Source organism: Mytilus trossulus, chromosome 3 (genome assembly GCF_036588685.1).
Source record: "Mytilus trossulus isolate FHL-02 chromosome 3, PNRI_Mtr1.1.1.hap1, whole genome shotgun sequence".
Taxonomy (NCBI): Eukaryota; Metazoa; Mollusca; class Bivalvia; order Mytilida; family Mytilidae; genus Mytilus; species Mytilus trossulus.
Genome location: NC_086375.1, coordinates 77,146,830 through 77,218,918, shown reverse-complemented (window position 1 = coordinate 77,218,918; position 72,089 = coordinate 77,146,830). Strand labels below are relative to the sequence as shown.

The 72,089-nt window shown below is 31.7% G+C and overlaps 2 protein-coding genes and 1 long non-coding RNA gene across 3 annotated transcripts; 2 read left to right on the top strand and 1 right to left on the bottom strand.

Moving 5' to 3' along the window:
- Window positions 1-720: 720 nt before the first annotated feature.
- LOC134711047 (immunoglobulin G-binding protein A-like) lies at window positions 721-2,185 on the bottom strand. The gene is made up of 2 exons (XM_063571475.1): window positions 2,145-2,185; window positions 721-982 (listed from the first exon to the last, which is right to left on the bottom strand). The coding sequence occupies exons 1-2, from the start codon at window positions 2,183-2,185 to the stop codon at window positions 721-723; spliced, it is 303 nt and encodes a 100-aa protein (XP_063427545.1).
- Window positions 2,186-35,332: 33,147 nt separating this feature from the next.
- LOC134712482 (uncharacterized) lies at window positions 35,333-61,097 on the top strand. The gene is made up of 4 exons (XR_010106288.1): window positions 35,333-35,555; window positions 54,220-54,334; window positions 59,675-59,860; window positions 60,674-61,097. It is a non-coding gene; the product is annotated as an uncharacterized LOC134712482 (long non-coding RNA).
- On the top strand, window positions 40,735-43,096 carry LOC134712481 (transcription factor Sox-2-like). The gene has a single exon (XM_063574061.1). It carries the CDS (start codon window positions 41,280-41,282, stop codon window positions 42,240-42,242), a length of 963 nt encoding a protein of 320 aa, XP_063430131.1. The 5' UTR covers window positions 40,735-41,279; the 3' UTR covers window positions 42,243-43,096.
- Window positions 61,098-72,089: the final 10,992 nt, after the last annotated feature.

Sequence of the window (72,089 nt, the reverse complement as noted above, 5' to 3'; positions counted from 1 at the left end):
TTATTATTGATTTTAATTCTATAATTTTGCTATCAATATAATTATTTATGTTCATATATCTTTCATATATACGTTTTTAGTTCTTTTAAACATAACATTTTTTTATTCCATTTTGTTTTGTGGTTAACTTATTATAGTTTTATCATGTATATATATATGTAAAGCGCCTTAGAGTGATTTTATTGTTATATAGGGCGCTATAGAAATTTTTACTATTATTATTATTATTATTATCTCTTATTCTGGACCATTGTCTAATCATTTTCTTCTCTTATTCTTGGATTATTGTCTTCTTTTATTCTTAGATTATTGTCATCTCTAATTCTGGATCATTGTCTTCTCTAATTCTGGATCATTGTCTTCTCTAATTCTGGATCATTGTCTTCTCTTATTCTGGATCATTGTCTTCTCTTATTCTGGATCATTGTCTTCTCTTATTCTTTGATTATTGTCTTCTCTTATTCTTAGATTATTGTCTTCTCTTATTCTTGGATCATTGTCTTCTCTTATACTTAAATTATTGTCTTCTCTTATTCTTGGATCATTGTCTTCTCTTATTCTTGGATCATTGTCTTCTCTTATACTCAGATTATTGTCTTCTCTTATTCTGGATCGTTGTCTTCTTTTATTCTTGGATCATTGTCTTTTCGTATTCTGGATCATTGTCTTCTCTTATTCTTGGATCACTATTCTCTCTTATTCTTAAATCACTGTCTTCTCTTATTCTGGATCATTGTCTTCTCTTATTCTTTGATTATTGTCTTCTCTTATTCTTAGATTATTGTCTTCTCTTATTCTTGGATCATTGTCTTCTCTTATACTTAAATTATTGTCTTCTCTTATTCTTGGATCATTGTCTTCTCTTATTTTTGGATCATTGTCTTCTCTTATTCTTGGATCATTGTCTTCTCTTATACTCAGATTATTGTCTTCTCTTATTCTTGGATCACTTTTCTCTCTTATTCTTAAATCACTGTCTTCTCTTATTCATGGATCGTTGTCTTCGTGTAATTTTTGATCATTGTTTTCTCTTATACTTGGATCACTGTCTTCTCTTATTCTTGGAAAATTTTCTTCTCTTATTCTGGATCATTGTCTTCTCTTTCTCTTGGATCATTGTCCTTTCTTATTCTTGGATCATTGTCTTCTCTTACTCTTGGATCAGGGTATTCTTTTATTCTCGGATCCTCTAGTCATTTGTTACATGTTAAGAAATACTGATGTTAAAACCTCAACTTCGAGGATAATATTGTAAAAAATGTGATTGTAGGTTGATATATTAGTAACATTGAGACAACACCTTGTACTTTATCAATTAACTTAAAGATGGAAATATTAAAATATTACCACTTTAATATATATTTGCAAATAAATGCCATTAAAGTTGTGTAGAATGCAACAACCATGAAATTACAAACTGATAGCTGCATCATTATTGTTCTTACATATTGAGAGAAAAAAAATATAGTATATAGTTAAGCTATAAAATACATTTAGCTATCCATGTGTGTTTTATATATGTTTAAATGTCAATAAATTCAAGGTTTGCATGCTTCTATGGTATAATTAATGTTTTGGAACCTGAGCCGCGATGTTATCTCTCTGTATTATATCTGTATATCGTTCTTCATCAGTGCTTTAGTAAATTTCTCACGCTTATCCTCGATTGACGTGGACACCTACCAATTCCTCGGAATATCCGTTTTAGCGGGGGACCAATGTATAAGTCCTAGGTTTTACAGTACAGTCTCCTGCACCCAGCCAATATTACTTAATGACCCGATTTTTCACCGCTGTGTATTATAAACTATACTCGTTCACGTGTCTCCGACATATATGAGGAAGATATTGAATTAATTAAATCTATCAATATATATTACATTAATGCATTTGTTTTAATAACTTTTTCTATATTATAGATTGTCACATGTCTACAGAAATTTCTTAAAATTAATTTTATTCCCGAATTTCTAACCCGTTGCCTATATTTAGTATATATATCATATCATACATTATAAAATTACAGCTTCAAGAAAGATTTTTAATATCTAATCCCTGTGTGAATAAAAAGAAAGCTTTCCGTGTTGCAGATATTTGGAAATCATAATTCTCTACTTCCTTCTAACTTTTAAGAAATGATATACTTGTGGGCTCGGGGAACTCTTCCTGTCGTATCGTTTACCATAATTAACATACAGTTACTACGTATCATCACCAACAGTTCACATGTTCACTACCCGGACTCCCATAATTTTAAGATATGCCAATCAGAAAATGACTAGACTGAAATCAAGTTACAGCTATTCAGCTTGACACCAAAATTTTATGGAATGAGGGTGTAAATGGGTTTTATTTAACTAAATTCGTGTTAAAATGTATAATTGACTAATTCCATTCTAAACGACACAAATGTCCATTCTTTTAAATAAAATACGATGATATACATATGTTTTGTGTTAGATGTGGTAAGAAAACAGAGGCAATGAGGTCGTATCTAACCGATATCAAATAGACCAAGTTAAATCATATAACTTCCGTATAAACATTTTTGGATCACATATGACTATTTTAGGGTCTATTAGATATGACATTGTCGCTTAATAGTTTATTTTACATTTCTTGTAAGTTTCTTCTGATTGTCTATGTAGTTAAAAATACAACGAATTAGATTATCTTGTATCTTCTTGTAATCGCCATCTCCTCTTATTTATCGACTTTTTTTATATTTGTTCTTAATCGAACAAAAATTATATAATAACATAAAGTTATTAGGCTTGTATTTAAATGTATCAACATATGAACACAAACAGTAAACAAATTTGATATACAGTATATGAATTCATAGTGCATTTTGAGGTTACCTTTGTCTTTATTCTGCCGAGTCATATACAATAACAGTGCAGATACTTTCGCATGGTTTTAGGTGTTTAACGGATGCAATGTTGTTTCATCATTAAACAAGATATATGATATGAAAAAGTAAACAGAGATTTTAACGTAAAAAAAAAAGAAATGTGACACACCAAAAAGCTGTTGTTTTGTGTAACAAGTCTCATTTTACTATTTTAATATGTTCACTGTTAATCAACTTTGTTATAATAATTAATGAAATCATGATGTCTCTCTCCCGTTCCAAACCGATGCAATCAAACTTGAGTTCCATAATTTAATAATGATAAATGGAGTGTATATTTTTATTGCATTTAACTACACAGCATTTCAAATTTGTTAAAACACTCTATTGAGATTTTGGCAAAATTATCAAAATTTCCCTCAAGTTTTAAACATTTGATTGCGATAGAATATCTGCAGTATATTATTCCTGTATATGGAAAAGAACGAAATGCATATGTGCAGTTAAAATTGCATGCTCTTTGGCAAGCCCTTAATAATTAAGTTGTTTTGGATTTAAGTTCCTTGGTCATATGTGCTACGCATCAAGTTTGATACCTCTGTTTGGATGTGTTTATTTTGATTGGACAATGGTGATGTATTCCATGTAATGGTTTTAACAATTAGGCCATTGGAGATAGAACAAATTGTATGAAACTTGTATCATGCTTTCAACGTACTGGGAAGATTTTTCTTCTTTTTTTTTAACTTCGCTTAAGGGTGGATAATAATCTCCGCCTGAAACTATCGATGAACAAAAAAATGACGTATGTAAATAAAGAAAAAAGTATCTTTGTTTCTTAAAAAAATATAACGAGGGCTTCATTGCTTGTAAACATTTGCCAGAAACCAGGGATTAAGTCAATGACTAAGAATTTTTTTAATATTATTGGAAAGCATTCATATAGAGCCTCTGTTGACACCTCATTTGTTTTTAACGGGTCGTCATTTTGGTTGATTACTTTGGGGTAGCCGAGATAGAATTTCTACATGAGTGATCAACGAAGTTTTAAAACTGACACACCTTAACACAAAACTGTTTATCATATTAATAGATTTTGTGTGCACTTTAACATAAAACAGGGATAAAGTTTCCACTATATCAACTCAGTAGTTTCAAATGCATAAATATTTAAGCTCTTGTATACATCTGGAATATTAAGTAAAGTGTTGTAGGAATACATGACATATAATGTATAGTCATTTTCCACGTTTCATTCGGTCCGATGATTGTGTCAAGAAAAACTGTATTAATTTGTATTAGACTTTATTTAGAGTACTTGAAATTCAATAATAATCCTCTCAATTCATAAAAAAAGAAGGAATTTAGGTACATCTTCACAGTTTTTTCCTCATGTAGTTTGTACATGAAATGAAAATTCTCTTAGATTACAAAAGAAGTATTGAGAAATTTATCTGTCATTACAAGGGGGTCATCAAATATTCGATCATATCAAAGGAGTCATCGAACATGGTATGCTTGTCCCAATGACTGTTTCATCTCTAGGTATTTGCAACTACATGTTTTATTTGGATATATAACATGCATGCCGTTTCCACCAGGTGTCTAGAGAGGCATTGAAAGTAATAATTGGAAAACGCCTTCCGTCAAAACTGCAAAAGCTGTACTACGAAAGCTTAAAAACAAAAAAAAAGGAGATCAAATAAGTGCATTTACAGAAAATGGCGCTTTACACAAAAGATCGAGTTATTTGAAAACAAATAATAATGTATTTATTAGTTTATTTTTTTAAATACTTTGGCCAAATACTACATTACGAATTGTGTTGAATCATGGTAAAATAACATTATGTTTAATATGTTTGGATGAAATTGACATGTTACATAACCATTTCCTACCCATATTGGGGAATAAACCAGAAAATTAATATTACGTTAAAAAGGGCTTATATCGTGAAGTGAATATTCACTTCACTGCATATGAATAACATTGTCATAATTCTTCTGTTTCGATGAAATATTTTGAAAAGTTATCGAACATTTTAAGTTCACCCTCATACATCAAAATATACTATCAAAATTTGTTAATCTTTATGCTGACAGTGCTACTGTAATTTATCAAAATTAAAGTGATTTCAATCTAGACCCACACAGTAACATAAAATGTACCAAGATGGTGGAGTGATACATTTTGATGTCACATGAATATTTCCTCAGATATTATCGAAGCCTTGACAACGCCTGTAACTAATCGGGTCATCAGGGGTCAGTTAATAAAAACAATAAGTAGTAATAAGTTCCTTGTTGTTTTTGGTATGATTAAGTCATATTTGAATTTGATACCCTTTTCGTTGTGTCGAGATTGTATCAAAACTAGAATGATTTTAGTTGTTAATACAAGTTTTTGATGCAGTATTGTCGGGATGTACCGGGAAATAACCGAAAGGAGCAACTGCATGAAGACTTGTACATTTACATGTTCAAAGATTAGAAATATTAATATTACTATCTCATTGAGTCAATTGTCTTTTTTTGCTACATATTTCTGAATTTAGTGGTCAACAACATTTACAAAGCACTTAAATGTAGGTCGAACAATTATTTTACTTTGATTTCTTTTCAGTTAGGACTACAGAAATAAGTGGACATAATAAAGAGCCCCATTTTGATATAAAAAAATGACCAAGAAAGAGAATTGATTTTGTGACTGCTTTAGTCATAACAATTTTAAAAAAATGAAATAATTTTGGTAATTTTGGTAATTTAATGAGAAAATTCTTTTATAATTTGACAACCAGTCTTGTTTGCACAGCTTGAACATTGAGTGGAGCCAAAAACCTCTGTCAATAAAGTCAAACAAATGAAGCATAGTTTGTTATTTTTAATTGTATCATTCGGCTTTTCTAACTTTATGCTTAAAAGATAACTATTTGTGAAGAGAAACCAATTGCCTAACAAACCACTGACCTCTATACTTTTAAATTTGACTGCCTTCGTTTGCAGATATTATCTTTTTATCAATCAGCTGTCCAAAAGCCAAGGGGAACGAAGACAATTTTAATATTCCATCCCAATACATGTTTTCGTTTGATTTATTGTTTTGTTACATTTTTGGCTAATCAAATCAAAATTTATAGGAAATATACAGTCCATTAGATTCCATCAATAGTGGTTTTATTGCTTCTTTGTTACTTGTTCATATGTACAGCTTGTTTCATTACACTGTTAGAAAATATTAATATTGAGATTAAATTAAAACACACCATCACATTTACTCTGTTCTGTCATCATTCATAACACATTAATTAGAACAATCTACAAATGTAATAGAGTGATGTGTGGTGAACACGGTTAATGAGAATAAGAAAAACAATATCTCAAAATCATATGAAAAAAAAACCTCAAACCACTAATATTAGAGTCATTATGAACTAAAAAAAAACACCGTAAAAATGCTACTGTATACAAAAAAAATTATGGTCAAAATACCAGAAACAGATTTGGAGTATAGTTTCCATTTAACCCTTTTTGATTAAAAGTTTGTGTTTTGAGCGTCTCCGTCTTAGAATAGCATTGCTGATTTATGACGAAGAAAATAGACCGTCACTAAAACATTAAAATTTGAATATTTTACATCAAACGAATTTGTTGGATATGCATGTAATTTATCATAATAATATTCAAGGTTTTAAGCATTCTAACGATGTTGATAATTTTTAACAACCTAACTTATTGAAATTAAGAAAAGTATATAAATCTTAAAAATAATTTCAATGTCTTTCCAATGCATAGTTAACCTGATTTACTACTAGATCATGAATCAAAACCATAACTATGTTTGAATTTAATGAAAATTAGTTCTGCCAATTGGTTTGTTTCTTATCTGGTCTCGTTTTAAAATTATAAATCATTAAATCTTTGAAGGAATCACATCTTTAAAGCCAATGAGACGGTTAAATTAATAGCCATGATGTATAAATGGTGATATTAATGGACATAAAAGACCATTTAAAACATGGTACCATTGAGTTAAGAATACCTTATAAAGACATTTTCCCAATCGTAAGAAAGATGTGACAAAACAAGTATTGAAAGAAAAGTTAACTGATAAATTTTATACTTATAATTAAAGCAGAACATTTTTTCGGAGGGTCACTTATCATTTCTCGAACCCATAAACCATTTCAATTAACACAGCAAAATGGTCTTACTACCGTTTGTAAATTAGATTAAATGAGATCAAATGTGGAAGAGGGAAATAGGTCTAAAATGATGAATATATGTTGATTCATTTTTACTTATCTAGAACGTCAATTGGATACATTCCATGCTTATTCTGCGAACTTATTTCGTTCAAAACATTTTCCAGATCATTGCTTATTGTGTCAACGGTTGCAGTGTTATCTAAGCTATGCGAATTGTACTGAACGTTGTATTATATATTAGTTCACCGTTGAACTTGGTGTCGATGTATTAGCCTATGTAAATAATATATGTATTGATATTTTGCTATATATTCTTCCGCCGTTAAGCTTGCTTCCTTAAGTGAGCTCTATGTCTGGTTTGACCAGTATTTAGAATACATCATTTTATGAATTATTGTCTCGTGGTAGATATTGTTCTGTTAAATGAGCTATCTATACACGACTTATTGTATGCACTGTTTCGGTCGTGCGGCTAAGTTTGATTTTTTTTAAAGTTTTATATCTGCTCTAGAACTTATCTATTATACCAAACATTGTGTGAGAACATACTGTCTAATAGCTCAACTTGCTTTAGTGCTGCCTGAGCTATTTGAAATCGAAAGCTTTTAAGCTTTCATTATTACAGAAAGTGCAATTTGTTTCACATGTTTGACTTTTCTTATATTTATCCATATTTTGTTTATTTCAGGTAAGTCAAGATAAAGATATTTTTCAAGTAACGGTAAATATTTTTTTTATATTAAGTTATCATTGCAAAAACTCTCTATTTGTGAGTTGCTTCATAAATCTAACACCAATTGGCCGTTTCACGACATAGCTTCCATTCATTTTATTACTTAATTCCCCTAGTGATTAATTCATTAATGCCTGTTCGTCTTTTCTTTCCATCAGTATTATTATTTTGCCTGGAAAATTAATCTGTTATAGAATACAAAATATATTACTAAATCAATCAGTCAGCGGGATCTTCCATCCCTCTGACCCTAACTTTTTATTATCAGAGTAATCTACCCTTTTCCAACTCTTTGATCATCGAGGAATGAAAGTTAATATTGGTCTCGGGGAAACTATCAAGTCTGAAATAACTTTCCTTGTACGACATGGTAGTGAAAAATAAATAAAATGATCAACATGTTACTCCTTTAAAACGAAATCTTAAATTGAAAATTTTCATTTCATTAACTTCTTAAAGACTATATTAAGAATAGATTTTGGTGTATCTACAAACAGACTGTGTTATTGCGACGGAGTGTGGTAACGATACAAAAGAACCATTTTTTTATTGATGACATCTGGTCTTTATTTTAATATATACAACATATTTAATCTGATAAACTGAATAGAAATCATCTATCTTACAAAACATCAATTTATTTAATAATGATAAATCGTTGTTGAAGCATGCCAAACTGCAAAATGTCACAGATAGTTTGCTATGCATCCATTTAATAGAATTTAGGATGAAACAATTAGAAACCAGCAACACGTTAACTTCGTATCAGAATGAAATAATGCATTTCAGTATTTTTCTTTTTCTGTTTAACAATCTTGTAGTATTAGCTAAATACTGGAAATAGTCACAACTCAGCGTGTTTAAGCGCATGTAAAACTATAAAAGAAGGATTGCATTCTTTTAATTACATCTATCATTTACACGTTTTAACTATAGAGGGATATTCTATGCAGAAATGTTTATATTCAGTGTATATCAAATAAAAAAAAATAATAGATACATACGATACACGAAACGCTCAAATTCACCCAGAGTATAGAAAAAATAGGGAAAATTGTAAATGATATCAACAGTAGCAATCAATGATCTGCCAGCAACACTAATTTTGATGAAAAAATGAACAAAAAATGTAACTGTAAAAAACAACAACACGAGGTGCAACACAACGGACATTCATCACCAGCCCAGTAGTCAGCACTTCTGTGTTGGCTTGGGTTATCATTGATATGTTCATAACTATAAATTATGAACAAAAGGAAAGATTACCTAAGCTGTATTTGGCAAAACTTTAGGAATTTTCGGTCCTCAATGCTCTTTAACTTCGTTCTTTATTTGGCCTTTTTGAAATTTAGTTTTCGAGCGCCACTGATGAGTGTTTTGTAGACGAAACGCGCGTTTAGCGATTGGCACCGTTAAAGTCCACAATTCCTCTTAAGTCCGCAAATCCGCTAAAGTCCACAACAATTTTCCACTAAAGTCCACAACGCCGCTAAAGTCCACAAACTTTCCGCTTAAGTCCACAAAATGACCTCCGCTAAAGTCCACAAGAAAACGCCGTTAAAGTCCACAATAACAAGTTCCGCTAAAGTCCACAAAAAAGCACCGTTAAAGTCCAAACATTTTTTTTTATTATCAAAAGATCAATTCGCTGGTTTTATACTCCCAATAGTATATATATCTAATAAAAAGCATGAACCCTTGTTTTTTCAAAGTATTTCTTACGAAAGCGTATTAGGGACATAGTAAACATAAAATTTGTAATGAAATATTTTTCAAAGTCGAAATTTTGACATTCCAAATTTTTAAATTTTTAAAATGTTTGGACTTTTTTTTTTTTTTTTTTTTAAGACTTGAAATACATTTATTGAAAATCACCTGATTACATTTTCCTTGTATAACTCAGGGAAGAATACACAAGGGGCCCTGTGTTTACAATGATCCAACGTCCAGGGATAAACGGTGGACTCTATCATAAAAAAAATATCTATTTAATATTTTTTCCCATACATAAGTTATACATTCATATTAATTACACAGATTGAGTTTGCGTATAAAATGTTTGGACTTTAACGGTGCTTTTTTGTGGACTTTAGCGGAGGTCATTTTGTGGACTTTAGCGGAAAGTTTGTGGACTTTAGCGGCGTTGTGGACTTTAGCGGAAAATTGTTGTGGACTTTAGCGGTGTTGTGGACTTTAGAGGAATTGTGGACTTTAACGGTGCCACAAGCGTAAATATAGAATTTCAATCCTGGTACCTATGATGAGTTAATATACAACCACTGGGTCAATGCCACTGCTGGTGGAGTTTTATTTCCCCGAGGGTATCACCAGCCCATTAGTCAGCACTTCTGTGTTGACTTGAGTTATCATTGATATGTTCATAATCATAAATTAACTGTTAACAAAACTTTGAATTTTTGAAATACTTAGGCTTTTCTACCTCAGGAAAAGATTACCTTAGCTGTATTTGGAAAAACATAAAGTTTAGTGTACAAAACTTTAAGGAATTTTTGAAATACTTAGGCTTTTCTACCTCCGGAGAAGACTACCTTAGCTGTATTTGGCAAAACTTTAAGGAATTTTTGGTAATTAATGCTCTTCAACTTCGTACTTTATTTAGAAAAATTTCAATCCTGACATCTATGATTAGTTTATTCACATATAGTTATGACAGGATTATACCAGTTCTTTGAGCATTACCTCGATACATTGGATGCATAAATGTGTAAAGAAGAATACGCAGTTAAGAAAGTCTATAATGCTTTCATAATAGACAAATCCCAAATCAGGAGCCTGTAATTTGGTGGTTGTCGTTTGTTTATGTGTAACATATTTGTTTTTCGCTAATTTTTTGTACGTAAGTAATAAGTTAGTTTTCTCGTTTGAATTGTTTTACATTGTCATTTCGGGGCCTTTTATAACTGACTATGCGATTTGGGCTTTGTTCATTGTTGAAGGCTATACCGTGACCTATAGTTGTTGATTTCTGTGTCATGTTGTTCTCTTGTGGACAGTTGTCTCATTGGCAATCGTACCACACCTTCTTTTTTATAAATACTAACGCAATGAAAAAAACTGTTTAATGTAACAAAGACCATATTACTTATACTAGCTTACTTAAAAATTATGTTATACTTCCCTCTAAAATGGGAGACAATACTCCAGAGAATAAGTTTGCCGTTTGTTGTTTATTCTTCCCGAATTGTCACATATTTTTCTGTCTAACACAACGATGTTTTTTCTGTCATACAAATATATGGAGAGTTTGGAAAAGTTGAAATATTTGCGTCTGCGCCTACTTTTACATATGATGCAACGTTTTCGTAATATTAAGAGTATACACACGGACCAAACATGTACGTCCTACCTTGTGAAGTGGTTTGCATATTTCAAACACTTTACCGAGTCATACGCATACTACTTTGGTTCGTTGAAAATGTATTCCTGAAAAATCATTGGCATGTAGTCAGTACTTCTGTCAACTTCATATATTAGTACATGTAATATAATTTACTCAACAAGTCAAACCGTTTTTTTAGTTGTCGAGGAAACCATTGGCTTAATGATAAGTCATTCTGTTTAATTGTCAATGACATCATTTGTTCGACAGTCAGTGCTTTAGTTGCTTTAGTTACCAAGTATGTCTTAAGCTTATTTTTCGCTAATTCCTGCGGATACCCGTTGTCGTGTGTTGTGTCTGGTTTTTTTCCTTTCTTGATGATATCATTGGCTTGGTGGTCAGTGTTTATGTTCTGTTGTCTGTTCATTTCTGGTAATAGTGTCTACTCAGTAGTCATATATCGGATCCGTGGAATGTAAATTTCTGAGGATATTTTCGACTCAGCAACAGTTTTGTATGGGTTCTGTGATCTTTCAAATCGAGAGATATTATCGACTTAGTAGTTAATGTTTCTATTCTGTGAACTGTTAATTCAAGATGATATTATCGACTCAGTAGATAGTGGCCATGTTCAGTGAATTGTAAATTCCTGATATTATTGACTTAGTAGTCAGTGTTGTTATTCTGTAAACGGTTGGGGAATTCCTGATATTATTGAGTCAACAGTCTATGTTTCTATTATGTGAACTGTTAATTCAAGATGATATTATTGACTCAGTAGACAGTGGCCATGTTATGTGAATTGTTAATTCCTGATATTATCGACTTAGTAGTCAGTGTTGTTATTCTGTAAACGGTTGCGGAATTCCTATATTATCGAGTCAATAGTCAATGTTTCTATTCTATTAACTGTTAATTCCTGATATTATCGACTCAGTAGTCAATGTTTCTATTCTGTGTACTGTTAATTCCTGAGGATATATTTTGGACTCAGAAGTCAATGTTTATGTTCTGTGAACTGTTTATTCCTGATATTATCGACTCAGTGGTCGATGTTTCTTTTCTGTGAACTGTTAATTCCTGATATTATGGACTCAGTAGTCGATGTTTCTTTTCTGTGAACTGTTAATTCCTGATATAATCGACTCAGTAGACAATGTTTCTATAAAAAAGAAGATGTGGTATGATTGCCAATGAGACAACTATCCATAAAAGACCAAAATGAAAAATTAACAACTATAGGTCACTGTACGGCCTTCAACAATGAGCAAAGCCCATAAGTTCTGTTCTGTGGCCGGTTTATTCCATAAGAACACCATCGACTCCGTAATTAGTGGGTTTTTTTTTCTGTGGACTGTAAACTGATGATATTTTTTACTGAGAAGTCAGTGTTTTATTCTTTGGACTGTAAATTCCTAAGAATATTATCGACTCAATATTCTGTGTTTCTGTTTTGTGGACTATTAGTTCCTGATGATATTATCGACTCAGTAGTCAATGTTTCTACTCTGTGAAGTTAGTTCCTGATGGTATAATGGAATGAGAAGTCATATATTCGTGTGTGGAATGTTTATTTCTGAGGATATTATCGACTTAGAAGTCAGTTTCTCGTCGGTTTTTGCATACTGTTAATTTCTTAGGATACAGTTGATCTTTATTTCAGATATTTGGAAAGATCAATGTCTTTAGTTGCCAGTCCTCTGTAGTTTAAAAAAAAGCAAAGATAAAGCTCGTTTAATGAATCCCTAATTTTGGATTTTTATTCTTGAAATGAAATGTAACAAATTTTGATGTACTATTCAATGTCTATAATTGTTCGGTAGAAGACAGACTGATTGCAGTTTTTTGTTTCAATTACATGAAGAGTGATATTCTTGTGCATAGATTTGAACCGTCATTTTATTACCATTAAGGGACAAAAGAACGAAAAAAATAATTCCATTATAGTGGTTTTCTCATCAATTCATATTCAGTTGATCTGTAACGATGATAGTGAAATAGGATACCAGTAAAAATGGAGCAGGCTGGAGCATGACGAGGTTAAAACTTCAAAAGATTTTCAATCAACCTTTCTGTCGTCCCCATATTACAAGTAATAAGAACACAGTTTTATATTAGTATATACCTAGTTCCGTATGCATATATATGGAAATAGAATACAAGTAACTGTTTGATATATAATACTTTGCAAATTATATGAACAGTGGGTTCAAGTACACGCTTGATAGTTGTAGCTAAATTATGCAAACCATTTTTATGTCGAAGTTGTTGTTTCGTTGTATTCCTTAGATTTGATACATATCTATAAACTGTGTTTTTCAAAATTATCTAAGTTCAATTTAAAATTTATTAAAAAAGTAAAATCACAAAAATAGTGAACTCCGAGGAAAATGCAAAAAAGAAAGTCTCTAGTCCAATGGCAAAATCCAAAAGTGTGTTGTAACTTCTCTTTTAGTATTATGCTTATTAGTTATACAGATAACAGGGGCCAGTTTTTTTTCAGAAAAACTGAATTAATCACAAATGCAAAACGTCATCATGAACGAGATATTATCTAAAGCATGTGACAGACGACACTACAACATAGGGTGTGATGTTTGTTTCGGGTCACTAAGGGGCATACGAAGAAAATAATATTCCTTTGAATTTTTTAATATCACAGGTGGGAATCCATGCGATAAGCGATTACAGAATATTATGTGATGTTCTTTAGAGATAGAAAAATATCATAAAATATAATTTTCCATTATAAATTTCACCTGTTTTCCGAGTTGGCGCTGGGTATGTTGTAATATAAGTCGACAAAATTTCTGCCATGATACCAACCACTGCCGAGCACTTTTATTGGATTTAGCATATAGCTCTTTCATTAATTGGTTCTCATATTTCTATCATTTCGATGCTAGTGGCTTTGTTCATGTATGCAGACTGCTTTATTTCTCGGAGACAGTTCATTTGTCTGCTAATTAGCGCTTTATAGCTAGCTCTTTGCTATTCACCACAAATACAGATATCAGATGTAGATAACGCGTTATTGTGCGTGATTTTACACAGATTCCTGTAATAACGCGATTCATCAGCAGCTATAAAACCCAGAATAAACACTTGTTCACTTTATTAAAAGATTTAAAAATTGTCATAATACCAATTAGTTGGTTCATCTTGTATTTATTGTCCTATTAATCTTCTCAATGAATGTTATCGTACTCACTTCAAGCTAATAGTGTCAGCTTTTGTTGAAGTCGATGTAGAATATATCTATACAACTGGATTGTTTGGCTTTATTTTAGGGAAAGTGTTTAGGGTTTTTATGATGTTTATTTCTTTGAACTTTGATGAGGCTTTTTTATTTTCATTTGGAACTCTTTTTTATGTATTTCGCTGCTGTTGGAGGTAATCAAACACATGAAGGTATAGTAAGTACACACAACATGCACATATAACTGTATGGCTAAAGTGGTTGCAAACTTGGTGTTGCTAAACGAGCAGTTTCATTGTGACTTCTCAGATTACATGTGTACAGCACAGTGTATCTACAAGTCTACTTAGGTTGAATGGATAGTATGAATAGCGCATATTTTCGTTTTAAAGTTGTCAGTCCATTCTGATTTTGTGTATAGCACATATTTTCATGATAGAAATACAGATTGCTAGAATGTGAATAATACGTAGTGCCATTAAAAGGTCTCAAAAGGTCGTGTTTTTTTTTAGAATAGTACCAAGTGTCAATATAGTTCGACAGTCTTTTCAGATTTTATAATTGTTTTATGTATTTTTTTTGTGAATCCTGGTGAAACTATCTTCATATATTTGTGTTATAACTTGGTATTTGAATTGTAAACTATATTTTGCACTCTGTCTAACTGTAAAAGTCGAACATTTAAAAGATGTCATTGACATTGCCAAAAATTGCAGATGAAAGGTTTCGTATATTATTTGTTTTGCTTAACACAACAGGAAGCAACCTTGAATTAAATAATCAAAAACCTTAAATGCGGAAATTGTCATAAAAGACGTTCCGCAAACACAATTAGATGTATTTTTCTAAATGAAAAAGAAATTTCAAACAAACGCATCATCTACATTAATGTCCGTTGCTCGATATCTTAATGAAATTCATGCGAATAAATAAGACATATCGCTACAGATTTCTTTGAATGGTGATAAAACGGCGAAGAAAAGAATGAAAACAAATACGGATCAATAATGCATACACATTGAGTATCAAGCTGGGTAAAGAAATGAATGTTTCTAGGTAGGTCCAAAGTATCCCATCGACATGGAAAAGTTCATAAAATACATATGACACCTTTTCATGCTGTGTTTATACTAATGAAAAATGTATAAATAATCTGTAAATTATGTATTAATAATTTCTTGATAATGTGAAAAGTCAATGCTTCAATGAATTTGGGTTTGTAATCATATACGTCGATTTATAAACAAGCTATTAACAGATGATTTTTTTCTGAAATCAGTTTCATGATACTTTAAAATATTAGTTTTAACTTTGACGATGGTTTTGTTTTTGTTTTAGTTGAAGTATAAAAGTATCAAGAACGTCCAAATTCCATTAGAAACGATAAAACAATTTTACCAATTCACATTCATAAAATATGTTGTCTGCTTAATTTGTGAGTAATTTCCAATAAAGCTTTGACTATACGGCAAGTAAAAAAAAGAGTGAAATTTAGTGACACAAAATATTGCCCTTCCAAAAAAGAAACCTTCGGTTTTTAGCTTGGTCTGTGCCACAAGGACACTGTTGGTTGTATAAATTCGCAAGAAAACGTAAACAAATAATGAAACAAATAAGTATAAAACAGAGCTAAATAGTATTAAACTTAAGATACCTGTCTCGTGTAGATTACTTTCGAAACAAAAGTGTATGTAATTTAATGTAAAATAGGATTGTAGTTTTGCTATGCTATGCAGTTCCTAAAAAACACTAAACTCAAATCGTTCTTTTTTTCCTTCTTCTCGTCCTGACAATATAAGTCATAGGAACATGCCAATACTCCGTATTTGCACGAAGCCAGATAATAGAAGAGCGTATCAACTCTGAAATCACTTTAATATAGCAAGTTTAGTTTCTACTGCTGTTAGCTATTAGAACTATAGACATTGGTTTCAAGTTATTTGAGTGCAGAACAGTGTGAAGGACCGGTATCACCAAGAATACATAAATGCATAAAATAAAACAGCAAACACGACGAAACAATATCCAACAATTACTCTGTCAGTTTGAATTTAAAATTCATTATCATTTATTTTAATATGAAATTGGACAAGATAATCGCTTGTTATTATTGATGGCATCTTTTGCTTGTCATCATATTAAATGACCAAAACCATGTCGAGATATTATCAATTAAAATTATGATTTCTTTCAGGACGCGCACCTGACGTTAATTCGAATTAAAAAAAAATATCTAATTTTATTGATAATGGATTGTCTAATATCATCGTGTTTTCTTCTTTGTATTTTGTCGCATAATAAAAGCATAAAATGCTCCATTGTCTGATCGCTGTTGTTTACATGTGAGTGATATTTAACAACTTTAAAACAGCTCTCTCGTGCTTCGACAGTTGTCGCCTTTGTTACGGAAGACTCAGCTCGCCAAGTTAAGCATAAGTAACAGTGATAATACTAAACAATTAGACTTTAATATTTTTGGTTGGAAGCATCTGTAACATTCAGAGAGTTCTTGATTGGTTTTTGCCATTTATATTCCAAAAGCTTATTCCAAAGAATCACACCAGATACTCCTAGGGTTACACACCAAACTTGTACTACTGTATACTATCATTATCTGAATAGACTGCAATTTTTAGGGAAATTTGTTTGCCCTGTTTCAACAATGGTTTGCATGCGAAACTTTATTCGACCGGTCATCATGAATACATTAATCTATAATCATTTGTGGTGTTTTGGGTAGCAAATAGAAATTTGACACTGATTTAGGATTTGCTTTTCTGCATTAAAAATATGTACAATTACAGCATCATATTATTAAACTTACAAAGCAAAGGCTATCATAAAAAATTGTCTACCATTAGTTCTACGGCTTCTGATTAAGATTGTGCCATGAACACAATTATGCACTGCCACCCCTATTTGCAAACATTATTTTAAAAGTTGCTGATAATGAAATGCGGACTTTTATTTGAGCATCAAATGCTTGATACACTCTCTATATAAAGGCATGAGAAATTATTATTATGGACAGTTAGATGTTTTATGTTTTATTTTGCGAAAATGACAGGACGGTAAAATATTGTTATTGTTGAACAGATTGGCCATAATCATTTATCTCTTAAATTAAAATTCTTGTTTTTTTCTAATTAGATAAAGATATTAAATTAACATTTTCCAATTAATAGAGACTACTGAAGAAGATAGAACGATTCCCTCCTACTTCGAATAAACACCCAAATTATATGGTTTTACGTAAATTTGATTTTCATCTTCATTTCCATAAACTCTGCGTTTCTTTTGTTATGCGGCAGAAAACATGTATTATATTATAGAACTCTTCAGGTGGTAATTGTTACTATGGGTATACTTTTCAGCATCACTCCGCACCTGTCGGATCACTGTTTCATACAATTACTAGCATATTGCCCCAAACTAATAAAAAACTCAACCCTTCTTACAATCTCCAGCGTAATTATTACTTGTAAATTTAACGCTGAACAATGTCTTTGATTTTCTTCTTTGTTGCAAAATTTAAAAAGAAAATTTGTAACTTTGCATAATAGATTAGTCGAGGTCGGGATCATCAATTTTAAGACTTGGTTTTAAGTGTATCTTGTTACAGGCAGCGTTTTGTTGTGGGGACATTAATGGGTTTTGGAATAATACGAGGACGCGTGGCACGGTGAAAACCATGAATACATAACGGAAAATTTGTGGTCATTGGCACATTATAAAAATGAATTGGATATACCCTACGTAAATTCTCAGTTGAGACTAGAAAAGGGGTTATTCTTTTTCGTTGATGTAGCACTTCGGACCTCTACAAAATGATGCTTTTTAACATTATGATCAAGAGTATTATGCATATTCGTATATTAATGCATTCTGACATAAGAAACCTCAAAATAGTGTTGATGAGCTATTAACAGTACACCTCTGTGTAGTCACTTTTGTTATTGGACTATTCAGTTATGAAGAGAGAAGTTAGCAAAGAAATTGAGTGAAACTAATCATGATTGGGGATGGGTATCTGATATTTATTTCCGAACTTAACATTCATGAAATTACATTTTCTATGAAAAAAAGATATCAGATCACAAAAAAAAATCACATTATCAAAACGAAGATAAGAAAAATTGAATAATCCATTAATACTTTAAAAAGGCAATCATATAGATATATTTCAACTCCAATAACAAATCAGTCTCAGCAATTAATCACTCGTGGACCAAACACTGTTTATATAACATAAGAATAAAACCAACCTCCCAAAACGAAATGGAACCAAGTTTTACAGAATTTAATATATAATGTATCCAAACGAACTTGAAATAAAGCACATCACGTATACAGTTTGCTTAATTCTAGAAATTGACATTGCGGGTCATTTGAGATAAAAACTTGACGACAACAGAGTTGATCTCAGTTTCCAAATTGTGCACTTTTTATGCATGTTTATCAACATTAAGGAGCGCCTGTTTATTTGGTATATATCAACAATATTTAGAGCTTGCGTTTCCTAACATGTTTTTCCTTGCTGTTTAAAACGAAACTATTTAACCGAGGATAAAAAGTGGTAATGTTGAAAAAATCATTTAAAAACAAATGCAAAAACAACCAAGAGTTGGTCGACCGTTAAATAATATCTCTTTCACAGAAAGCGCCGGATATATTCCATTTGTCGTAACCACAATTCCATTATTATTTCCTCAAATGTAATATCTATGAATGTGGCTTATCAACAAATATGAACGTACACTGGTCACTAGCAACACGGAGGTGCCAAGTATGAAGCAGTATTTGTCAACTGTTTCTGGACATTTTATATCACCCCAGTTATTTGTGAGATTCATGTTGATCAGTCTCTAGTTGTCGATGCTGTGTTTTTACGCTGCTGTATGTCTTTTCATCGTTTTTTCGTGTTGTGACGATTTGAATATCTTACCGTAATTACATGCCTCGCTATCGCTTTCTTTGTATTAATTAATGGAACTGCATCTTTTTGTAGTCTGTACCGTGTGACGCCTTGAAGTTAATCCAATGCAAAATAATGATTGATATTTGGTCTGAGGAAAACAGGGTCTTTTATTACTATAGTAGTGTAAATTGGGCTTTGAATTGGCTCTGTTGAGTCTATCCCCTATTCAAATGATATTTTCAGATTTTTTTCAATTGTTACAACGCTGTCAAATGATAGAGAGGCTTGAGCGCGCATATATATATATGTTGAGTCGCTTGTCGTCTACAAATAGGACAGATCTCATTAATTTATGTAAGTTTATACGAATTATAAACAAGCGAGTGTGTCCTCCTGAATAAGTTCTTTTTGTCTTTGTTGTTGTTGTATATATTGTATATTTATGTTTATGTACTTAGTATATTGTATTATGCATGCATGTCTTCTCTGTACCTATGTATTTGGTGATGAGAATAAAGATATATATAAGGATTTGCAGTTCTTTTGCATCCTTTCCCTTTGGTCTATGGTAGAGAGTTGTCGCGTGGGTTATCGTACCACCTCTCCGTATACTTATATCATATGGTTATCTGCGTGCTTCTAACTTTTATATAAATCATCCTCATTTAAAAAATTATTAAACATTTTTAAAACTTTTTGCACTTTAAAGTTTTCTGTGAAGTTTTGATTATGAGTTAGTTGTCACAATCACATAACTATTAAGTCTATTAGAAAATTATTAAAATTCACTTAACGACCATTTTTCTTTGGCATGAAGAATACATGGATATTATATTGCACGGTTCATTATATTCACGAAGACCGTAATTTATTACGCATTTGACGTAATTCTAATGTTTTTACTTGTCTTTCAAAGGCCCCATTAAAGAACAAATCTGGACCAGGCTTTGCCTTTCATCTCTCGTTTCAATTTCTGTCTTGTCACATTAAATTCATATTAACATAATAATTAAAGTTATCGTTCAAGTTCAAAGTTTTATTTCAAAATTTTTAAAAAATAGAATTTTCTGTAAGCAAAAATGACATTAATTCGTAATTTGATGAATTTTATATTTTGTTAGCTGTATCTCACAAAAACTTGAATTTAATTAATAACTTTACTTATACGTAAAAAGAAAAATGGAATGTTAAAGGTGTCTTCACCGAAGCGTTCAATTTGGGGAAAAAAATGAAAATGTGCATCACTTGTGACGTGCATCCTTAGAAAAAAATTCTGCAATGTAGAACTTCATAGTTGATTAAATGAGATTTTCAAAGATCTTTAGGTCAGTTTTATTTGCACCAAGGGGGTCTGGTCTGTCAATAAGAAAACTGACAATAAACTGTAATTTTGAACATAGATTTTGTTGACATTAACAATACAGGACATTTACACTCTAAAATACTTAGATTAATATATGTGTACAAGAAATGGTTTGGGGTAAGGTAATGCTTATCCATATCTGATGGATGTTCAATAGTTTTGAGTTTTGAACTCAGTTGGCTCTCAATAAGTAAATGGGCTTTTCATACCTTCGCAATATACAGTCTGTATGTTGCAATGAGTGCAAACTGGTTATTGATGAAGACCAAAGGTAAAAGATGATGTGAGTTACAGATCACCGTATGATCTTCTACAATATAAGAAAGGGGAGATGTGCTATGATTGCCAATGATGCAAATATCCATCAAAGTCCTGATGATGTTAACGTGAGCGTGAGCGACAAATGTCAACGTATTCACCTCAATAATAAGCAAATTTGTATCGAATGGTCAGCTATAAAATGCCCCAACATGATAGATTGTAAAACATTCCAAATGAGAAAACAAACGGCTATATTTATAGCAAAGCAAATAAACAAAAACACCAATACGACAGTCGTGACCAAACGGCAACCACTACATGTTCTGGTATCTATGATGAGTTTAATTACAACCACTGGTTCGATGCCACTTCTGGTGGAGTATGAAATCCCCGAGGGTATCACCAGCCCAGTAGTCAGCACTTTTGTGTTGACATGAATTACCATTGATACGGTAATAACTATAAATCAACTGTTTACAAAACTTTAATTTTCTTAAATACTTAGGCTTTTCTACCTCAGGAATAGATAACCTTAGTTGTATTTGGCAAAACATTTTGTAATGTTTTGTCCTCAATGCTCTACAATTTCATACTTTATTTGGATTTTTCTACTTTTTTTTGTCTAGCATCACTGATAGAGCGCAAATACAAATTTAAATCCTGGTATCTATGATGAGTTTAATTACAACCACTGGGTCGATGCCGCTTCTGGTGGAGTATTTATTCCCCGAGGGTATCAATAGTCGAGTAGTCAGTACTTCTGTTGGCAATATTTTATCATTGCCTTTTTTAGTATTATAAATGAATTGTTAACAAAACTTTGAAATTTTGAAATACTAAGGCTTTTTTACCTCAGTAATAGATTACTTTAGTACCTTAGCTGTAATTGGCAAAACGTTTGGGAATGATTGGTCCTCAATGCAGTTTAACTTCGTACTGTATTTGTCCTTTTTAACTTTTTTCATGAGTCTTTTGTAGACAAAACGCGCGTCTGGGGTAAATACAAAATGTTAATCCTGGTATCTATGATGAGTTTTATTACAGTCTCCAAACTTGATACAGGAACTTAAAGAATTTGGCGAGGTTAAAAACTGTAAAAATCAGTTGGACATGACATAATTCAATAAATTGGTATGGTAACAGAAAAGCAGAAAACTCTTCTTTGGTTGTATCCTTTACTTTTTGGAATAGTTTTCGTCATCAGCAAAAATATATGACTACACAGAACACCGCCTTTTGTGATAAGTGGCAATGGTTAAAGATCATTCATGTACAACGTTGTCGAACCAATTTAGTCGGTGGTATCAATGTTGATATAATCTGTGTAATTTCAAGGATATAATCAAATTTAATTGTTTAAATTATTACCACTGCCAAAATTTGAGACAGATTTATTGAACGATATATGAGATTTCTTATTATTAATTTCTATATTTCACCGAATGTTTAATATCTTCTTAAATTACAACTAAAATAAAAATGAGACATCTTTAAATTTCAGATCTACTAGTAGTAAATTTGACAGAAATTTACGTTGTTAGGCGACAGATAAAATACAAGTAATTAACAGAGTGATTGGGAACTTGACATAACAGCCTTGTCTCTGAATGAGATATTCCGATAGCAAATGAGCCTTGAGAACCTTTCAATGCACTCCTTTGTCCAGGCGGAAATTTTAAAACTTCTAAATTTCAATTCGTCCTTGAATTTTTTCATTAAAATTTTACTCGAATGACTGATAGCATTTTTGTCACTCAACACACACACATATATATAGTATTTGTATGTAGTTTGGAATTGAATATTGCTTGTCAAATATCGCGTTAACACGCTTGAACGAGATTTCCAATAGGATTTTCTGTCGTCTGTATGGTCGCTGAGGGATCACTATTGTTCTCCATTATTGCATTGCCTAGATGTCTTTTCACAATTTTACTCTCTGAACTGCTCTACATAATAGAAACAGAATTGGACTGCTGAGATGATTTCAGTTTCAATAAATACAAAAAATTAGTAGATGCGGTCTTGCATTATCCTATTATGAGGCTCTCTACATTATTAAGGTTCTTTTGCTGAGATTTTATTCCCATCAAATGAAAACAGGTGTTGCTGAACAGTGAGAGAAAATGTTAATGATATATATATTGAGTTGGTTGTCTTGCCAAAAATATGTTTAGTAGTGTTTTGCTCAGAATGTTTGTAAGTTTGGTGTCTATATTCCTGGGAGAATGTAAAATATTGTTCAGTATAAGTATGCTTATAATAGCAAGACTGTAGCAAGAATAGTTGATTAAGAAACAATCTTTCTCTATATATATTTTAAAGCGTTAAACAACACTATAGGGCATATACTAGTAGCTGGTAATTCACGGATTTTATAGATTTGATTTTATAGCATTGCTTATATTATTGAATATTCGAATTGTTTCTTTCACAAAATTGATTCTTCTCAAATATAGTTTTTTTTTCTTCACACTGCATGATATATGGTTAAATGAGTCCACTCTTTGCGTTGTTTCGCTGTTTTGATAAGGGTTTCATTTTATAGCATTTAAGAATGTATCCTTCTGCATTGCAAATACTTCTCATATAAGTTTTTTTTTCAAATGGCCCTGTTTTACTTTTTGTCTAAAGGTTATTTTTTTTTCGTTTTGTCAAATGGTTGAAACCACTGTTTTATTTTTTGTCCTGTTTTGATAGTTGCATTTTTCTGTTCTTTTTCACATTATCTCCGTTGTGTGTACATATTCTCAGCTCAAAAGTTTTATTTATTGCATGGTATTTTGTTGTATATAATTAGGTTACAAGTTCTATTTGTTTCGCTGTTCTGATATGGATTTCATTTTCTAGCATTTAAGAATGTATCCTACTGCATAACAAATACTTCTTATATGAGGGTTTAAATTTCAAATGGTTGAAACCACTGTTTTTATATTTTATCGTTGAAACCACTGTTTTACTTTTTTTCCAAATGGTTGAAAAATTTATCAAATGATTGGAACCTTTATCAAATGATTGAAACCTTTATCAAATGATTGAAACCTTTATCAAATGATTGAAAACACTGTCTTTACTATTTATCAAATGGTTGAAACCAATGTTTTTTTACTATTTATCAAATTACTGAAACCACTGTTTTACTTTTTGTCCTGTTTTGATAGTTGCAATTTTCTGTTCTTTTTCACTTTCATTTCCTTGTTTGCACATATTCTGTTCATATTTTGTTGTATATTATCAGGTTAAAGGTTCTATTTGTTTCCCTGTTTTGATAAGGATTTCAGTTTCTAGCATTTAAGAATGTGTCTTACTGCATTATAAATACTTCACCCTAATATGAGGGGGTTTATTTCAAGTGTTTGAAACTACTTTTTTCTTTTTGTCAAATAATTGAAACCACTTTTTCTTTTTATTTATTGCATGATATTTTGTTGTACATAATTAGGTTATAGGTTCTATTTGTTTCTCTATTCTGATATGGATTTCATTTTCTAGCATTTAAGAATGTATCCTACTGCATAACAAATACTAGTACTTCTTATATGAGGGTTTTTTTATTTCAAATGTTTGAAACCACTGTTGTTGTTTTTTTTATCTATATATATATATATATATAATTGTCGAAACCACTGTTTTACTTTTTTTCCAAATGATTGAAAAAATTATCAAATGATTGAAACCTTTATCAAATGATTGAAACCACTATTTTTACTATTTATCAAATGGTTGTAACCACTGTTTTACTTTTTGTCCTGTTTTGATATTTTTTTTTCACTTTCATTTCCTTGTTTGCACATATTCTGTTCATATTTTGTTGTATATAATCAGGTTAAAGGTTCTATTTGTTTCGCTGTTTTGATAAAAATTTCATTTTCTAGCATTTGAGAATGTGTCTTACTGCATTACAAATACTTCTAATATGAGGGGTTTTATTTCAAGTGGTTGAAACTACTTTTTTCTTTTTGTTAAATGATTGAAATCACTTTTTTTCTTTTTGTTTAATGGCTGTAACCCCTGTTTTGCTTTTTGTCAAATGGTTGAAACCACTGTTTTGCTTTTAGTCAAATGATTGAAACCTTTATCAAATGACTGAAACCACTGTTTAACAGTCTGTCAAATGGTTGAAACCGCTGTATAACATTTTGTCAAATGGTTGAAACCTATGTTTATCGTTTTGTCAAAAGGTTGAAACCACTGTTTTACTTTTTGTCCTGTCATGATAGTTGCAATTTTCTGTTCTTTTCAATTTTTCGCCCTTTGTTTGCACATATTCGCAGCGTAAAATTTTTCTTTATTGCATGGTATTTTGTTGTATATATTATCAGGTTCAATAACATTATCACAGGGGTAATTGTTTTATTGTATATACTGAACATGGTTAATTCATTTCAGCACCGACTCCAGTTTCACTGAAATCTTTCATTAGTGTGCTCTAGAGTCACTTCAAACCTTTCACGTTTTTGCTCCAGTTTCACTGCAACCTTTCCAAGTCTGTGCTTTAGTGTCACGTCAATTGTTTCAAGTGTTTAAGCTTTAGTGTGACTTCAATCTTTTCAGGTTTTTGCTCTAATGTCACTTCAACCTTTTCACGTTTTGGCTCAAGCGTCATTGCGATCTTTTCACATTATGGCTCCAGTGTCTTTTCAATCTTTTCAATTTTGGCTTCATTGCCACTAATCTTTTCAGGTTTTGGCTCCAGTGTCATTTTTATTTTTGTACTTTATTTGGCCTTTTTAACTTTTTTTGGATTCGAGCGTCACTGATGAGTCTTTTGTAGACGAAACGCGCGTCTGGCGTATACTAAATTTAGTCCTGGTATCTATGATGAGTTTATTCAAAATTTTCATGTATTGGTTTCAGTTTATCTGCAATGTTTTCACGTTTTGGCTCCAATGTCGATTCAATATTTTTACGTTTTGGCTCCAGTGTCGATTCAATCTTTTCAGGTTTCGGCTTCAGTTTTTTTAGAATTTGATTCCATTAACTGCATTCTTTCCAAGACTGTGGTCCAGTTTCACTTTAATGTTTTCAAGTTATGACGCAATTTCAACTTTCCAACTTTGAGGTCAGTTTTCACATCAACTTTCAGGTTGTGTGCTCTGTTTCTTGACTATGGGTACATCTTTTGAAGTTTAAGATTCTGCTACAAAACAGTTTCTATAAAATAATCAACATTTTTACTATCTTTTTATATGTCGATGAAACTACGACACTGTTTCACAGTCAAACTCATGATGAATTAGGTCAAACTATTTTATATGAATGTATATATTTTTCAAAGAGAAGACCAAGATTTATCGGATAACATGCCATTGGTTGAATTAACAGAAACCGTGGACGAGTCTGCAATCAAATCGCAATGTTCTGTAAACTGAAAAATTAATTGTGTCCTGAGAAATCAACAAATGCATTCCATCAGACCCTCACGGTATTTCTAATCATGAAAATGTAAAAACATTAATTAACTAATATCAAATGTTTATAATTAGAAATTGTCCATAAGTACAGAAAAGTAGATTGGAAATGGGAAAAATTCAAAATCTGTTTTAATCTTGAATTTCTTATTAATCGTGCGAGTGCATTGCAAAAGAAATGAATTTATTTCACTCAAAGTTATTAAATTATTAAACATCAAAAGCTGATGTTGAAACTATGATACTGGGAAGATAAAAGATTAAATTACAATAAAAAGTTCAAGTTGTTTTAAGTTTTATACTTTTGTTTATGTCTTGGTATACATAGATCTATTGTCGTTGCTAGTTATCATTGCGATAGCGCTTTCATTAGCCTATATGTTTTGTATGTCTGAATGCAATATGTGTATTACCATTTTACAGACCTGCATATCATATGAAAACTGGAAAATAACAGAATCGAATGCATTTGTACAATTCAAGGAATTTTAAATCACTAACATTTGTATCTTTCGAAATTAACAAAAACTTACCCTTTTGGTGGGGTTGGCCGAATTTAAACACCGGCTTTTATTATACAAGTGATATTTTGGGTGGATGGGGGGAAATGGGAACCAAATTTGTGTTATCCTCCTACAGTTTTCAATCTCAATCCCTGAAATTCCATAGAAAGATTGCACACATTTTGCAGCTGTGCTCTTGCTGATTATGAAATTGATTGAGTATTTCCAGCCTTCGGAACTTTTAAAAAAAAATTTAAACAAAGGATGAGGAGACTTACATGGATATAGATTTGTAAATTAAACTGACATGTTTTGGTGGAAAAGACGGGCATGTATGCGTGCAAAATGTGCACATTCGGCTGCTTATTTATATTCAGCGGACAGTCTTCAAAAAAAACCAACCATACCGTATTGTTTATATTCTTAGGGTATACACAAATAAACATAAGGTCACATTCAACTCTTCAATGAAAGAGACAAACTTGAATGATAACTGATTATATTTTTCAACTAAGAATTTACGTGGATGAGCAATACACCTGAATACATTTTAGACATAGTTTTCTACCATAAATGTTTGCTATTGGACATAAAGTTAGCAACAATAAATCAATCTGCATTGGCTTTTGCACGTTGTTAATTGACCCTATAGAAACGTTATATCCGAGATGCAATGTGGGGTATTGTGTTATGGGTAAAAAACACATGAAAACAAGACATTTGTGTGTGTGTGTGTGTGGTTCAATTATACCTTTCAATCCAGTTGACAGTCTTAATTCTTAGTACATTCGTTCATCTCTGTACAGATATGTTTATGAACAGATTTATGTATATGTTATAATAACTCTCCGGAGCGTAGCAGTAATATTGCCCCAGGACTTTAAAACATCCATGATACTATCTAGGTAGTTGCATTTCTTCATGTGTTCTGCACTTATAGTATTAAATTCATATTAGATCAAATTATGTGACTGTGTTGTAATACAATTTGAAGTTTCTTGAGTACAGCAGTTATTTTATTTATCATGTACCTTCTTAAAGCGTCTAACGTACAAACAGTCTTCGTCTGCATCTTTTTGAAAATCCGACTGAGTGTGTTGAACTTTTATAAAACAAAAATCCGAAAAAGAAATAAACAAATCTACCTCGTTCAAATAAAACTAGATATAAACGATTGGTATTTACAGTTGCTAAGCTTAGCTAGACCAGATGATTAAATCCTGTTCGAAGCTTGATAAGCCTGTTTTATTAATGTATTTTATCATTCTTTGGCAGATCATTAAGACGGCTGGTTAAAACAATATCACTTTTTCACTTTCACAAGGTGTGCCAGTTTATTTGTTTAAACATCAAGTAAAATTTCATTCGAATCTCCATTTTATACCTATATACATACCGTAAAACGTATACAAATATATCATCATGACCTGAATTGCAGGATTATGAATCTTCACTACATAAAACTTTATATACCAATCGTTCGGTCAATATGTATGTGTTTGGTAAAGAGGTAGCGGTAGAGTCATTTTCATTATATAGTATACATACATATTTGAAGTTTGAAGAGTCTTCATGATAGCATTTTCAATCATTTTAAAGTTGTCAATTATCTCTAATTTTTATTCAGCATGAAAATTGCTGTTGGAGGCTTTGTGATATAAATCTATAGATGGCACATGTTTTTGTTGCAATCAAATGACTTCTCCAACCCAAATTACCAATTTGTTTCCACCAGGCTATTCCTAATTTCGTACAAAACGATTGTTTTTTGGTTTAGGTAAAGGATGATGTTGCATATTCTGGTGGTGGATACTCAACTGTCAAGCTCTTTCAAAATTGCGGTTTGGTGCTATCTTCAGGCGTAACAAGTAGTTGATCTGTTGAGCAAAAAGTCATTAAACTGTAGAACCTGATAGAATGCACATGATACTATGAATTTTAGTTAAGATAAGAACACTATTGAAAATGCCCCTCGTATGTCAGATATAAATAAATTTGGGCCCTGTTCCTTTTTATTCTTGTGCCTTTTTCTTCGTCTCGTTTGTTCAACTTGAACTGGTCGAGCCACAGTTCTGTGTAATGTTCTAAGCATATGTGTGTCCTTTAAAAATAATGTCTATACTCAGAGTTATAAGAAATATTACTACAATATGCTTTGTGTAAATTGCGTTCATGAAAAATAATATTTTATATGACATTTGGAATGGGTTTCAACACTTATTTTTAAAATAAGCACATACAAGTGTTGTGCAGGGTCGATATTTGAGTGGGGATCATCGCTTTGTCTTATAAGCAGCGCTCAAATATCACGGATTTTAAGGAAATATGACGTGCAACGAGAGCAAGTAAAACTGCATATGAATATCGAACAATTATATGCTAGTATTATATTATATAGTATCTGAAACAATCCTATAGATATACAATCTATTTTTTTTTTTTAATTTGATAGGCGATCACCGAATTACGTTTTTTCTGTAGAAATCATTCCAGTGTCCATGTTTTATCGTTACTAAATTTAGCGGTAACGATAGAATTTGATATTATACGAAGGCCCCTTCATATATCCTGTATTACATAATCTGTATAGAGGTTATCCTAAAGTTGATGGAGAGTTAATCAAGAAAAAGAATAACATTTGGGACGTCACTGAATTCCAGAATAGTGTGCTGGGGCTGGGAGAATTCCTCGTTCAGAAATGCATTTTAGAATATGTGCGAAAAAAGCTTATTTCTGTAAGAGGACGTTCCAAATGCGAATGGTGCCTATACAGTCATAACGATATCTCTGTCGTGCGTTTTCTGGAAAAATATTACATTTGACATAGATCTTGGTTGAGATACAAGAGAGTTCTTTTTACCACATGCTTATCACGAAATTCGTTGTATGTATTTCACTTGTATTTATTACAATGTCGTGTCAGTTGAATTTATGAAAACTAAATTAATTCAGTTGCAAAGACTCTAATAAATTATTTGTTTGTTTGTTTGCAAAGTTGAATGATGATAATAGCATAATTTTTAAACAATTTAGTGTTACGTAATTGACAAAAAGACTACAAGCAAGTAAATATATTAGATAAAAGATATCCATATAGCTTCTCAAACTCTCAAGGTAGGAAATAAAATTCAATTTCTCATAACTTCCGTAAAATAAAAGCTAGAAGACAAAAAAGTGTAATGGCTGTAATGGATATATGTAGAATGTGACTTAAGTTAACGCATTTTTGTTGCCCCCCCCCCCCCCCCCTTTGCATATCAAAACTGTGAGCAGACCTACTATGCAGAATATGTACTTTTTCAATGATGAGGTACGAGTTAGCGTCTTGCGTGATGCACATGAAGAAATGTGTGCATTATTATTATTATTACTGTACACTCATAGTTTTCATTTGAGTTATCATCTGCGTTACAAAGTTAGTAGCACAGGAAACGGGAAGTTTTAAAAATGTGTTATTAAAAAGCAAATGGTGGACCTGGTCATATTGTTAAATCATGCGATATTAGTTGACTGGGTCTCAATGATTATACCCTTATGTATAGGTATTATTTTGGTTTATATTTGTTATACATTTTAGATCGAAATGACTATTATTATATTAGGTGTACTGAAATTATGGAAATATTCTGACCCACACTTTATTCGCTTTGTTATCAGATACTTTCCACTAGAAGAAATCGTCATAGAATTTGCCCGAGTTTTGTTGTTTAACGTTCGTTTACGAAATCTCGTTTCTTACTTTTGATAAAATGAAATCCTTGTTTTTGCAATAACGGCAATTTCTGTTCTTGGTAGCACGCTCCCCGGAAGTAAATTTAAGGCAATATTGCGCGTTTGATGTTTCGACTTCTGTCAAAATGATTTCTCAATTCTATGGCTCAAAATTTAAAGTTGACATTGTCATTGTTTGAAGATTCCAATACTTTGCATACTAATAAAAACAGAATTAAAATTCCGTGGTATGGTGATCACAGAAAATTATTTGCTTCAGTGAATGAATGTTCCTGAAGTTCAGATTGTCTGCTTTCTCTGACAGAACGTCTTCAGAGATATAAAAATTTAAGAATGTGTCGAAAACAATGAACATGTCAGTATACCGTATGAAATCTTGTAGAAACTGACAAGCAAGAGACGTTCTGATGGCTGAAACTGTCAAATACCGTATAATTGCATGTAATTGAATGATAGCGAATGAAATTCCCCGATGGGTATAGGAGATATTTTTATTAATCAAGATACAACTTTGTGAACATTTTATTTACTCATCAAGATTCACGGGTAAACAGTTAAGCCTGACATATAACTGTTATAAGGGTATATAGATGCCGTTATCAGGATAATCTATACATTGCTTCAGGTATACAAGGAATTGTGTCGGACATTACGTTATCTTGTTTATTTTGTTGTATACACTTTAGCCGATCTCATTGCTGAAATTGAGAGTTAAGTGTGAGGTACAGTTTAACAGAAAACTTACCCGGTTACCGACTATCAGTGTGTTCACTGGTTAAAAAAGTACAGTAGACTATAGGAGGTGACAATCAAAAGAATGAGTCGAATAAAACACAGTACCAAGACCAAAATACGAACACGCAAGAAAACTATGAAAAGAGAAAATAGTGAACAGCACATACCCAACTATCAACCATGTGTAACATGTGCTATGGAAGTGTGAGCTGGTAGAGCTTCTCTCGAATCGACACCCAATGTTACTCCTCTTCTTACTTATATATATATATATATATATGTACTAATAAAGCTGTATTATTAATTAAGAGATAAGTCATCTGCGCAATGGACTGGTGTTGGCATAGGAGATGGAAAAATTAATATGGGTTCCAGAATACGTATATAATTCCTTACCAGGGACCGGACTAAAACCTGTACTGTTTTGCCAAACCCGGCATTGCACACACGTATAAAAATACATTCATTCGAAGTTATCCCGGTATAAGGTTTTCCTAAATCATGTATAAAATAAATATTCAGGGGCAGATCCAGTCCTTTTAAAAGTGGGGTTTCCAACCACATGTCCTCTTTCAAATGCATTGATCGTCGAAAAAAGATGGGTTCCAACCCCGGAACCCCACTCCTGGATCCGCCACTGATATTAAACGTCTCTGTAAAAACTTATTTTATAATAAAACGATTTAAATTGTAAAAACAGAAAAGGGAATGAAAGGGAAAAGTTTGTTTGGATTACATTACAGGCACGGTCATTTAGCTGAGGTGGATATGCCCGAATTAACTCCTATATTAGAGTTTTACCACTTTAAGACATATCAGATGATTTTTAGTGATACTTTTTTTTTTGTTAAAACAGTTGCATACATACATACGGATTTCTGACGTTCTCAATATATTCAACATTTGTAGCCGCGTGTGGAAGTATTTTTTTTGTGGGGTGGGGATACATTGCTACTGGATAACATGAATTTCATTCTATATATGTATACAATTAAGTTTTATGTATTATGTATTTTTTAATTGTCTCTATCAACACCATTTCCTACTCGGGCAAATCAGAAGTAAATAAATTTATGGTCAAATAAACAAAAATTGTTTGTGTTCCTTCTAAACAACGTACGTTAAGTGTTACTAATGTACAAATCAGAAACCCGATTTAAATAGTAACAATTTTGACAATGCTTGATAAATTACAGGGTATGGACGGGTCGTTACGATCGAAAAATACTTAATCATACGAATGGTCTCATTTCTGTCGCGGCCGTACAACACGTCGTTCGGTAACCCCGCTAGAACTATTTACGAATTCCAATGCAGACACCGAATCACGATGGAGAAATAAGTAAAACCGGTATAAGAAGCTATCTGTTTCACTAAAGATAAAGGATTTCCCCTGATCAAAGTAAATTATTATCCGTCCAATTATAATACATTCACAAGAATCGCGTTAATATTTAATAAGACAAGCCTTTGTTTTGGTAAACTTACAGTATTAGGTGATAAAGGGTATAGGCCCAGATAAGCGGATGGCAGTTGTGATTGAAGATGACCATCAGAAGTGTGCCGAAGTGCTTGTCTCTAGTTAACCAGGGCATGTCTCAGTCATCAAGGAATTATACGGGATTTCTAACGGGATCAAAAATAAATACCGATAAATGGACTTTCCATTTCCACTTTTAAATTAAAAGTGTTGTGATTTTCGCGCCAAATGCTTTGTTTCATTTGAATATAGAATATTATTACAAGAATTTTAAAATACTTGAAGTATAAACTTATAGAATCAGAAATAATAATATGGTGAAAAATGTAGTGATAATTTTTATTGGGTGCTTCACGTCCAGTGGCAAGTATTCTATGCATATTTAGCAAGGAAACAACTGAATGCGCTATAAATCGATCAAAGAAGGTAAACCCAGTTGAAGATGTCCAATTTAGGCTCGTACTTAAAAAGGGAAGGTACATTTTGGAAGATATTAAATATAGCTGGGACTTACACTATATTTAAAAATCCCAGGCTTATTATACTATTTTTATTTTTTTAACATCCCGCTTTTATGTGCAACTGTGTTTTACCATTGACGTTCTATATATTCAGGAATTGTTTGCTTGGAGGTGTACAGTAAATGAAAGATCCCATTTCTATCCTGACATGGGCTGTTATCGCGATTGTTTCGTGTGGATGCTTATAGTTTTTATATTTTTTAATTATTTAGAAAAAATACTCTCAGCTACTTGGCATTTTTAAAGAATAAATATAACATGTTATATAAACCTTTCATCTTAGAACAAAATACTCAGCATGCATTTAAACCTAGCACTTAAGATCGTTTGTTTTACCATTAGTCGGTCATTAGTTAAATTTGATTAAAACAAAATAATACTTTGAGAGCTTGTGACAATATTGGTTCAGTCGCTATTTCTGATTCTTATGAAAACAATATTTGTGTCAACAATTCCTTTTGTCCATATGGCTAAAATAATAGACGAAAGTGCAAGAATTTCAATTAAAACTTAAACCGATAATTAAATTCATTAATTAATGCAAGTATAGCGATCAAAGTCGGAATAATTACAGTTTGGTGACACAGGTGTCAAAGCCCAGGGGTGACAGTGGCATTTTCTCACCTGAAATAGTGTTTTAGAGACACAACCGTGTCAGGTCAAAGTAATGCTGTCCAGGTAGCCTGGATTACCTGGGGCACACTAATGAGAGGATTAAAGAACAAACGCTTGGGCTGCTAATAACTTAAAACAATTTATTTAATCCCTTAAACACACACAGAGTATGCTGAACTAATTTTGTACTTGTAAACACAAGTTTTATAATACGAGATTAAATTCTCTGGTTTGTTTTACTTTCCCCAAATTTATATGTTATAGATGAGATTTTTTGGATCAAAAACTAACAAGAAAGAAATGGACTACCTTTTTCTATTTTAAGAAGAAAATCTAAATTACAATCTTAATTTATAAAATAGACATATGTGACAGATTAATTTTCGGGGTTTGAAACTGGAAATTAGGTTGAAAATTATTTAAAGATAAATTCAAAATTGGATTTACCGAATAATTCAAAATACATGCCTTTAAGATTTTCTATTCTTTCAAATTCAAAAACTTAGTTGTCTTCGTGTATGAATGGACTGCTACCATTATGGTTGACTCCATGATAAAAAAAAGTCTCAGCACTTGATATCCTCTTTTATAGTGATTTCTTGGCTTTCCTCATCGTTGAAGGCCGTGCGGTGACCTATAGTAATTTATGTGTTAGTTTGGTCTGTTGTGATGTCTCAATGGCAGTCATACCACATCCTCTTTTTTATGTTCTTACAAATGTTGTATTTCGAAAAAGAGGTAAAATGTACTAAACGTTGCTTACTACGGTAAAATGTTTGACTTTATGCTCAATCATTGCTTAGATTGTCACCCTTGGAATTCAAAATAAAGTAATAATTAAAAAACAATTATTTATTTTTTGAGAAACTGTTGTTGGTAAAACGTTTCAATAGTTATGGTAAACTTTTTTTTGGTCTCTCACATTTTCACGATCGAAGAGATAATATGAATTTAAAAGGTAATTTAAAATAAATTACATTTGATCTTTTATCCAGATAAACATCACCACAATTTGACTAGAAGTCCATATTTTATGTCAACATTGCTAACAGCGAATAAACAGCCTCGCAGTTTTAGCTAAATATCATCGATCCAGTATATTGGGTTTAATTTGTTCTCATTTGCTTGCGCACAAATAGACGCAAATTGCTACAAATTAAATAGTTTCATAACTTAATACGCTTTTTGTTATAGAGTCATTAAATATCATATTCATTGGAACTCATATAGGCCAAATTAACGGCTAGATTGCGCACTATCAATTGTTCGGCGGTTAAAGCTATTCATAGTCTCTCTACACGTATATTGTTCGGACCGTGAAAATCTATAGTAGTTGCTATACACAACATAATGGTATATTGAAAAGAATTTGTTACTATTATCTCTGAATACAAAATATATTGTTAGAAATTTGAAAGAGACTTTTCTTATCCTGTTACATATTATATTGCCTAAGAGAACAGTCTCCATTTAAAATAAAGTTTATTGATAGGGGCATGAGAGTTTATATTGAGTTTTATTTCTGAACTAGCAAGTAGTTTTTGAGGGATGTTACTGCTAAAATCTTTTTAATGATAGGAAATACTGTTTGTTTGTTTTAGGATACAAAAGATAAAATGTGATATGCTTTTATAAAATCTAATGTTAAAATGGAGAATGAGGAAAATTTAATGATTTGAACTCTTGGTAAGTTTTATAATTAGATGTTTACTTTTCCTGTCGTGATTGAAATCGATATTAGCTCAATCAGAAACTGACATTCGCCTTAGAGTATGTTTTTTTCCCGTCTTGGCACCAGGTGTGAAATCTGACATTGGTGTACATGTCTCGATATAAATCGCAACGCTGCAAGAAAAACTGTCACCGTGTGCATGTAAACTGATACTCTAGAACAAATCAGTTTTTTTTTCTTGTTTTTTAATTTGTTAGAATTAACTATGCCATGAGAGTGAAGAAGCATGTGTAAGAGTAATCGTGTTTACATCAGAAAACAAGTCCAAAAATTTCCGTATAAAATAATCACTTTCATGCATAGAGTAGAGATTAGTAAAACGATATGATGCATTTGGTTTCTTATTACCTTAAAGATGTTGAAAATTAAATTTTAAAATGTTTAAAACTTTAGTTTATTTTGTTGATCCAAGATGGCGACGATAAATTTGGTGGCTTAACCTTTTACGTAGTATTTCACGGACGACTGCTTCGCTTTGTATCTATTTGGAAAAATACTTAACTATGTTTGTACATGTCATTACAGAAGCGTTTAAATTTCTTCTTTCTGTCTAGAATATTTGTTAAATATAAGCCATTTTTGAATTCGGTCTTGAACATACAAAAGTACTCTTCTATTTTGATACTTTCATTGAAGACAAGACTTTAGATTTTCAATACATTTGTTAAAATGTTATCAATCTATCAAAATGTACACTTAGAATACACACTTTAAAATATATGTGATTTGGAAAAAGTACACCATCTAAGGGTTGTGTAGAAATTTTATAAGCTATTTTTCATTAAGTACTCTCATACCAAAATAGAGCAAATTTATATAAAAAAAAATTATACAGCTATCAGTTATTGAAAGAATTCTATATTTACTGCATCAATTTTTGATAAACAAATAAACAAAAAATATTTGTACAAGACATTTTCGTATATTTTTTTATTTACAAATTGTGTGTATATTTATAACTCTTTACTCCCGTTTAGCAATGTATTTATACCTCGGTACAGAGTAAAACACATTTTATAAGTTTTACATCAGTTTGCGTTAATGAATTTATATATATATTTATATAAAAAATAAGTCCGCCAAATATGAAGCAATTTTGAAATAATTTAACATATCTTAATTTATTGGCGACTAATGTCTATCATATCATGAGTATCAATCCTGGAAATAATTTTTGATTCTTGGCAATAATTTTGAGATGTTTAATATGTAGACAACTCGGGCCCGTGTCATTTTTCTATTTTGGTGTAAATTTTGTTCTATCAGAACAATCAAACAATCGTTTGAACAGAAAAACTTAATTAGATTTCAATCTCAGATTTGTCACCTACTTGTTTATATGAGAACCACTGGAAGGTAGAAAAATAGTGTAACATAGAGAGAACAATTGCCGTTAGTTGTGAATGATAATTTAATTCTTTTCTACTTCCAATTAGATTGTACCTCACACCTTTGAAAATAGACATATACTCTGCGACCTGGAATTCAATTAAATTTCACCCTGTTTGTTTCCTGTCATTCATTAATTTGATAATTGAAGGAAATTTTTACCTTAATTTTCCGGGGGGTTCCTACCGAGATGTACCCGTTAATTAGACTAAATCAATTAATCGCATCCGCTGTCTACTATTGTCATATATAATTCCATTTTCACTTTCCGTTTATATGACAAAACGAGGATGTCAAGCGATCATCACTGAAAATGAAGATGGTTTGGTTTGGCATATATCAAGATGTCGACAAATAATAAAATTGGAACTTAAAAATAAAAAAAAAAGAAGAAATGGAACTATTTTGATTTGAACGATGATATATTTATCCTCAATATACACGATTCACTTTGTACCTTCATATTACACGATTTGAAAATAATACGACGCAGTAATATATAAATAAAATCCACTCTCTCTAGTAATTATTTTAAAGCTTCTAAAGAAAGCAAGAAACAAAAAACAAAACCAGAAGAAAAACAACTTTTTTGATTCAAATACAATGTGCTTCATTAATATATTAGGAGAATTTAAGGGGGGAATGCAGTAAACGGACGAAAAAGTTTGAAGTATGAATTTTAATTGATAGAATTAATCTAAATGATATTGAATAGTCTAAATAATAATTATATAAGTATCATATTCATATCATGCATGTCACTGGAAAGTCATCCGCCTCTAATCAAATAACTACATGGCTTAGATGATAAACTGAGAGAAGAAACTCATGAGAATGAACAAATGAATGAAATACTGCTTCTGGGGAAATCATAGTGTTTTAAGAATTATGAAATATCGTTAAAACAGATTTACAGTATAGGTTAAATTATGATGATCATTTTGTATTTTCTGTAATTACAAATTTATGACATACAAGTAATTCAAGGTTTAACGTTGTGTGTTATTATTTATTTTACATCTTTTCTAACAAATCAAAATAAATTAAGTTGTTTTTATGATTATTCCGAAATAAAACTTTACGATTGTTTAAATGTTGTTAAATTAAGATTGTTTTTAATTTAATGAAAAATACCAAGATTGTCACGAAAAACAATAAAATCTTGTATTTGACACTACCTATAATACTAAAATTAAGGTCCAATTCTTCAGGTGTGGAATGTATTACACAGTTTATACTTATTGCCGATTCTTTGATCTCAATTTTCACATATGAAATGGAAAAGTTTCTCAGCTGACTCACTTTTAGTTGACCGAAGTAATTAACGAACATTGTGTTTAGATCCCCCATTTCTTTATATCTCGTTGACAACGCACGATGCCTAGGATTTAAGAACAATGTAAAGGATAAAACCCTTAATCCTCTGCTTTCTCTATTTGGCGATGGGGGTAAATTTCATAAACTATTGATAAAACTATTCTATAACACGTGCAAATGTTTGTTTCAACTTATTCTTACTTACCATATACCGCTGAATTATTTATATAGCAAATACAAAGTAGAAATAAAGTCAAAATATAATATTTGATAAATATTTTAGGATTATATTTTGAAGTTTCATTTTCTTATATTTACCCAAATATATGCGAAACTCCTATTGCAAATATTTCATCTGTAGTTACTTTTTACCCCAATATATGTAGAACTCTGTTTTTTGTTATGTTTTTCCACAATATATGCAGAATTCTTATTGCAAACATTTCATTTTTGTATGTTTTACACGAATATATGTGGTACTGTTATTGCAAACAATTTAGACCAAAGCAGGTACGCATTTCAACAACCAGATCATAACACACACGTCCTGAACTAAGGTAAAAAGCCCGTGTAAATGTTTATATTTTTAAATGTGGGTCAATTCCTTAATTTTTGATTGTATCATTGTCCTCATGGCCAAGGTCAGAGTAGAACTAGACGTTTTTGATTCCTCTTTTGACCAAATTACAATGGCCATTCAATGTTCTATTGTTTGCCTTTCTCAATATACTATAGATATAAAATACAATACAAAAATGTAATTGAAACCTTTTATAACATGTATACAAATGTATATCAAAAGAAATAAATACTTTATCCCTTTTACTCTTATATAAAGAGTTACTTTTGTATACATCGAATGATATTTATATTTGCGGGCAATTAAACACGCTGTTTATAAAAGCAGTAAACAAATTTACCGTTACCGTCTTTAAATGAATAGAACAATTCCACAGAAAGAGAAATCTGTTACAAAATGTTTAAAAAGCAGGTAAGAGATTTTTTTTGCATGTAGAAATAGGGGAAAAAATTTCATCTATGAGTGATATGAATGCTAGAACTTTTAAAAAGAGGTCAGTTGGCCGTAATTTGGAAAGATCTTTACTAAATTAGGAACTACAGATATTTTATACAAATGTAATAAGTTAGATAAGTCACGCTTACAGCAGCATTTCTGTTTGTGATGTTTGTTACATTATGAATTATACAGGACATTATACAATAATGTAAGAATGGTTGTTACAGATGTAAGAACATGTCAAAAGATTTTCTTTTATAAATGATAACAAAAATTAATTTATCTCATAGGTTTAGTCTGCCATGCATATTTTTTTGTAAGATGCTACACATAAGACTAATGTTTCTCCCATACTGGTAAAAACATGTCTTCATTTTAGTAAAACCGCTCCTGTCTTTTATATCATTTGTTAGATTTTCTGTACCGTTATAAGTTACAGATTTGAAACAAATTTACAAATTTAGGGGTCTGAGGTTTTAGGCACATGCTGCAAATCCCCTCCGTTCTAAAAAAAAAGGATGATAATAATGCAATAATGTGAATGATAGTAAATTTAAAAAAAATATATGTTTGTTTGTGTTTTGAAATAAGTGTATCGTAAACAGTGGACCTGATTTAATTTTGCAAAACTGGGGAAAAGGGGGGGGGTCAAATTTACACTACTGTCTTAATTCAACGATGGTTGAGTTAACCATTTTAATATATAGTGGATTGGGGAAAAGTTATTGAAGCTTATATAAATCCCTTTCCACTTTGCGGGTGCGAGTGCGCCCTTGTTGCGACATAGCCTGCTCTATTTTAAAATCTACAACGTTGGTTTTGCCTCCATATCACTGAAAATTTAGATAAACAACAAAGTAACAAAACAAATTCATTGCCAATCTTTTTTTTAATTTCTTTTTTTTTAGTCTGTTTTCTACTCTTTTATTTTATACTGTGTAACTAACTTGCTTCTCCGCCACCCGCCGAAAGAGCTTCCAACACACTCCTATGTAAGTATAAGATGATGTTTATTTTCCATCAAAAGGGATTACAAGGCGCAAAATACAATACCAATTCAAATGATCTAGAATCTTCATAATAAATTAGTATTTTATAAACTGATGCTGAAAAAAATGTTATACATCAAAATCATAATTATCAACAGATGAGCTGTTAGTTCTTGTTTGCTATAAAAGCGTCTGAATCGCCAAAAGAAGCGATATTTCTTATTAAAGAGTCTTTACCCCCTTTTTATCCCGGTTTTGAATTTGAAACCATAAAACCATAATTACAAGAAAAGGTCTCTTTTTATTATTTATCTTATCATTATGGAAAAAAATATAATGACATTGGACAGATATTGGACTGTTCTGCTATTTCTGTTCCACTTTTAAATATGTTAGAAAAAATACAATTATTCCCAAATCATTACACAAAATTTTATTATTTTTTTAATGAGTAACTTGAATTTGATATTTATTAAAATATTTTGAAATGTAATGAAATATAAAAATAACAACACCTGTAAAAAAAATTCTAACGGATAATTTTTCATCTGCATGTCAATATTAGACCATGCCCACTTTTCACGACATGAGCGATTCTCAACATGATTGAATTCACTCAATTGTTTGGATACGACAATAAACTTTACCTGCAAAGTCCCGCCCACTTTTTAATATTACCGTGAATAACTCGCCAAAACCAAGAAAGAACTAATTTGATTGGACGGGGCAGTGTCTATTTTTCACTGACGAATCGATATCCCTTGTTTAGTAAACCGTATTAGCCAAAAGAATAAGAAGAAGTCGAAATTATAAGACCTGTTTTATAGTTTGGTAGTGAAAGCCGTATTGAGATTTATCATTTATTGGACTTGAACTTATTCAAAAGCTATTGACTATCTTCAGTTATTATAATCAGTGTATTGGACTTGTATAAAGCACGTGGAACACTGTTCAAATTTTATAGTATGGATAGTGACTTATCTAAACAGGGACCAACAACAACTTTACCACCAGCATCACAAGGAATGCATGTACCAGTAACTGGAGGTATGAACATGCATCAACATCCATCACAACAGCAAGTACATTCGCCTCCATCTCCGGACATGAATGGACAACACAACAATAACAACAATGGTCTTGGTAACAAGAAAGCTGACGATCGTGTGAAAAGGCCCATGAACGCTTTTATGGTGTGGTCTCGTGGTCAGCGAAGGAAAATGGCCCAGGAAAATCCTAAAATGCATAATTCTGAAATTAGTAAGAGACTTGGTGCTGAATGGAAATTGTTATCCGAATCCGAAAAGCGTCCGTTCATAGATGAAGCTAAACGTCTTCGAGCAATTCACATGAAGGATCATCCTGACTACAAGTACAGACCTCGCAGGAAAACAAAGACCCTGATGAAGAAAGACAAGTACGCTTTACCCGGTATGCCCGGTAGTGGAGGACAGCTGCAGTCTGATCCAAACAGAATGTATCCAGGAATGAATGGATATATGCCCAATGGATATCCTATGAACATGATGCACGATCCAAATGCCTATCATATGGCAAATCAAATGGGACTAGCTCAGTATGGCAATTATTCTATTCCTGCTCAACAAATGTCTGCAAATCAGATGACATCCGCATCATATATGAATGGGACCTCAAACTACACAATGTCCGTAGGAATGAATCCGTATTCTATGTCTCCATCACAGGTTCCTCCGTCCGTAAAAAGGGAACCAAATCAACCACAAGTTCCAGGACAACCCCGTCAAGCAGGAGATTTACGGGAAATGATTAGTATGTATTTACCGGGAGATGCCAACGATCCAAATAGTGCCGCTGCTCACCATAGACTTATGCAACAACATTATCAGCAGACGGCGTCATCGGAAGCTGCAGGGGTAAATAACACAGTGCCACTGACACATATGTAATATTTTCTGTTTTTTTAATTTGTTTTACAAATTTGTGCTGCGAGAGAAAACATTATATTTCCCATTATATATATATTGTTTATCATTTTTACATTGTTGAATGAATGATCGTCGAAATCCATGACATTTGTAAGACTGTATAGCATGTTTGAAAAGCAGACAAATCGAATGAGACGAGCGCGTGCGTGTGTGAATGTTTATTTGAGTTATATGGTGCGAATTTTGCAAAAAAATGTGCTGAAATTATTGAAAATAGATCTATATAATTTTATTACAATCATTACAGAAGTGAAAAACTTATTTATACACGAACTGTTGAAACGAGATAATTTTGTAGAATATATTTAGCATAATAAGTCGGATTCGAAATTCGCCAAACAAATTTAGGGAAATTTTCCACACCTATATATATTTGCTCACGGTAAATTCAATTTTCTTGAAGTAGGTTTGTAAGTATGATTAGATTTTGTTTTGTTTATGTATTTAATCGTGGTAATGTTCCGTATATTTTTTTATGTTTAAAATTGAATTTTTAAATATATTTCAACTTTATGTGGCTCAAGGTTTATATGGTAAAATGATTTTGTTTGAACTAAACCAAACTATTTAGGTTTTTTTGTTAAACTTTTATTTCATTCTGTATATTTTTGAGTAGAACGCGGAACTGGAACAAAGTTTATACACGTATTTTATATATACATATAATTCGAATGTTCGGTCCGTATATATATAGTCTCTGCTAATTCTATTTGTTTACTATTTAAATTTATTTGCATTTTTTTGTATATAAAGATAATGTTTATTTTGAATTGAAAATGCAAAACAAGAAGAATTAAATGATCTGAAAACTGAAATATGTCTTACTTTAATTTCTTATTGTCATTCCGGTCTTGAAAACGGTATGATATTTTTGTTTTAGTTTAAAAACTAAAGTTTTACAATGTATTTGGAAACAAGCGGCCCACGCTTAACGGTCCCCATTTCTTGAATGTTAAGAAATACAATCGTACAGGTTTGGAATGTTCACAGTTGTTTTATTAGATTTGAATGGCATGTTTAATAGTTTTTAACGCAACTTCTCAATTCTTGAGGGTCTTGTGTTTTAGGTCTGAGTGTTTTTTCAAATTTGTCTTTTCAATACAATGACAAATTATAACCTAATTTGGAATGTTTGAGTTTATCTTGTATGACGGGGATACATTATGAAACAAAAACGTGCCGTGAAATGCCACTTCAGGCAGTTGTATTATTACCAAAATTATTTTAACGTTAAAAATTGTAAACTTTAATTCTTGAATGTATTTAAAATGTTTTTCTTTATTTTATATTAATATTATATTAATTTTAAATCAATTTGAAATTTAGTTATACAACTGCGTGCGTTGTCATTTACACAGGCTTTCACTTATTGGGCTATAATTACAATCAGAATACATCGCAATGAATTGTCATGCGGAATTTAATCGTTTTAATCCAGGAATTTGATTTTCCCATAAAATTTCATTGTAATTGATCCTCTCAAAAGTATCCAAACATATTTTCTCACCCAATACATTCACACCTATACACAAAACCATTTAGTTCTCTTTATTTTTATGTTTCCTATTTGTAATAAATATCCACACTTTACCGCAAATTTCGTTGAAATCGACATGAAAGAATGTTCAAATTAAGATGCATCATTAATGATGAGAATTACTGAAACATGAAAACAATAAAATGCGTAAGAGATTCTAGAATACTAAATCATACTTGGACTTTCTCAGGATCATTTCATGATCTAATTAGACGGTTACTATTTCGCATATTGTATATGACCCCTCCAGTAAATTGTTTTAGCTAATTTTCTTGCAATCTATCATGTTTGCCCAATAAATTACAGTCACCACTAAGCAGCATTATCGCTTGGGCGACAAAATCATTTGCCGACCATTTCTAATGTGTAATCCCGGGATCAAACAGTTTCAGTTAAACAAGATTTATGATATCACTATCATCTTTAATGAGATTACGATATTAGTATTGTCTTCACAGTTTTATCACCCAATGGTAACATTTCGGTGAAGATTTTACTCAGGATTCCACTTAAATAATATATTAAGGGTGTTGACGAACGACAGTAATATTAAAAATACTTAAAAAATAACAAATAAAGCAAAAAATACGCCTTAATTATTAAAAACTTTATGCCCGGGACCAGTACCCAACATGTAATCTTTTTCTGTTTTAGGTTTTTAAGTTTTAATACACAATTAAATATATTTTGTTTGTCCGTAATAAACGTTTATTAGAACACGAAATCGACAATATCTAATACACCTCACTAGGTCTTTTGAAGTTTTCGTTTGAAATGTATATTTAGTCATTAAAATCGTCCAATTCAGTAATACTTGCTAAAATAATATGGACGAAAAACCTATAAAATTTTCAGCTCAAGAAAGCGCCTGGCATGTTATTATTTTACCAAGGTGAACTTAATCACAAAATTCACACCAGGTGGAAAGAAAGAACTAGTCATGCGTTCATACTACCTAATGTCGTTTCGGTAGGGCCAAGTAATTTTTAGATTGTCCTAGGTTTAAAATTACTTGATCTACCAGTTTTTCTCATATGCTGTATTTGTGTTTGCTCGACCGATTTAATAGGTTTGGTTGCAATGTTTAAATTAAACGTAAAACAACAGGACTTGAATAATGGCCGTCTACCCGTATCGACCATATAATTTACGCTTTAACGCTTTTCACAATAATTAAAGGTTCCTAGCCCATTATTTCTGTTTGTTTTTGGTTATGAAAACGAAAGAATTCTTTGTTATAAGCATCTTAGGTTTGAACATTCTTCATTTTGATTTTACCCACCGTCTCAACTCGCACAGAAAAATGAAAATGAAAACTGAAAGAATTCCGTGTAGTTTCTACAATATCATCCTTACTCAGCCGGACTTTAGAATGCCTGACATATAAGGAACAAGAACAGCCGACTCTTCTCTAGCACCCACGTTGACCCCCTATCATGAATAGATTTCATGTTGCTTGGTCATTAGTTATTTTGGCGGTCAATATTTTTTTATGGTAGGATGGCCTGTTGATTCTGAGCTAGTGGTATGAATGCCACCGAGTGAAGGTCGAAATGTCCATGAAATAGAGGTTCCGTCATTTGTAAAGTTTTCAAATGGAAGAAATATTCTTTTAAATTATTTTTACTGGTACAAATACTACATAGAATAGTAGTAAAAACAGGAACACATATGGCATTGCTCATAGCAAAATTTCCAGGCGGAACTTCTTTTAGGAGGAACACATATACACACAAATGTCTCGATAAGGATTTAGAACATACTATAAAGTCATCTTGGTTTTGTCGGCTTCATTTTTATTGTCTTTGAAAGGCTGTTTTGCTTCGAATTCAACACAAAAACCACCCAGAAAAAAAGTACATTTAGGTTTTCCTAATCCCGACACAAAAAATGCTACACTACTAATCAATTGACAGGTTAGATTAGTGTGCTGTTTTCCTTGGTCTTTAGTTGTACCTCTAGAACATTTATGCAAGTTGAGATGTGGAATCCAGAGTGTTAAATTTTGAGTGTCTTCGTAAAATTCCAATTTGTTTTACGAGTTAATTACCAAGAAAAGACTACATATATTTTTGAGGAAGCACACACCAAAGGCTCGTTTTAAATTTCCCGACTTTATCACTGAAACATGTTGAACTTAATTTTAGTATTGAGAATACAAGTACATTCGTATAATTACTGTCGGGGAGTATTGTTATAGACTATCAGTATACTTTGCTACAATTGAGTAATATTTGCAAGATAACAAACATAAATAAACAATCATAGCAGCTTAAAACATTTCAAACATGAAGAAACTTGCCTTTTACAATTAAAATATAACAAGCCTAACAAAAATATACGTCACGTTTCAAGCATATCCAAACTAATAAAAAAAAGCTACCACAACAAAAAACGGAAGAGGACTAAAAAAAAACCCAACAAACAAACCTCAAATCTTATGGACTAAATGTATGGAAGTGCATTGAGATACGAGTATACACAATTGTCATAATCTCAAATTCTAGCAATACTGAAATAAAATGTAATATATGATAACTTGTAGTCAAAAGGGTTACATGGGTAGATGTGATCAGTTTTGCTCTATCATTTCAGTTCAAAAACTTGAAGTTAGATATACATATTGCGTCCAATACTCCTCATAGTATAAGTTCAACATGAACGAGGAAGGTTGAACACGTGTACATCTGTATTTTCACTTCTTAATAAATGGGTTCAAATGAAAGTATGATATTTTATGCCCCATCTGGAGGCATTATGTTTTTTCCCGGTCTGTGCGTCCGTTCGTCCTCCCGTCCGTACGTCTGTCCCATTTCATTTTAAAGTGGATTCTTTTGTCAAAGTAGAGTTTTAACCCCTATAACACGGTCCACTGAACCGGCATAGACAATAATAGTTCGGATGGGGCTTCCGTGTACTAGGGACACATTCTTTTTTGATTTGAAAAGGTGCTTTAAAACTTTAAATCTACTGAGTACAGCATTTGTGTAAGTGTTGATTTCTTTTGTATACGTCCATCTTTATCAATCTTGCCTACTGGCATAAAGGGTTGACATGCAACTTGATTTCAAAATATTTACAGGTTTTCTTATTTTCTGAACACAGATAAAAAGGCACCTGAAGATCATGCACTTTTTATGCCAAATATAGACGTGAATCTGTATCCGTCTATACACTATGCTTTAATCAGAAGATTGATGCTATGATCTTATTTCACGGTTAATGATCTAGGCTGAAATTTTGCACTCAGGAAATCTTTATATACCCAGGATTCTATACCCTTAACAGTGGCGGATCCATAAATTTTCATAAAAGGAGGTGGGGAGGGGGGGCATTGATTCCCTAAGAGGGGCCCGCTCGAGTCATACTTCAGTGATTCCCTATATAATCAATCATTTTTTTCAGAAGGGAGGCGGGCTGAAAACCCTTTTGAATCCGCCAATTCTTATATTATAATTAATTAAAGTGAAGTTAAGTCATGAACGGAGGTATGGAGGTTACTGTTATAGATTACAGTGGGTGCTATATGTTGTATTGACGTGATCTATTGGCATAAACATAAATTGTATAGAATACATGACGCACACACATGTGCATTTACTATATATTTTTTTTATTTATAAAGATATTAGATACTAGTCAACGATCTTTCGTAAAAGGGCACTGGATCGTTATGAGAAACGATACTGTACACAATATATATATATTATACGCCTTAAAAGTGTTAAAACACACCAATTTAAAAAAAGGAAACTGTAAATAAAAGTACATGTATATGTATTTCTCAAATGACCGGATACTTACTTCGAGGTCTGACGTCTGTAGAAACATTGCTAGATATTTTAATGAGACTTCATATATAAGTTCAACATATATATATATATATTATATACTGTTCCAATCTTAGATGCAATGTTAATATTAATCGTCTAAAATTAAGAATTTATACAAGGTAGTTATAACAATAATATGCGTTTGGGAAATTATAAACATCTTAATTTAGTTTTCTGGAAAAACTACGCTAAGAGATTTTTTGATTGATTGTTAATATTAAAGAGGCATTGCATTGTCAAGACGCTGTAATGTTACAGCAAATGAGATATAAAAATTCTCTTTGTATACTAGACTGACACACTGTTAGGTGTTCTAATGTGTTAAAGATTCACTTTGCAATAGTAAATGCGAAGACATATCGCCATAAGCAGACACAATATTCTGCCTCAGTCGGCCAGTCTTTGTTCAATCTCATAAATTCCACGTGCGTTGCGAAGAAGCATCAACTATACCAACTTTAAAGTATGATCTTTGACCCAAAAGGGAATCTAACCAACCGGACTTTTGGCGCTCAAAGCGACCTCGCTGACACTAGGTGGGTTCAAGTAAATGTCTCTACATTTCAGTGTTGATGCCAGAACTGCAAGTGTTGTTATCGACCAACGTTTGAGACTGTATTGAAAAATTCATGTGTCAATATAAGTGAATGTCATATTGGGATGTTGCTGTCTCTATGAACATTTACTCAATATTTAATCTACATGTGCTGTAGGTGCAAGACTAAAAAAAAAATAATGCCATAGTTCTATAAAAGGGGAATGATTTTTGAAACATAGTATCGGTTAGTTAATAAATACCAATCTTCGTGTAAAACTAAAGTATAAAAAAGATACATTTTGAAAATTGTTGATCTTCAGCATGGACATTGTAGTTTTGATTGATATTTATGAATCGGGGTATACATTAGTTGGTTAGAAGGGAAACAAATTGCAGTAGATTATATTGGGGAAAAAACAATGAAAAATGATTGTACTCTACATATCTTTTAAAGCACACCTGTTGATTCCTATGATGAAGTGGTCAAGAATTCGGCGGTAATGGAATGGGGTCATATTTTATCTTTCCAAATAAACGAGTGATGTGAGGGATTTTCTAGCTCTCTATATCTTCATGGATTCTATCTGACAATTCGTTGTTAGCCTGTACAAGTTATACATTCATACACGGTATGATTGAATTTGGCCGAGGTTTGATTACAATTCCTCTGATATAGCTCTTAATCGTATAAGCTTCTGATAGAAAACGGTAGCCAGTCGACTTTTATCAAATTTAGTATGATCTATGATTTGGGTACAGTAAACAAAAAGAACCACATAGGGACAGAAAGGCGTATATAACGTTTGTTTATTATGTGTGTATATTTGTAAATTATGAAAGGTGTGCAGTCAAAAATTTGATTTCGGTGTTTATTGTTTCTTTTTATTAATAATATAACATCAGTATATATCCGAAATATTTATGTTGGTCTCTCAAAAATAAAAGTAAAGTAGAAAGTATTAATATTTGATAAATATATAATGTTATCAAAACTAAACCCTGTCACTGATATTTACGATGCAATATGTGATAGCGAAAGCATGCAAGAAAAAAGTTCACAAATATTTTGTTTAGTGGTAATACATATTGTTTTAAGTTAGATACTGAACCTATCTCAAGGTGTATTTCTAATAAACGGATTTTTTATTTCATATTGTCAATTTAAACTCATATCTCATCTCGTATGCAGACAGTAAATCTAAGTTTACAATTTCAAATAATGATTTATAACCCGTTTGCTTAATTTTTCTTTAAATTGACAAGATAAAGTTTACATGTTTAGGATAATGTGTACTTTTCGTTGTCAATTTCGACTGATGTTGACACAAGCTTCCAGCCAATACATATCACACACGGTCTTCCGGTTGTGGCGTCCTTGCAGGTCACAAACAAAACAAGATATACTGTTCTTAACACGGATTTGTCTCCTACTGGTTTTCATGTAACGTATAACTTAGAATACTAATCCAAAACAAATAAAAACACATTCAAGATTGGAACGTGTAAACGATGATTGTTTATCTGTACAACTCCATGTAAATAGTCAGTTATGATGGTTGTGTCATAAATGCAAACAACGACTGTCACAATAGTAGATTCTAAAGAGACAGAGTAAATGGTTAGTGTAAAACGACTTGTAGACGGTTGGATTTCACCACATTCTAGTTTTCTGTCAATTGTTCTAACTCATTTGACATAAAACTCGAAGAATTTCTATTTGTTTGTATTTGGAATGTATTTGCAGTGGCATTTTCCCTCTCGGTGCCATTTCATGTCGCAAAAATGTCATTGCAGATAATTAGAACGGAGAAACATGTTTCTCTATGGAATAGTTTTCAATACTTTTAGTGCTTAGCGGGACCTTTTCAGAATGAAAGAACTATATGTGAAATATCAATTTTCAATTAAACTTCGTCACCTCATCGAACTACAAGCTTGGAAAAGGTTTCTGGGTACTTTTCCTCGACGATAGTAACGTCATTCTGCGGACCACAGGCGAAGATGATTTCCGGTGTCTGTGTGGAATGGAATACGGATTCAAGTCTTTTATCAATCTCTCAGTACGCGGTCCAATCTTGCTTTCTGTTTAACATTTTTACAGTAGATAATTATATGTTCAATCTGGTTGTACATATCCACGGATTATTGTGCAATCGATTTATTCCCCCTTCACTTTTACATCAAGTAATGTTTTAATCATTAAAATTTCATAGGGAAAGTGAGACTGAGTTAACGGTCTACGCGTTGAAAATATTTTCCCCTACCGTTCCCATTAAAACCTTCACCCATCCATAAACTTCAACAAATTGACAACATCCGCAAAAATTTACTGTTTCTTGGGAAACTATGTGGTGCAGTTCTCATATCAAACAGAACATAACATTTTATGATCAATGTAAATTTTGATTTGTTACATAAAAAATAATAATAAACAAATATTAATGGTAGGAAGGAGTGCTTAATATTTAAAATGATTTTTTTTAAAGGAGTCGAATCTGTTCATACATGCCCTTCATATTTCTATTGGTTATTTGTGTCGTTACTTTGCTGTCTTATTAATGTACAACACATTTCTTAGTCATACGTGTATATAAAACTTCTTTCTTTGCCTGAAAAATACTTTATTTCAAAATATATTTCAGCTTTCCTTTTTTCCTTTTTTTTTTTAAACAAAAACTGAATAGAGAGAAAGCTAACTGGCGATTCGAAACATATATCTGATGATACTAAATCAATTTTTCTTTCTTATTTTATCTCATTTTTTGTTATTTGAATTTTTATGTTTAAAGTAAACTGTAAAAAAATTAATAATTGACTTACACTATATTCATTCATTGAAGTTCAATCTATTTCCATTTTACTGATTTATTCAAGTTGTACCTCTTCTTTTTGTATGTATTTACATGGTGTGTTATTATTTACTAAATAGTCGTCCTAATTAAATCCCAAGTATACAAATTAAATTTTCAAAAGACCTTTTATTCAGTAGATCTGAAAGGCAGTTTATCCTTAAATGAACTTCTTTCATTCACTAGACTTTATTTTCACTCACTAGGTCAGTAATACAGTTACATACAATAGTATCATAATCTTTTATTAGGATCAATTTGTACACTTGGTTAGCAAATATTCATAAGAGAAGCATTTATAAGATGTGAACAAAAGCAACACATTATGTCGTTTTATTGTAAAACGCATTAACTGATACAAGCCGTACAATAGAATTTTCACCTTCATTTGAATGACAATTTTTCACATTCTACTTGTAATGGCTTTGAATATACACACAGTGGTTGTTTACAACACCATAAAACGCTTTTCTAAATTTGTCTATATATCTTAACAATAGCCTCGCAATGGAAGCCGTCATTACGACGGATGCACTACTACAATACAGAAACAGATCGGTTTACGGCAGAAGCGCTTACGAGAGCGACAACCAACAAAGGGATGTGCTATAGTAGAATTAACCAATTGTCCCTTGGTTGTATGATAGCTTTTATTGGAAGGGGATCTTTTAAGGAACAAATTGTATTTAATCATATTAATAAAGTTAAACTATATGAAAGCATTAAGGAAATGAAAAGCAGGAAATATGAATGTAATTCGAAAATGACGAGATATTGTTGACAGTGTAAAATTTAAATTAAGAAGATATATTTGAAAAGTGGAGTATTTATAAAAAGACTTAAATAAAATGCGACATGTTGCTACTCCAAAACTTAAAAGCCTTTGCACATATTAATTTACACCGTATGTACACACAGTACTACTGAATAAACAAATCTTAGTTGAAGGTTATATTATGTAAATATATGACGAATACCAAGTAAACTTGAAACTAAAATTTAAAACAAAACTTAATTCCCGAATATATAAAACTTAAATATATGACGTGTCTAGAAAGGGATCACATAAGAGGTGTATCAATCAGATAGTCATAGAGAGGACGGATTAGAATCACCAGGATGGGGTTTTATCACAGGTGCGAGGCGGTGGACGACAGCCATCAACATTGTTAAAAGCATTTAAAAATCGCAAATGTTAAAAATAAAGAAAAGTTCGCAATCATCACCTTAGAAATTGTTCTTTTGTTTTTAAACATCTACACACTTTTTGTGTGATGTAATGTATATTTTAAGAAATGGTTCAAAAATATCTTCTGAGAATTGTCAAGAGATTTCTCACGTAATTGTTTAATTAAATTTTGTTCTCTTTACCTAGATATGAAGTTATCGTGACAAATTTATACAATGACTACCTCCAACATATCACGACGTCAGAAAACGTTGATTTTAAAGATATTTTTGAAACTTGATATTTTCTTCTGTCGTTTAAGACGGATTATTTCAGATCGAAGGTCACTGATACCTTCCGAACGTCCTTGCATGGAAAGGTTTCAGGAGTATCTAATGGTTTTCCGCTTGCTTGCTTTAACTGACCTCCAACGTTTTGCCGTCAAAATGTCGCCGTGGTTAAAATTGTAATCACTGAATTTTGTCAAAAATGTTTCGGTTACGCCATTAAATAAAGTAAAGTACATCATCATGATGGCCCGTCTTATTTGCATTGTCACTAACTAAAGTGTAAAATAGTATAACATAGGATAAAACTATTGAAGAAGCCTTACCATGATTTTAGATTGGCGATATATGGTTATTTTACTTTACAAAACACTAATTTTGATTTGTTATACTACCACTTTCATTTTTTTTATGTTAATCATTTTTCCATATCTTTTGGTATTTTCATTTCAAAAGCGAAACCAACACCTATATTGTGGAAAAAAAACCCCATTCTAATTGTTAATCTGAGAAGAATCTTTCAAAAAGTAAAATTAAAACAAATTGATATTAGAAGATGTGGTATGAGCGCCAATGAGACAACTCTCTATCCAACATGTCCAAGTCACAATTTGTAAAAGAAAAATCCTTCTATTTTGTTGAAGGCCGTACAGTGAACTATAGTAGTTATTTCTGTGTCGTTTTGTCTCTTGTGGAGAGCTGTCTCATTCATACCACATCTTCTTTTTTATATTCAAGAGCTTTTTTTCCTTTATATCTAAATTTCAGAGAGAAAACACTGTAATTGCTCTTCAGATTTGCAAAAACATTGCTACATATTATCGCTGATCTTCTCTCATATTGAACCAACCATTTGGTTGCTTAGGCTATCAGATACACATCTGATCATTAATAACACCAGTCAACGAACATAATCCAAGTTTATTAAGTGTTTCGTCCTCACCGATCAATTCATTTGTAGAGTTGTCTTCCCTCAAGCCCGATAATTAATTGATGATAAAACAATGATTGAAATTGACATGCTTAGATGGTAATTACCGTGTTAGGCGAGATTGGAATCAATTTCATCCTCCAATCTGTAGCAATAAGGGCCTATCATTAAGATTTAATTGTACGCTAATTGGTTGAATAGGATGCTGGTCGGGAAATAAGGCGGATAACTCAAATTATTGCAGAATCAATTGTTCTTGTCAATTTCCTAGAGAATGAATTATTGTCATCGGTTTAATTGTCAAAGACAAGTTTAAAAATAATGAAATAATATAATTCTTATGTATAAAATACAGACTTTGATCAAAATGAAAAAAATACTAGAAATAAAAAAAATGAACAAAATTATAATGAATGAACAAAGTACTTTGGCAAGAGTAATTTTGCACAGATTCTTTGATGTCACAAAGTTTCCAGAGTTATATACATATTATAACTGTGTGGGAATATGGTTCATGGGGTCATAAATACGGGTTTGGTCGTACATATTGATATAAGAACACATTACTTGCCGTCACGACCATACAAGGGCTTTACAGACAGTCATTTAAGAGTTTGACTGTCCATTTGGTATCTTTCGTCCCTCTTTTCAATGTTGTTAGTAAGTTACTTTACAGTTTCTACAAATACAATTCGTCCATGCAGGTAATTTTTTTTTATCTTAATAATCGCTTAATGCTCTTTTCACACTTTTTAACAAATGTTGAAATAGTAAAATTTTATTTTTAATTTACAGGTTTATTCATCCTACTTTGAAACTAAAGATGCGGGAGTTACCCAAAAGCAAAAAGGCACCAGAAATGTGTAGAGAGACTGAAAGGCGATACCAGTTAAGATGCTTTTATTTTGAAGTAGGTTTAAGATTTTAAATAACATTTTACTTTTTGTGCTATTTGTTGTATAATGTACTTTCATTAAGGTATAAAGAGAGAGAAAAGAACAAGAGACTACTAGTATATCAATCAATGAAATTAAACTGCAAAACAAATTGAAACAGTACCAAAAAATGTTTCCTTTTTATGTAAATAAGTGTGAAAAATAACACGAAATGAAAAATAAACATCGTTTTTATGTAAGTTATGATTGTAGGAGTTAAAATATCTAGAATATCAGTGGAATTTTATGGTTTTGTGGGAACACGTTATGTCGCCATTTTTATCTGTACAAAAATCGACAGACCAGGATACAATATATCCCATTTCAAGTCTTTCCCCAATCGGAAGGTATTTCTTTTGTTTTAAATCAGTTGGGTATTTCAAATTTATGAGAGATAGCTCAAAATGTTAAAATCTTCACGGTTTGAATATCCACAATGACACCTTTGTTTTACTGACACAAGCACAAACCCGTAGAAGCCTATCTTTATTTGTACAAAATATTAATTTTCGCCACCCTTTTGTTATTCTACACTAATGTTTTAAAATTCAAAATCGTACATTGAAATTAAATAAACCGTAATTCATTAAGTGTTTCCCTATTAGTGCGTGATGTTATACATTTTTAAAATGCTAGATCTTGTTTTCAGTTAAATATTTAATTTGCATCTGCAGCTAAATAATTCATTGAGAATATCGAATGTTTAATTAAAATCTATTTCTGCATATATAACTAGCAAGAATTAAATAACACATTTTGTTTTTCGTCTGGTGATATATAAAAAAAATATTATTTTCTGTTGCTTTTCCTTTACTTTTGAAATTATGGTTATAAAGCAAACAAAATATCTTTAAAAATCATAAAAAGTCCGAGTGATTTTTTTTGTTATTGGATGATAACTGGACATCATACTTTGAAAATCCATATTTTTGGGGTCATATGATCAAGACAATAATAAATTTAAGGCCAACTTTTTTTAGTGCAAGGACACAAATAATGACCATATTCGAGGTTGTTCATGCAGAAAGAGGAGTTCCGGAGAAATCATGAAAACCCTTTTTTTTATAAATAGAGTCCCGTTGACAGCACTGGAACCTTACAAGAGATTGGAAGAGAATATATTATTAGGTTACTTACGAAAAGTACATCAACATAGTTTAAAGTACATCAACATAGTTTGGGGTCATTACCTCAATGGTCAAGGTCACTGATGTTATCGGTATAATAGACATTTATAAGTGCTAAATAGTGAAGAATCTCCTTTTGGTTAAGACCAAAGTAATGGTACATCCAATAAGAGGAAAGGATATTTCTTGCTTTGCGTTATGGTATATATGGTTCCACTATAAGAAAACGATTCTAATGAGTTTTTGGGGTAAAAGCTTCTGACGTAAGGTCGTAGATTTCTAAAAATAGACTGACATTTGTACAAAGATATTTTTTTATCCTTAAAATACCAAGAAACGTACTTTAGATGGAAATCAAATTTTATATACTGCAATCTGATATATAAAGAACTATAGGAATTGCTTGGCAAAGTTTAGAGACGCGTGTGCATCTTTAAGATATAGTCACGTGCGAATCTCAAAGTTTCATATTGCATTAATGTGTCCCCGCACTAATACATCTAATACAATAAACAAAATAAAGATAAAAACTACTGTACAATTCTTTTGATATTAAAAATTATGTGAGTCATCTCCCCTTGTAAAGCTTAATTATTATTTATAAACCAACAAAAATATTCAGTTTTTGTGAAAATGGTCGTTATACTAAGATAAAATCAGATAATTTTCTTCATTAAGATGAAATGCTTACAAATGAATTGCCACCTGCCTCAAAATATCCTTATTTAAATAATTCAGATCAATTGTTTTCTGCTTTTTTACGATCTAAGATTGCGGAAGACACCCATATTACCTGTATTTAGTGCATAAAGTTAAAATGTTATCCATCGCTGCTGAAGATACTCAGGTACGACATCGCAAACTTTACACGTTTTTATATAACATTGACATCATATGATATTTTTGACAGCTTTACTTCCGAAAAAAATTTTGGTTTGGATAATTCGGATACAAAAAAATACTTAAAAGCCGAAAATAAAAACAAACGCGTAGGAGAGTAATTTGATAATTTGATTAAAAATGTGATGCAATGTTGATACAAACTCAAACTACTTATATACTGGAATACACTGGAAATGTTAGTGCATATTGAATGACTTTTTTTAAACTTGTGCGGTTGTAGAATTTTTTCAGGGGAATTTGGTCCCACATCTCTAAAAGAATTCTGAACAGAACTGCCATCAGCATCACGAAAAATGGAAATAAATCGATGCATCAGATCATTCCGTTTTTAGTGGATCCAAAAGTGATACTAATTGCATGCTAAGGTCTTCAAACAGCTACATATATCAAAGAAATTTTGTTGCACGTTTATCATCTTTTGTAAGAATGTTGCCCTCTTCTTGACCATGCAGCCAGGTTCGGCTTATTACATTTTGCAAAAAATTGGTTTAATTGTATTTTAGGACATATCATGAAAATATCCATTGTACAGCAGTTTCACTTGAGTGTGTGGCTATCCCTACCACCAAACATTTGAACGGAAAACTAGTCTGTAATTATTCGAGGTTTTTATGATGACTTCAAAGGAAGAACTTGAATCTTTTTCAGTACCGAGAATGACCGTTCTTTTATATAACATTTAGACAAAGAGGACATGAGAGCGACATGTGTCTTTTTTTAAACTTCAGTAATATAAACAATCTGAAAAACGGTGTATTTAAAATTAAAACTAAAAATAATGGTCTTATATATAAATACTAGCTTTGCGTGTTAAGTATACATTATATTTTGTCCGTTACGTAGAATGTAAGAATAATGACGATATGTTTAGGTTTGACATCGCAGAGGTTTTGTTTTCTGTAAATGAAGCCCGCTGGTGATGTTGATCAAAAGTAACATATAGGTGTAGTGTACATTTTAATATGGGAGAGCCTATTTTTTATGGTGATTTTAATTTAGTTCGAAGATGATGCGGGAATTCCTTCTAACCTATATATATCTATAATGTAACAAAGCCAGTCCCATAGAAAGTTACGAAAGAATGCACCTCGTTAAACATTCCTTTATGCCAGGTAAACGAAGCACGAGAAAAATAATATAACTGAAATTCAATCATGCAATGAAAGTTATGACAGCTAATGTAGAATTTAATTGTTGTGTTACGTCGTCAGTTAATAGTCCCTTGATAGTTTGTTTACAATTAACGCTATCTCCAGTGGGTAAAAACCTGAAACAACTGGGTATCGAACTCTTGAATCTACCCTTTTATGTTTCCAGATATACATCATTTTTAACAATAAATGGTTTGAAAATCTGATATCTATTTGAGAATAAAGAAGAAAGTACTCGATATTGACGGTTTGTGTATCAACCCGAGTCGTTCATCAAACATGTCGCTATTACGTTTGTTTATTCAATTCAGCAACTAGAAAGGCATTAGCGATTAATGTAACAATACCCTATAAAACAGATCGACTGATAGGTAAATGAAAAGAGTAATGGTGTTATATGCTATTTGATCGGGTATTTCAAATTGAACAAATTTGTTGACCTTAAATCATTTAACGACTGCCGTAAGTGGGTATTGTCATATCCCGACAATCAATGCCGAGCTCACTTCCGGTAATATATCACAAGTTCCAAGACGGTTCTGGTTAGGTATAGTCTGGAAAAATGGCAATTGATCTTGTTTCAAACAATTTCTGGTAGCAATATAAGCGGCATATTTGTCATTTAAGTATATTGCTGCGGTCGGAAGGACAATATATCAATAATGGCGAGCTGTTTGCCATAAAAGCGTGTCTACCATGTAGCCACACTTCAATGCAATTATACTAATTGTATTTAATAGGTAAACTGACAAATTGATGGGATCCTTTGCTGTTTCGACAATACAGCACCATAATGTTTGACGATTTGCTATTAATCACCTTCCTGATTTATGGAATTTAAGGGGATTTCTTTCTAAAATTGGCATAATTGAGATTAGTAGAAGTCTAAGATGTCGTATAAAATTTTGAAACTGCTAGTAAAGAATATTTATTGTAATGATTGATGAAGAGGTTCATGTTTGTTTCATTTTTTTTACTATTGGCAAGGGCATCACACTGCAAAGATAAACAATATAACAACTCTGTATTTTCCGAGAATTAATTTTGCACTTTTGTTTTGGTTTAATGCATAACAAAGAAATTGATAAAGTAATATGATTATTACTTTTTTAAGTTGCTTTTTGTTTAATTGATATGTGTCGTATTTCCCTCATACAATTAGCTTGATAAATTCTAGGAGACCTCAAGGTTAGAACAGTCTGTAAGTTAAGATTTAAATCCAGCTTGACCGTTTTAGTCTGGCAGAAATTCAAATCCTCTGTTTTTGAGATAATTTCTCGAAACTACTGTAACGATAATAAATGCCTTGATTTTTGTGAAAAATGTTTAAAAAAAACCCACCAATATTCTTGACGTATATATCACAGTAGATATTTGAATTTCTACGCTTCTATTTCTTTATCACATATATCATACTTGCCCCAAATCAAGAACTTGTTATTCGGTGGTTGTCTTTTGTTGCTTGATATCATGAATTTGTTTTTCGTTTATTTGTTTTGTACAGTTTGTATTTGTGTTGTGCTGTTGAACCACTGGTTAGGCGTCCTCAAACATGTTTAACCACTCGACATTATGTATGAGTCTGTCCCAAGTCAGGAGCCTGACATAACTAGTAACATTTGGTAAAAGTAGTCCATTATAGTTAAAAGTAATGTCTTCAATACGTAACATTCGCTCACACCAATCAGCAAGGTAGCCAAAAAGGGTCCCCAAAAGGACTAGTGTAAAACCATTCAAAAAGTAAAACCAACGGACTTATCTAATCTAAAGTATTTATAAAAGTTTTTGGGGTTGAGCATGCCTGGGGAAGGCGAATTCTGATTTTAAATACCATCGTAGCTACCCGAGTTTAAAAGTAATTTCTATGAAATTTACCATCCACAGAAAGTTCAACGAAAAAGAAAAAAAAAACCCAGAGAATATACCCTTTTCGCTGTATTGGTGGACTTCGGCGTTTGTCTGCTCTATGGTCGGGTTGTTGTCTTTTTGACACATTCCCCATTTCCATTTTTAATTTTATTTGTATTACACACCAAACTAATGACAACCTACAACACTAATATTACAATCAAAACAACTGACAGAAAGGGGAAAATATCAAACTGTCCACTGATTTTTAACATTTTCTTTACAGATAACGTAAACGAAATGCATTTGTTCGTAACTTAACCAGAGTTGAAGATGCTGTCTTGTTTCCCTTCAGTATATACTTGTAAAACAACGAATTGGAATAGCAGATAATGAAGAATGAAAGAAGTCGTAGATAATTGGAATAGCTTTTAGAAATAGAAGATGATAAAGAAGACAATCAAAGGGACAGGTAAGTGTATCAAAATGACTAAAGAAAAGAATTCTATAAACGTGTGGCCTTGATAAACTTGATTAGGAAATAAGTTTCGCAACTTCAATAAATTACGGAAATGAAGAGGTTAAATCATAAAAAAATTATGTTGGTTTACCTAAACATTATGCGATATAAAATTATACAAGAAATTGAAAGACCGTTCTTTTTTATGGAAGGTTACAGGGGTGACTTTTGTCTTTCTTTAAGTTCTATTTATATCATAGTAGTGTTTATAGTTGGAAAAAACAGTAATATTATAAGTTGACCAGTACAACAATCTGCTTGGTTGGTCATATTGACTCGGCATTTTAGTGCTGTTTCAGAGATTCAAGATATATGTTAATGGGTAAATATAATTAATTTTGTTCGTGCATATCCTGCACATTTCTTGTTAATCGTAAACACGAATTTGCAAAGGACATGTTAAAAAAGATGTAAATATGATCTGTAGCTAGTAATTGTTCTAAGTAGACTGTTTTTCTTAAGTCATAAAAATGCAACAGCAAAAACTGATTAAATAAAATGCTTGTTAAAAAAGTTATATTAATTTCGAATAACACAATAATAGGAATAAATCGAATAAAATGGCATGTAATATCCTGAATCAGTTTCATATAAACACGAAAAGTAAAATCTTACGAAATGACTTGTAAAACGAAATAAATTTCAAAGTTTTCAAAACAAATGAACTATTTATGTAGGAACGGATATGTATAACAATGCTGAGTTTTAATATAAAATATTGATGATGGCAGATTTACAATTAAGCAACCTTTCCATTCATTTCAGACAATTAAAATATTGTGGTTAAACCGCTGATAGAATATGAAGTCCGGCCATTGTTCTGTGGATTTACCGGGTACATTAATATGAAACCGAGGTCAAGCAGATCATCAGAATGAATTTTTCTCAGGAGCTGGAGCAGTCATGCATAGAGGGGTTAATAACTAGGTCAAGAGAACCGGTCACTCAGAAGCACTTTACAGTTGGACATTTCAATTTATTTCTAATTAGTGACCAGAACATTATTTGTGTCAACGTTTGATGGTGTTGACATTTTATATTGCAGGTGTATAAGGATTTTCATTATTTGTTTTAGCCGTGATTCATAACTCTGGATTGTTTGTAACAGAAAAACCGAGAAAAAACAATTGATAACGAAATTAAACAAATGTATTAAATAACAAATACTTATTAAATGTGTCTTTCGTAATGATTTTGCCACAGTTTGGTCCGCAAAGATGTATTTATTTGATCAGAATTCTTTTTTGTAAGTGATGTTATCAAGAAGAAAACGATTGGTAGATTTATTTGATTTTTGTGGAAAATTAAATATTCGAAATTTTCAAGACACAAATTTATGTTCACAATAAAGACATTGCAATTTATAGTAAGTCCGGAGTGGCACTTTAAGCTCTTTTAGGCTTAGGCTGAATAACTTTTTGAACTCGTTTAAAAATCTTTTTTCGTCATAATTTCATAATCAAAAGTGTTACTTTTTTCTTCCTTTCTAAGCTTTTCAAATAAACGAATTCTTTTCGATGCTTTGCAATGTTTTTTTGCATTCCGTAAAGTTCTTTAAATACATCTTCAAATACGCAGCTGACAGTAATGTATGTTGTTTGCTTTTCAAACGTGAATGGGAAACGTCGGACAAAAACTGAATTATAGTAAACCGCAGTATATACACAAGGAAAGGGATAGAAAATTTATAAAGCAAAATGTGTCGGTAAAAAATCACAAATAACAAATGCCGAATCGTGTTTCTACGAATATATATATTTAGATCCAAGCAGAATATGATTTGCTTCCAGAAAAGGGAACAGAACTTTCAACATGCGTTTCGTGTATATGTTAGGCGTACACAGTTACAAATTTCATTTGTTTGTAGTACTATATATGCACTTTAGGCATGGACTAACATGCATGTTATAGAATACTTAATACAACCGAATAAACTGTATTAATTTCACTTAAATATCATATCCAACCAGTTAATTGCAGAAAGTCATCAGGTACAATTAATGTCAGTCTCAAAAGAACAGCAAAATATTATTGGATGGCACTTCCGGAAAACAACAGGTTTCTTTCAAATGGTTAAGAAATAATATGCAATTCTACTTTTGTGGAAATAGAAACGTGCTGCAATGTCTTTGTATTTTAGACAATAGCGTCACAGTCTACATTCTGTATATGCAATGTAATAAAAAGTATAAAATGACATGATCGAAAACTGATGTCACAGGGTATAATAGCCATAAATTGTTTCGGATTTTCCTGAGTTAGCCATCCATAGAAACGCCAACACAGAGGAGCTATTGGAGTTGAAATATTTTTTCTTTGTTTTGCTTACCCATGTATAGTAATGTAAGTGAGAGGAAATAGTGATGTATGTCAACAGTATAATATATATTTGTTATTGTCATTTATGATATTGTTTTGTTTTGTCTATCTCTATTCTGTATATTCGTTGATAAAACATTCATATTCATCATTGGTCTGGGCTTTAACAAATATTCTGATCATTTTTTACTTTGAAGGGAAAACAATAGCTTTTACATTCAAACATTCAAAGAGCTCTTTGCATTTGCAAATAGTATATTTAACAATTGTCTGTATTACTCCTAAAATCGCCTAACGCATTTTTTATTTATCAATTATCCATATGGGTGTCTAAACTGGCAGTTCCATTTGCCATATGCTATTTTCAGTCAAATTTCCATATTGGATTTTTTTTTGTAATAAGATTAAAAAATAGGGAAGGTGTCATTACAGTTTCAGGTTTATCAGAAAAAAATATTCTGCATTTTGTAAGTTGATCAGATGAAATTATATGGTGACAATGGCTATAAGATATCCTTAGTTTTTTTTTGTCAATATGTGAAATTGTGAATAAACGGAGATTTTGGACATACGTCAAACAGACAGCAGACGAAATGACACACAAATCAAACTCAATCTAATTGAAATGTTGATCTCTGATTACGTTATACTGCATATGCAGTATAACGTAATCAGAGATTAACATTTCAATTAGATTGAAATCAAACTATATCTAAAAGTAGCTTCCAGTAATAAATTCAAGTCTATAGAGTTTTGTTTTTTTAATATTACAAAACCAAATAATCTCGTTGAAACTTTATGATGAATTATTTATGTATCTGGGAATTATACATGAAAGTTTTCCTTTTTCCAGTTAATGGCTTTGTTTTAGACTTACCTTGTCATCCTGCCTATAGTATGTATTTGTCGTTAATGGCACAGGTTACAACTCTTAAAAAATACCTTTATACTTAATATTCAAGTATTATCACTTTAAAAGTGGTTTTTTTTTCAGAGAGACACGTGCCTGTCGTTGAGGGTTTTTTTGGTTGTAGAACTTTCTTTAGTTTCTGCTTAATTGAGTAACAACTTGTGTGTAGAATTAGGACCATTTAGCCTATTGATGTAATGTAATTGTTGAAAGATCCTATGTTGTCGACCTGTCTTTGCTATTGCAATGGGTTCTGAAAATTGAAATGTTCTAAGGAAGGATATAAAAGGTACATTTACAATGGATACGTCGCAATTAGGACGAATCCGGTTTTCAATTCCATTTTTGGCAATGCCATTTCTAAATATAAAATAGTATAAATCAACAATTCCAGACATATATATTAATTTTAATAAATATCCAAGAACATTTCAATACATCTCAACTTTAATCTGTCCACGTATTAGACATAGCGTGGAGTCCCAGATACCAAAGTAATAAAACGTATCAAAGACTGTCAATCATACATAAACAATGTCGTTTTCATTTTGTCTAATGGAATAAGCTATCCACTCTTCATGGAGAAATCCCAATGTTTTAAACTAATTATTTTGCATCGACAGCAAATCCTTACCTGTCCACATTAAACTTGTGTTGCTAGTCATACGAGTGTTTATTTTCGTAGTATTTACTGTTATTGAGTAAAGTTATCGATCGACAGGGTGATAAATTTTGATAATGCCCCCACAACGATAATATATGTTTTCGCAAAGATAAAATATACCATTTACCGTTGTGACATTCATGTTATTTAGATCATAAGCTAAAAGGAAACGACATAAATCATGTCAGTAAAGATACACCCTTGGAATAGACACTGGCTACGATTTCTGGACTAGGATGGACTAGTTATAAATGTGGGTTTTATGAATCGTATGGTATGATCATGGCTGCACACAAATAATTCTGATAACCATCCTAATCTTGATAATACTTTATTGTTTTGTTCTTTTGTAGTCATTAGGTATATACTATAAATAAAAATGCATATCCTATCAACTCCTCATTATATGCCAAAAGTATGTCGAAGTAAAAGAGTTCCCAACATATGAAATGCATCAACCCATAGTCGACAGGGGGCAACAGTCCCTCCTCCAAATTTTCAACCTGTTTTTTTTAAAAGTAGATTAAAATTCGAGAAACTGTTTTTTTTGGACAATCAAATAATTTTAGTTATTCTGTAGCACCCCTCTTTTATACGCCATTTACTAGCGAATCGCATCTAACAAACATTTCCTTAAAACATTTCCCGCCTCTGATGAATTAACACAATTAGATATATTCAGTGTACACGTTTGTTTAATATTCACTTGTAGAACGTATATATTAATGTTTTAAGTGCAGTATTATTCCTCAATGTTCAATAAGTGCACCTTATATATACATATAAAGATGAACATGCTTTGGCTATGATCTAAGATTTTTAAATTAAATTAAAATTAGATAATCTTTTCTTTCAAAAATTTGCTGAATTTGTTGCATCACATAGAAAAGAAACATACGTGTTAAGAACCTGTAAAAATATTCGTCTTACGGGTCAAATGTTAGCTCTGAACAAGATTCATCGAAAAAGTTTACATATGCTTCATACACCATTGCTAATGGACCTTAAGAAATACAAGGTTTTTCTTAAAAGCTTTCTCTCGCACAAACATGATTAGTTTTTCAACAAATATTCAGTAAAGCCGTTCTAATGCAATTCAAATCCTCACCTTATTAACGGAATAAGTATAACTCATTAGCGCTACATAATACTGGCTTTTACCGTTTAATGAAAAGGATTGGAATTAAGAGGGTTGTAGTGGCGGTTTATGGAGATTAAGGTGGGTTCGGAAAGATAATGTTGTTCATCTTAACCAAAACTCTTTCCTGACATCGCCCGAGTTTGACGGATATAAGAAAGTGACACTTGTTCAGTTCAATTGAAATATATGCATTTTTAATGAGTTTTGAGGAAACTGAAAATGTGCACCTGTTCAAAAGTAAATTTATGTATTTGCAAAAATGTCGAAAAGGATAAAAGCTAATTATATGTATGTTTATTTTCATTCAGTTTTTGAAGAGAATTATTTACGCAGTGATTTGATTGAATATATTGTACACTTTGTATTTGTCTAAGCCTTGAAAGTCGGACACTTGAGCTAAGTTAAACTTTGATAGTGAAGTAGGACAGTGAATCAAACGGTGCCAATAATAAAAAAGTCATATAGTACTTGTCAAAAAGGCTCTCCATAAACATACTTATATGTACTTTTCTGACTTTTTATTCTTTCAAAGGTGTCATTGTGCTTGTGGAAAAGAAATTCATCTGTAACGATCAGTAACCAAAAAGACCCTCAATTTACAAAATGTTACACCTAAAAAGACAGTTATAGACCACAAAAAAACTCAATTTACAAAAAAATAGGCCTATGAAGACCATTAATTTACAAAATATTAAGCCTATAAAGACCCTCAATTTACAACTTGAATATTAGGCCTATAAAGACCCTCAATTTACAAAATATTCGGCCGATAAAGACCCTTAATTTACAAACAATTAGGCCTAGAAAGACCCTTAATTTACAAAATATTAATGACTAAACAGACCCTTCAGAAAGGCATTTACAAACTATTGGGACTAATAAAACATAAATAGTGGTAGAAATAGGCTATGAACTATCTGTAGACCACACAATTTCACATTTTTCGTGAATTATTCGTTTCTTTTTAATTTTGGACAAAACCAATTATAACAATACTATAATGAGACGGAAATTATATAACAGAAGAAGTGTAAGAAAACAACATGGAAAGAACGCAGCTGAAGAAAAGTTTTATTTGTCGCTTGGTGTAACACTCGAAACGGAAATACCATACACCTCGAATAGATTGCAACCGTAACTAATTCTTTAAAACTACCCCTAGGCTTAAAATAATCGGTTTGCGACACCAAGATTTGACCTCAGTTAAGCAATAGCCTACAGGTCAACCATATAATTATGTCTTATTTACCAATTTGTAAATCGTGAAATTTATATTGCTTACCTTCTAGTCAAATTCATCGCTAGTTTCAATGACTTGAGACATGGAACTTTGGTTTAATTTTGCAATCAAATTTATTCGAACAAAAGATTTTACATAACGGTACATTTATACACAATACAAATTTATTTTAAACGTATATTTAAATTAAGTTGTTAATTCCTTTGTCAAAATGCCCTCTTCATAGCGACAGGAACGCTAAGATGGGTAAAATTGCGATAAGTGTTTAACTAGTTGTGTTTGAGTTGTCATTTCAGAAGTGTCCAGGTAAATAAAAGTAGATGTTTTCCCCAACTGAAAAAAATACCAGAAAGGTATCAATAAAAAAATGAACATTGAAAGACCACAAGGACCAATAGTTTTAAGTTTTGATGGCGGTCAAACGTTCTTCCCCACGTTTGTAAAACATAGGTATGAAATAAATCTTTTCTGATGATAAAGGATAAACTTGTAATTTCATTATTTGAAAGGTGAACGTCTACAAATAAAAAAAGCAATGTCAATTAAAAATAACAATTATAGAATAATAAACCATGTAACTAAACCAGGACAAACCCAAACATATTTAAAATTACCTTTATTCTAAATCTGTAAGTAAAGGGAGATAAGTCAAGTAGAAACTTTAATTACATTTAACCTTTCAATATCTACATGTTTCTTTTATTTGAATGTGTTTTTGTGTCGACATGTTTGTTAATACTGCATTTTTGTATATTTGTGAGAATTGAATTTGCATGTGAAGATCCTGTATTTTTTTTTTTTAAAAAACCAGAATACATGATTTGATTTATAAATTAATAAATGGGTTTGGCAATAAAATTAAAGATGAACCGAGGAAATATATTTATTAATTAATATGTAACATATATACTAGAATTTGCATCTTCTTTCTCTTGATTACATTTATTGATAATAATGACAAGATTTTAATTCAGTCTAAATGCGTTGTAATATTGGCTATTTGACACTCAATAATTGAAACGCAATTGCCCAATGATGCTCAAACATTGAAAATTCAATGAAAATTTACCGTCACCTTATTGGCGTCGGAGTCTATAGATTATTCCATCTGCCCGACCTTGTATTGCTGATAATAGCTAAGGGATGAAGTCGGATTACCTTTTAAAGAAATATAAAAGTAAAAAGATATTTCTGCTTGATTTGATCATATATCAAATGATTTGCAAATACATTTACAACTTGGATGTCAACACGCGGTTATTAAGTGCAATTTACATTTTACACTGAAATAGAATAAGTATATTTATTTCAGAATCAATACCAGCATGTCGGGTGTTGGGAGATTGATAGATGTCAATCAAGTAGGCATTCTGAATATGTAATGAGTGGTAATTATTGGCCATATTTGTAAAGAAAAGATGATGCAGTCGTCTAGCAATACTGTAGAGTTAAGAAAAAGGGTTAAAATAAGTAAACGTTAAAAGACCAGCCTATGTTTCTGTATGTTTTCTTTATATAGCTACTTTGGATAAGAATAAGAATAAGAATTCCATTTACAAAAAAAAAAACGGCCATGAAAGCTTAATTATGAAAATTTTGAGGAATCTACCTCGCTTTTGAGAAGGATTATGCCAAGTTTTATAAGTGTCAGAAATGTGAAACTTTATAATTTTATGATTTTTTTTTGGAGAATAAAATGGCAACAAATACTGACGAAGAGTTCTATCTCTGAATAGGCTTAAAACCTACTGATTTTTTGTGTCTTATTTTACTCTACCTGTCACTGTGAAATCAGTTATATGAGAAGCCTCTCACTGTTTTGGTTTTGCGGCATTTGTAATTTCATATGCGCCAAAATAAGTCATTTCACTTGCGCCAATAATATACATGTTGAATAAAAGTACAGATTTATTCAAACTTGACGTTCAATAATAAAGTTATAACAGTTTTAGTTTGCATATTAAAACGTATTCACCCGAAATCAGTCAAATTAGTCATAACAAAAGTACTATTACTATACACTGATAAGTTCTTAAAATGAGATATTTAATTTAATATTAAAACGCAGTTCTGTTATAAATTAATATGACCATCTTACCTAAAAGATAGCACTTTACACTGAAGTAAAATTATGAGTTTTAGGAACACACAGGTTGTTTTCGGTTCTGATTTTAGTACGATGTGCATGTCAAATACAGGTTTTTTGGTTTAAATACGTTCAATTTCTGTTTCAAATTGCCTCTGTATTAGCATGTTTTCCTTTTTTATTTTATCAAAGAGATATTTTAGTTATAAAAAGCATCTTTATGAATACAAAAGTTTAATTTTTACTCAAATTTAATTAGGCAGTACACTAGATTATCATGTCTTGTACTGATCAAACATTGCTGCATGCAATTTTCTTGGAAGTTCAGTCACTGATTTTAGAGTGAAAACTACACGAAGGCGGCATGGCATGACTTCCATAAAAGCAAATTAAGAAGGTGTATTTCAAAGATTGAAGACCAATCGAGGATTTAAATGGTAATAACCTGCCCAATTCGGAAGTTTGCACCGGTACTTACTTGTTCAAAGAATTATTTGCAAAGTTTAAATGATTGGGTAGCGCAATGCTAATAAATTCAGTTCTGTACTTTGTTACGGATGAACATTGATTTGAGGTAGTTTGAAAAAAGGATACCGAATGAACTACATCGTTGTATTTAGTCATGTATTAACATTGATAGACCGCTGCACGAACATGTATTTCTACTTATACAACCATCACATGCATACTAAAACAGATGACAACTTTCACAGAACTAGTATACAAAATTATGTCGTTCAGGGAGTTTTTGAGGGTGCTAATATGCTGGAACACTGTAAATAATTTCTTATTTTTATGTAGTCAATACTTATTTATCAAGCAATACAAAAGAAAGAAGAAATACGTATCTAAACATATGGCTTTCAACATTAGATCTGTGAAACAACCAAACATATCAGATATAGAAAAGTGTGAACAAGAAGTACGTGTTTTCTAGATTTGTACTATAAACACCAAACTCCCTAAAAGACAAGCCAGTAAGATATGATTACAAGGTACATAAGACAATTGGCGGGATAAAAATGGGGGGGGGGGGGGGGGGATTGTTTTTCCTCTGTCCATCCGTCCTTCCGCCCGTACGTTCCATTATGGGTATATAGTTATTCCGCATATTTTAAACATCTATAATTTGAAGCCTAGGAAGTTTTCACTTTAGTGTCTGTTTGTACATACATTGAAGGTGCATCACTTTGTCTAGTTTTGAAAGGAAATAAACATCCATTTTTTAACATCAGACCAGTGGAATATTAGTATGTATCTTTGACGAGTTTATGTACACTAAATATCAGTGCTTTCGCCTTTTGTATCGGTTTCGTCATCATCTTATTTCTATAGAGCAACGCAGGTATTATTTACATAATGTATGATAGCAATTAGGCCTGTATACAGAATATTTTAAACGAATTTTCGTTTAATCTCAATTAATAACGGTTGCAGCTATGGTTGATGGTGTGTCGCGTTATCATCAGTATGTCCTGCATGTGAGCATAACTATATCATTTCCTTAAAGTTGATAGCAATTTGCCTCATATGTTAAACAAGATATTTAAGCAACACTTTTCCAATGCTCCATTTCTGGTAACCACTTTAGCAATGTTAAATAACAGTAGGGTCATCAACTACAACTTTAGAGAGCCGTGGTGTAGTGGTAAGTGCATCGGAATACTAACACAAAGGTTCCTGGTTCGATTCCCGTTTGGGATGAAAATTTCAGGAACTCAATTTTCGGCTCTCCCTTGACACCATTTGCGAGTATGGTCTTGAGGAAACGATGTTAGTCCGTCGGACGGGGACGATAAATTGCTGACCCGTGTTAAGAGAGAGCCATAGCTCTTGCACGTTAAAGACACCCTTGTAGATTTCGAAAAAGAGTAGACTAATGCCGCTACAAGGCAGCACTCGCACCTGCAAAGTGGAAAGGGATTAATATAAGTTGTAAAAACTTGTTTCCCAATCCACTATAAACAAATATGTTTAAACTAACTACAACTTCATCAAGATATAATCATTATCATTTTCTTGCCACTTTTATGATTTAAAATGAATTTTTATGAAAGTTAATAAGGATTTTATTTGAGTTTTGAGTTTTCTTATGTTCTATTTTGAGTAATAAAGGCAATGTTGGAAAATATTCCAGAAGAATATCCATCACTTTTAAAACAGAACACACCCAAAGATGAGTGTTGCTATTAATTAGTTTAGTTCAATTTTAGATTTTTTTAGAAAAAGCACAAAAACTTACGATGCCAAACCATTAGAAATGCTTGTACATATTCGCGCAAACTTTAAAGGTTTTTGTTTCAGAGTATACCATGAAGTAAAAGGCAAATCCATTTGAAACGGAGCAAAATGATGTAAACTATCAAATGTTGGCAACCTGCGGTTCACAGACCAGGGAATTGTATCAGGTGAACGTTTTGGTTTAAGATGTTTATCATGAATTCGAACTCGCATCAACTTGAAACGTAGAAAACATGTACTATTTAAAATATATATGCCAAATTCTGGTTCTGACCAAGATTTCGATGTTGACTGAACATGTTTATGTGAAAGTGTGAAAGGATGTGTTCTATAGACCATTGTGTCGTCTATTAATGAAAAGTCACATTTACTGACAAATGTCTCTTTAAGCACGAACCATTGATTGAATGTTGGTATTAAAAGGCACTTTTATCACATTTGGCTTTTTCATTGGCACCAATTGGTGGAGGAAGCCAGAGTATCAGGAGAAAGTTTCCGACCTCCGATCGGAAAAACCTACAATCAATTTTCCATACTCAATTTTGAGATCGGAGCTGAACAAACGACCACGCGGATCGTTGGAACTCACAACCTTCGTGCTGACAACTATTGGTTAACCTTCGGCAATGAGCAAAATTTATACCGTAAATGGACTAGAAAAAATAAAACAATTTGAAAGAGAAAAACAACGGCCTAATGCATTCCCAAAACCATAAACGAAAAATAAACATGACAACTGAAAACCAACGCATGACAAGCAACTGAGTTGGACAAGAAGATGGTTGTCTAATTAGCAATTATAGACTACCTTTTCTTATTTTTCTACATAAAAAACGCGACTGAGTTAAACATGTCTGTTAGTGCTTGACTCAACCTTTTAAAAGAGTAAGACAATTCAAAGGATCAATAGGTTAACGTGGATCATATCTTAATTTATGTGCTCTATAAACAGCATCACTATCTAAAGATTTCTAAAGGTACACCTTAATAATTTTCCAGTCATGTACGTCACATTAATGCAAACCTAGTCCGCCACTATAGATGCAACCACAATAAATGAGTTTGGATATATACTCACCATTAGAAGGGACCAAAAGAGCACCACCGTCAAAAATGGAAAGTTTAACAATACGGAAAGAAAAATCGTTTCTTTTGTCGTAAAAGTTTGTAACGGTTTCTCGTTTGAAACTGGACTATCCAACTCTAGATAAGAAGAATAATTTCTTTTTATATAATATGCATGTTTGTCAGTTCCCTCGGGTAACTTTCCGTAGTAAAATTGCAGAATTCTTGATCATTTAAAGCTGAAATTGAATCAAGGTAGCTTGAGTGTTTTTTTTCCTATAGTAAACGGACTTTACTCTGATCGCAAGGTGAGCTTAATTAAATGATGAGATCCAAAAACAATGCAGGAACAACCTTGCTATAAAAAGGGCACAATTTGTGCCCATAGGAATACTTAAAACCTGTCGATCAACTTTTCTGCTAAAAATAACAAAGATGTTGTCAAAGAGAAACTTACAGCTTTTATAACATCGTTGCAATGAACGTTCCTGTTGATTGTTGATATTTGACTCGTT

Coding starts and splice junctions, on each gene's coding strand:
- LOC134712481 (XM_063574061.1), top strand. CDS start 41,280: ATGGATAGTGACTTATCTAAACAGGGACCAACAACAACTTTACCACCA.
- LOC134711047 (XM_063571475.1), bottom strand. CDS start 2,185: ATGGTAAACGATACGACAGGAAGAGTTCCCCGAGCCCACAA. Junction 983..2,144: donor AGAGTTCCCCGAGCCCACAA/GTATATCATTTC, acceptor TCCATGAATAAG/AGAAGACAGTGATTTAAGAA.